This window comes from Triticum aestivum, chromosome 1B (genome assembly GCF_018294505.1).
Source record: "Triticum aestivum cultivar Chinese Spring chromosome 1B, IWGSC CS RefSeq v2.1, whole genome shotgun sequence".
NCBI lineage: Eukaryota > Viridiplantae > Streptophyta > Magnoliopsida > Poales > Poaceae > Triticum > Triticum aestivum.
In genome coordinates this window covers 340,489,960-340,562,048 of record NC_057795.1, presented here as the reverse complement: position 1 = coordinate 340,562,048, position 72,089 = coordinate 340,489,960, and the positions used below count along the sequence as shown (strand labels likewise).

The window sequence follows — 72,089 nt, the reverse complement described above, 5'->3', positions numbered from 1 at the left end:
TCTAGGTGACATTAGGTTTTTGGTTGATTTGTGTCTTAAGGTGTTATTCTAGTATGAACTCTATGATGGATTGAGCGGAAAGAATAGCTTTATGTTATTTTACTGCGAACTCTTGAATAGATCGAGCAGAAAGGATAACTTTGAGGTGGTTTCATACCCTACCATAATCTCTTTGTTTGTTCTCCGCTATTAGTGGCTTTGGAGTGACTCTTTGTTGCATGTTGAGGGATTGTTATATGATCTATCTATTTATTATTGTTGAGAGAACTTGCACTAGTGAAAGTATGAACCCTATGCCTTGTTTCCTAGCATTGCAATACCATTTATGCTCGCTTTTATCATTAGTTACCTTGCTGTTTTTATATTTTCAAATTACAAAAACCTATATCTACTATCCATATCGCACTTGTATCACCATCTCTTCGCCGAACTAGTGCACCTATACAATTTACCATTGTATTGGGTGTGTTGGGGACACAAGAGACTCTTTGTTATTTGGTTGTAGGGTTGTTTGAGAGAGACAATCTTCATCCTACACCTCCCACGGATTGATAAACCTTAGGTCATCCACTTGAGGGAAATTTGCTACTGTCCTACAAACCTGTGCACTTGCAGGCCCAACAACGTCTACAAGAAGAAGGTTGTGTAGTAGACATCAAGCTCTTTTCTGGCGCCAGTGCCGGGGAGGTGAGTGCTTGAAGGTATATATTTAGATCTTGCACTCGAATCTTTTTGTTTCTTGTTTTATCACTAGTTTAGTTTATAAAAGAAAATTACAAAAAAATGGAGTTAAGTTTGTCTCATACTCTTTATCTTTTTAATATCTTTCGTGAGTATGATGGGAAGGAAAATTGTGCTCAAGTGCTAGAAGAAGAATGCATTAAAATGCTTGGTACTAGATCTTTGTATGATGAGCATGATTGCAATGTTGTTAGTATGAATTCCTTGAATATCCATGATGCTAATGATATGCAAAGCCACAAGCTTGGGGAAGCTATGTTTGATGAATATGATATTTTTTGTCCCCCAAGTTTGGATGAGAATATTTATTATGATGAAAGCATGCCTCCTATTTATGATGATTATATTGATGAAAGTGGGTTTGGAAGAGTGTCAACTTTAGGAAGTAGTGATCCCACTATTTTGGAGGATGTTGAATCTTATTGTGATGAATCCACTATTTCGGAAGAGGTTCCAATTGATTATGAGAACAAAGTTGCTATCTATGATGATTATTGTGATGACGTGTATGCTATTAGGAATAATGATATCCATGAAACTTGTCATCATGATTTTAGTCTTCAATTGGATTATACCTCACATGATAATTATTTTGTTGAGTTTGCTCCCACTACTATTGATGAGAAGAATTTTGCTTATGTGGAGAGTAGTAAATTTTCTATGCTTGTAGATCATGAAAAGAATGCTTTAGGTGCTGGTTATATTGTTGAATTCATTCATGATTCTACTGAAAATTATTATGAGGGAGGAACATATGCTTGTAGGAATTGCAATGATGTCAAGTTTCATCTCTATGTGTTGAAAATCTTGAAGCTATGCTTGTTTTACCTTCCTATGCTTGTTGACTATTGTTCCCATAAGTTGTTTGCTCACAAAATACCTATGCATAGGAAGTGGGTTAGGCTTAAATGTGCTATTCATATGCTTCATTATGCTCCCGTTATGTTTCAATTCTTATCTTTTATGTGAGCATCATTGCCATCATCATGCCTAGCTAGAAAGGCATTAAAGAAAAGCGCTTGTTGGGAGACAACCCAATATTTATCCTTACTGTTTTTATGTGTCCACATGATTATTCTACTGTAATAATCATGTTTTATAGCTTTTGTTTCAATAAAGTGCCAAGTAAGACCTTTAGGATAGCTTGCGGTGATAGTTGTGTTGATCCTGCTGAGAATCAGTAACTTTTGCACCCAGTAAGTTAGTTTTGTTCATTCACATAAACGTGATTCTGATCTGATTCTTTTTGCTCTGGATTGGTACACAAACTTCTTAGGAATTCCTAATATTTTAGGATTTTTGGAGTTCCAGAGCTATACATTTGATACAGATTACTACAGACTGTTCTGTTTTTAACAGATTCTGTTTTCTATGTGTTGTTTGCTTATTTTGATGAATCTATGAGTAGTATCGAAGGGTATGAACCATAGATAAGTTGTATCACAGTAGATATTACACCAATATGAATTTATAATGAGTTCATTACAGTACCTAAGTGGTGGTTTTATTTTATTATACTAACGGAGCTTACGAGTTTTCTGTTGAGTTTTGTGTTGTGAAGTTTTCAAGTTTTGGGTAAAGATTCGATGGACTATGGAATAAGGAGTGGCAAGAGCCTAAGCTTGGGGATGCTCAACGCACCCCAAGGTAATATTCAAGGACAACCAAGAGCCTAAGCTTGGGGATGCCCCGGAAGGCATCCCCTCTTTCGTCTTCGTTCATCGGTAACTTTACTTGGAGCTATATTTTTATTCGCCACATGATATGTGTTTTGCTTGGAGCGTCATTTTCTTTTGTTAGTATTTGCTTACTGTTATTTATAATAATGTTTTGCATCTTTATTTTCAATAAAGAAGTCAAGGATAGCCTTTACCATGCTTATTTTGTTAGTATACATGTTGCTGTTTGAAAACAGAAAGTTTACCGCTGTTGCAAAAATTCCCTAGAAAAATCAGAGAATGATATAATGATGAAACCTTTTGCATAATGAGATCTGATAAATTTACTACAGTGGGAATTTTCTCTTATAATTTTTGGAGTTAGGGAAGTATTGATACTCCTGCATTCTTTACAGACTGTACTGTTTTGACAGATTGCTGTTATGTTTGCATTGTTTGCATATGTTTGCTTGTTTAATGATTCTATTTGAGGATAGGAGTATTAAATATGAAGAGGCATTTAGTATGCAATGTGGAATAATAATTTTAGTGATTTTTTACAGTAGAAAATGATAAGGTTTTACATTGGTTTATACTAACCTATCTCACGAGTTCTTGTTGAGTTTGTTGTGGATGAAGCTTTTGAGAAATAGAGAAAGCATGATTTTTAGAGGAATTAAGGAGACACAAAAGTTCAAGCTTGGGGATGCCCAAGGCACCCCAAGATAATATTTAAAGAAGTCTCAAGCATCTAAGCTTGGGGATGCCCCGGTAGGCATCCCACCTTTCTTCTTCAACAACTATCGGTTAGTATCGGTTGAGCCTAAGTTTTTGCTTCTTCACATGAGTTGTGCTATCCTTGCAATGTCATTTTGTTTTGATTTGCTTGCTGTTTGAATAAAGTACTTAAGATCTGAAATTCCTTAATGAGAGAGAGTCTTCATATAGTTACATAATTATTTAGCTACTCATTGTTCTTCACTTATATCTTTTTGGAGTAGTTTGTCATTTACTCGTGTGCTTCACTTATATCCTATGAGTAAATGGTTGAATGAGTTGATTGTCATAAATCTGAAATTATATATGTCTCATTTGCTTATCCCATGGGGAGTAATGACTTCACATCTAAGAAGTAGAGGTTGTAAATTTATTGAAGGTTAGCAAGCATTTTATTAGTCATTTGAACAATTCATGAAAGAATATTGAAGGAAGAGAGATTTCATATATAAATACACTATCCTAGACATCTTTTATAATTGGGAGCACTCATTAAGTATGAAATGCTAAAGAGTTGATGTTGGACAAGGAAGACAATGTAATGGGTTATGTTTTCGCACATCTCAGTTAAATTATATTGTCATGGATCATTCAAACATGTTGAGCTTGCCTTTCCCCCTCATGCTAGCCAAAATTCCTTGCACCAAGTAGAGATACTACTTGTGCTTCCAAATATCCTTAAACCCAGTTTTGCCATGAGAGTCCACCATACCTACCTATGGATTGAGTAAGATCCTTCAAGTAAGTTGTCATCGGTGCAAGCAATAAAAATTGCTCTCTAAATATGTATGATTTATTAGTGTGAAGTAAATAAGCTTTATACGATCTTGTTATGGAAGCAACAAAAGCGACGGACTGCATAATAAAGGTCCATATACAAGTGGCAATATAAAGTGACGTTCTTTCGCATTAAGATTTTGTGCATCCAACCATAAAAGCGCATGACAACCTCTGCTTCCCTCTGCGAAGGGCCTATCTTTTACTTTATGTCTTTTACTTTATGCAAGAGTCAAGGTGATCTTCACCTTTCCCTTTTTCATTTTATCCTTTGGCAAGCACCTCATGTTGGAAAGATCCTGATATATATATATATATATATATATATATATATATATATATATATATATATATCCAATTGGATGTAAGTTAGCATGCACTATTATTGTTGACATCACCCAAAGGTGAAAACGTTGGGAGGCAACACTATAAGCCCCTATCTTTCTCAGTGTCCGATTGAAACTCCATAACCGTTAGTATTGCGTGAGTGTTAGCAATTGTAGAAGACTATATGATAGTTGAGTATGTGGAGTTTGCTATTCCTGAAAATAAGATGAATTGCAATTGTTTAATGATTGAGAATGAAGTTTGCTAGTTTTCAAGAAAGTTTATGGTCTATGCTTTGACATGTGAATTGCTTGTTACTTTATCGTGAGAAGTTTTATGAGATGAACTACTATTATGACATATTATCATGCTAGAAAAGGTGATTGAAATTATCATTGATCAAACTTGTGCACCTTCTAGCATTCACACTTCATAAATTCTTTCTTTTATCATTTACCTACTCGAGGACGAGTAGGAATTAAGCTTGGGGATGCTGATACATCTCCAACGTATCTATAATTTATGAAGCATTCATGCTATTTTATTATATGTTTTGAATGTTTACGGGTTTTATTATACACTTTTATATTACTTTTGGGACTAACCTATTAACTGGAGGCCCAGCCCATATTGCTGTTTTATTGCCTGTTTCAGTATTTCGAAGAAAAGGAATATCAAACGGAGTCCAAACGGAATGAAACCTTCGGGAGCGTGATTTTTAGGAAGAATATGATCCGGGAGACTTGGAGTTCACGTCAGAAGATCATCGAGGAGGCCACGAGATAGGGGGCGCGCCCACCCCCCCTTGGCGCGCCCTACCCTCTCGTGGGCCCCTCGAGGCTCCCCCGACCGACTTCTTTCACCTATATAAGCCTACGTACCCTAAAACCATCGAATATCAAGATAGATTGGGAGTTCCGCCGCCGCAAGCCTCTGTAGCCACCAAAAACCTCTTGGGAGCCTGTTCTGGCACCCTGCCGGAGGGGGAACCCATCACCGGTGGCCATCTTCATCATCCCGGTGCTATCCATGACGAGGAGGGAGTAGTTCACCCTCGGGGCTGAGGGTATGTACCGGTAGCTATGTGTTTGATCTTTCTCTCTCTCTCTCTCGTGTTCTCTGTATGGCACGATCTTGATGTATCGCGAGCTTTGTTATTATAGTTGGATCTTATGATGTTTCTCCTCCTCTACTCTCTTGTGATGAATTGAGTTTTCCTCTTGAAGTTATCTTTTCGGATTGAGTCTTTTATTTGAGAACACTTGATGTATGTCTTGTCGTGTTTATCTGTGGTGACAATGGGATATCACGTGCCACTTGATGTATGTTTTGGTGACCAACTTGTGGGTTCTGCCCATGAACCTATGCATAGGGGTTGGCACACGTTTTCTTGACTCTCCGGTAGAAACTTTGGGGCTGTCGGGGGTTGGGTGCGACATATGCCAATGGATGGCTTATCATGGTGGGAGCAAGTAGAACGTCGCCGGTGCCTGGAAGCGGGATAAGGCGTAGACACGAACGCTGGCGGACTTTACCCTGGTTCGGGGCTCTCCTAGGAGATAACACCCCTAGTCCTGCTCTTCGGGGTCTCCGCATGATCACTAATGCTCAAGTGATACAAGGGTGCTCCTCGAGCTGTATGCTAGAGGTAGGAGGGAGCAAGGCTCAGTTCTCTTCCTGCTCTATGGGGTGGCTAGTGCTAATGGCGTCGAACCCTTTGCATGGGTGGCCTGGGGGGTTTATATAGGCCTACCCCCCAGGGGTACAATGGTAACCCGGCTGGCCGTCGGCTTCTCCGCCGCCCGCTGGGGCCCGCCGCCTGGTGGGGCCCCGTCGGCCGGTTGGTGGCCGCTTACTGTAGCCATGTCATCAGTGACGAGGGCTTGGTCACCTTTGCGTGGCTACAGTCCCGCCGCCTGGCGGGAGGATACTGTAGCCACACTTGGTCTCATCAGCTTAATGGCATGCATGCCTCGGGACAAGGGACGGCTGCCTGCTGGAGGCCGGCTCCTCTTGAATCCGCTTGGTCGTGCTTCCGCCGCCTTCCTGGAGGTCACTGCCCTGTAGGGCCTGCCTCGGGCAGGCCATACCGACAAGCCGTCGTGGGGAACAAGACTCCGCCTACCTGGAGCGACGTCAGGGGAGACATGGCACAGTGCCCCGCCGTGCGGAGATCTCCGTCTGTACGGAGCACTATAGCCATGCTCCTCCTGAGCATCGGAGGCGACGTGCCTTACTGTAGCCATGCTCCGTCTTGTACTCTCGAAGGGGGGCTCGGCCATGCTGCAGTTGTGGGACGGCCGCCAGCCTGTTGTCGCCCTCTCTGGAGGGTGGCAGCCAGGAACCGGCCGCCCGAAGCATCGTGGTCCGGGGTCATCCGCCCTCTGGCAGCCGTCCACTGAGCCAGCCGGCCCCAGAGGGTGGAGCTTCGGCTTGGGGCCCAGCTAGGCGGAGCTGGCCCAAAGTCTTGGTAAATCTTGGGACTCGGGTGAGCCTACCCGTGGCCCATTACTCCGACAGTAGTCCCTGAAGCCGGTGATGCGTCGTGGTCGAGGGGCCGCGAGGTCTCAGCGGCTTCTCCCCTCCCTAAGCTCTGGAAAAAATGTCGGTCCGCCTGGTGGCTAGCCGACCGCTCCAGCCGGCATCCACCAGGCGGGGCCATACGGCGGAATTTGAACCTTCAGGCGGGAAACAAGTGGCGTGCCTGTTAAGCTTCCCGTGGGTGTAGACCACGACCTACCTAAACACTCAAGTCTCTAGTCCAGGTTTATCGCCTATTCGGGTTCCATCCATGAGGAGATTCGGCCGGAGTTTCGCTCACAGCCCCAAACGATGTGAACAGGGTTCCCGAGACACCAAATGGGCGCCCGGTACACCGTGCCACGTGCCTACCGCATCACAGCCCACCCCTCCGGTCAGCGCTGCCCACGGCCTCCAGCATACTACAAACACCAGAAACTACTTGCAACTCCTGGACAGAGGACAAGGGTGAATAAGAAGTCGAGCGGGGTCATATTTCAGGGCCCAATGTATGGTAGTAGCTGAGTCATGGATCACAAACACAGAACTCAGTTCCTAAGGACGGCTTCAATGAGACAACCCACCATGTACTCCTACGTGGCCTCTCACCGCCACCTTTACCAAATCGTGTTCACCACTTAGCTCACACACAGTAGGACATGTTCACACACCTCTGATTCATCCCGATGAATCAGACCTGACTCAACTCTAAGCAGTAGCAGGCATGACAACAAGCATGAATGAGCAGGCACAACAGGGCTCAAACAACTCCTACTCATGCTAGTGGGTTTCATCTATTTACTGTGGAATGACAGGTCATGCAAAGGATAAAGGGGTTCAGCTACCGCAGCAAGTAACAGTTGAATCGTTGTTGTCCTAGTGCAGTAAAAGAGAGCAGGAGCGAGAGAGTAGGATTGTATCGGAATGAACAAGGGGGTTTTGCTTGCCTGGCACTTCTGAAGATAGCATTGAGTCTTCATTAGTGTCAACGATCACATCGTCGGTACAACGTCTATCGAGGGGGAACAACACCGGCAAACACAGAAGAAACACGATCAATGCAATGCACAATATGATGCATGCTATGACATGGCAATATGAATGTGTTTTGGGCTAATGCATCTAGCAACAAGTTAAATGGGGTTGGTTTGAATACAAGATTCAAATTCCAACTCCATATATGATTATTTAAATGCCCTTTATTTGTTTTGTCCAAAACAGAGGACAAACATTGTTCAAACATGCATGAAAATGGTACAGATGGATTCCTTGAATTTTTCTGATAATTTTTCATATATAACTTGTTTGATTTGGAGCTACGGTTGAATTTCTATGAATTTTTAGAAGTTTATACAATTTTCTGGAATAATAAATCATTTAAGATTTATTTAAATTCCAGAAAGGAATTATTGCGTCAGCATGACCTCATAGTGACGTCAGCAGGTCAACGGGCGCCGTCCAGGTCAAACCTGACGTGTGGGGGCCACACGTCAGTGTCACAGGGCTGCTTAGCTCACTGACAGGTGGGACCAAGTCAACGGCCACGTCAGCGTAGTCAACACTGACGCGTGGGGTCGGTCAACATGTGACGTGGCCAGGTCAAACTGACCTGTGGGCCCGTGGGGGTTAGTTTAATCTAAACACAGATAAAACCTGGGTTAGTTAGGGCGTGGGGCCCAGGTGTCAGTGAGCTAGGAGGTTGGTTAGTGGGGCTGTTAGCTGCTAATGACGGCCACGTCATCTCGCCGGAGGCTCGCCGGCGGTGACCTCGAACTGCGGCGGAGTTCGCTCGGAACTCGCCAGAGTCGACGGATCGACGCGCCAGGGGCACCAGAGGATAGCCCGTGCCCGTGCGCATCTAGGGGGACCAACGGGAGGTGCGGGGGTGGCCGGAGTTCGCCGGAGTGGAACCCGCGGCGGCCGCCGGAGTTCGGGTCTCAGCGGTTTCGGCACTAGGGTGCACGGGAGGGGAAACGGGTGGTGGACTTGGCCTTCTGGGGAGCTCCTGAGCACGGGCCTGAGGTCAGACGCGAGCTGCGCTAGCTAGAGCGACGGCGGCGACATGGCCGGCGGCGGTGGGGTTTCGGCCTTGGTAGATAACCTAGCTACGGCGCGCGAACGATGGAACAGAGAGGGGAAAACGGACGGAGAGCTCACGTAGACCCTGTAGAGGTGGACGGCGAGCTTGAGGGAGGCCGGACGGGGACGGATTTGACGGCGGCGATCCGCGGTGGCCGAGGAGGGGAACGGCGAAGCTGGCGGCATCCAGGGCTTCCGGCGCCTTCCGTCTTGGTGAGGAGGAAGAGGGGGACAAGGCGGAGCTTCTTGGCGCTTAGGCGAGGCGTGGGGTGGCCGGTGGCCACGGTGGTTCTCGTCGGCGGTGGCGGGCGCGTTCGGTGAGGGGAACAGAGGAGGGGGAGAGCGTTCCGGGGAGAGAGAGGAGAGGGCACGGGGAGAGTAGGAGGGCTAGAGGGTTGCGTGGCGCTCGGGAGGGGCATCCAGACCCTCGGCGGCAAGCAGGAGCTGGCTCGACGCGTGCCGGCGTGCGGTGGCCACACGCCTCGCGTCCTTCTGCCGCGAGGTGGGAGACGGTGGCGGTTCGGTGGGCTGGGCCGCACAGGAGCTGGGCCGGCTGGGCTACCAGGTGAGCGCCAGGTAAGATTTCTCTCCTCTCTGCTTTTCCTATTTCTGTTGTTTTTTTAATATTGTTCTGTGTTGTTTTAGTTTAGTAAAATACTAAACCATTTTATAAAATCCTGAAAATAGTTATGTGGCTAGGACTAAAATATACCAAACCACATAAAATGTTCCAGTATTATTGGACATATATTATTTATATATCAAATATATATCCAAAGCAAATAGTTATTTATTTAATTCAAAGGCCCAAAATAATTAACTCTGAGATAGCAAAAATATTGTTTTGAGTTTTACCTCTTTGCAATATTTTCAGAGACTAAGAGGAACATTTTCTTGGACTTCTTTGAGAAGATTTTAATGTTGATCATTTTTTTGAAGGTTTCTGAGGCTTTGAAAATCCCTCAATTCAAATTTCATTTGAATTAAAACATGATGCTCACATGAGGTCTAGCCTAGTGCATAACAGGACCAGGGATGTGACAGGCAGTCGTCGAAGGCCTCACCAAACATACCTTTAGCTTCCTCCTTCGCCTTCGTCAAGTTCTCTTGGGCCAGTTTCAGATCAAGCTCGAGCTGAATGTGTTTGTTCTCCAACTTAGTGTAACGAGCCGCAAGGTCACAGGATTTCTACGAAGAACCAATCGACAGATGTCAAAGACAATTCACTTCTGAGTGACTAAGGAAAAATCATAGCGTTTCTAAGACTACGGCCGAATACAAACATTCAACCACAGTCTCGGGGACTACACTCAGTGGGTGCACTCAGCGTGCCCCCACTAGTTTCATCAGTTAGAGTCGACCAGTCGACCAATAACAAAAAAAAACAAAAAAAAACGGGAGATGTTCTTCAGACTATAGTCGACTGCCAGCAGTCGACCACAGTCTCGGGGACTACACCCAGTGAGTGCACTCAATGTGCCCCCACCGGTCCATGAATCTATTCGACCTAGTCGAGTAAGGAAAAAACTTAAGACATAAAGCCTATGGTCGACTGCCAGCAGTCGACCATAGCCTTGGGGACTACACCCAGTGGGTGCACTCAGCATGCCCCCACTAATCCGGAATTTCAATTGACACACCCAGTGGGTGTAGGAAAAACTCTAAGAATTTCAGAAAGAAGAGCTTTTAGATATCATATCCTAACAGAACAGGCAGTGACCGACTGACCTGAACATTACTCTGAAGAGCCGAACTGGCGTCATAGGCTGCCTGGTTGGCTTCTCGTATTGCCTTCACTTATTCCATCATGACCCCCGCTTGGCGTATTGCTTCTTTAGCAGCACTAGCTTGGTCTTCTGGAACGGGGTAGGTTGAGAAAAGCAAGGGTTGAGCAGCACTCGACGACGAAGGACGAGCACTCGTCAACGGCACCGCAAAGGTCACGGTAGGTCGAGTGACATTGTCTTCCTCCACGACCAACGCCTCAGGTGCTGGCACATCCCGAGTCGCCTTGCCAGCAGACACCTTCTTGCTCCTCCTCTGCCTTGGTGGTTCCTCGTCGTCGTCGTTGGGAAGATCGATAACGACGTTAGATGAAGCTGCAGAAAAAGAATCAAAATTAGAGATAAGAAGCCAATCGACTGAAGGCGGAACTACAAGAGTCATACCAGGTTTTGAAGTAACAGCATCCTCCATCTCCTGATCTCCAGCTCTGGCTGAGGTATCAGAAGTAGCAGCACTGCAGTTTCAGAAGACAGTCGATTAGTTCGTGAGTCGACCAAGAATAAGTTCATGAGGAGTAGACAAATTCAAGCTACACCATTACCCTGAGATAGTGGGGATCACCATCTTCATCTTCGGCAAGACCTTCGCCGACTTCGACGGCGCCACCCGAGATTGCTTCGGGGCTTTCTCAGTCGGCGCCGGAGAAGTAGTCCGAGGGCGCTTGGATGACTGCGTGACGGTTGCGACCCCCTTACCGCGCTCGACCGCAGGATCATGGACAAGCTTCGAGCGTCTTTCCGAGCGAGGAGGTACAACTTCCTCCTCCTCCTCCTCTTCTTCCTCCTCACCAGAGTCATCACCCTCATCATCGTCGTCAACATCCGAATCCCACTCCTCCGAGCTTTCGCCCCCACTTCCTTCCTCCTCCTCAGTCGGTGTTTGCGCTCCATTGGGCATCGAGTATAACTCCGTGGTGGCCTGTCAGGCAACAAAGCAAAACAAAGATCACTCGACCAATTCGCAGCGAAGCAGAATGAATAAAGCAAAATTGCAATTGGAAATAAGTGGCCATACCGTGTCCGGTGTGTAGGTACAGTCAAGTGGTGGGATCCTCCTAGCCCCTCGAGGGTTGTCCTTATTCCCCGTGATTGCGGCCACCCACCTCTCCAGTGTGGCGTCGTCGACCGCTTCTGGATGGACCCGAGTGGTGTCTTCGGTACCACAATACAACCACATCGGATGGCCTCGGTACTGAAGTGGTTGGATGCGCCGCCTAAGGAAGACCTCCAGAAGATCCATACCCGTCACTCCGTCTCTAACGAGTTGGACTACGCGCTCCATCAGCATTTTTACCTGAGTTTTCTCCTCAGGAAGCACTTTCAGAGAAGAGGGTTTGTCCACTCGGTCCATGGAAAACGGAGGGAGACCAGTCGATTGCCCCGGCGTCGGCTCGTCTTGGCAGTAAAACCAAGTCGACTGCCACCCTCTGACCGACTCAGGAAGGGTCATGGCCGGGAAAGTACTCTTATTCCTCATCTGAATCCCAAGACCCCCGTACATCTGGATAACCTTGGTCCTCTCGTCACCCGGACTCGCCTTTTTCACCGTCTATGAGCGACAGGTGAATATGTGCTTAAAGAGACCCCAATGAGGTCGACAACCCAGGAAGTTCTCGCACATGGAAATGAAAGCAGCGAGATGGGCGATAGAATTGGGAGTGAAATGGTGGAGTTGCGCCCCAAAGAAGTTCAAGAACCCTCGGAAGAAAACACTCAGCGGCAGAGAGAATCCACGATCGATATGAGTGGCTAGGAGGACGCACTCACCCTCCTGCGGCTGCGGTTGACACTCGGACCCCGGAAGCCTTGCTGACCCATGGGGGATCAGACCCTTGTTGGCCAGGTCATTGAGATCCGTCTCGGTGATGGTCGAGCGGATCCAATCCCCTTGGACTCAACCCTTTGGCATGCGGGATCTTGAGAAGATCCGCCCCGACTGGACGCTCTCCCCTTCGCTTTCCCTGCCGCCGTCGCCTTCTTCGCGTGCTCCAAGGCCGCCGTCTTCTCCTTCACCATTGTCGCCGATGAAGCGCGCGAGGAGTGGATAAGCAGAGGCGAGAGCAGGCGCAGCGGGCGGAGGCAAAGAGGGCGGAGAGAAGAATGGGAAGACACTGTTCAAAAAACCCTCGCCCGACGCTTTATATAAGGACACTTCCGAGTGGCTGACGAGTAGGCCCGGGCGGTCCTGTCACATCCCGAAACAGTCGCGCACGCACGATACGTGGCGAAAAAGGCGGCGCGGAAATCAAGGCGCCCGTGCCTTATCCCCTCCGAGTACCGCGGTCCGCCCCGTTTTGCGCGCTTCCCAAAATTCGGATCCCACAAAATCCGCTAACGGCAGATCAATCTGTCAGACGATATCTTTCCTGCGATCCGTCGCTCGGAAGTTCACTAAAGTTCAAAAAGTTCACTCGACAGAAGACAAGAATGGATCAAGACGACTGAAGTAAAAGTTGACGCCACCGCCGAAAGAAAAATCGCAGATCCAAGATACGACATAATCAAAGCACGGGAAATAGGTCGGAGAAAATCATCAACTCCTTCCTCACTCGAACCTCGATCCATTCGGGGGCTAATGATGATGTTATGTACCTAGGGTAGGGTCATGGACCTATCTGGGATACCATACCCAAGGACATCCTTAGACGAAGCTACCTTTCAGTCGACCAAGAGAGACTCCACTCGACCGGCTAGAAGACACTCGACCATGAAGACTCACTCGACCACCAGGAGTTCGGGATCTACTCTGTATCCAAACATTGTAATTAAGTAGTCTTAATGGTCATGATGACACTTTATGTAGGGCGTTACCAGTAACGCCCGACCTTAATGTACTTTAACCCTCTGCTACGTGGGTTGGCTGGGGTCCTGGCGTCCTCTATATAAGCCACCCCCTCCACTGGTAGAAGGGTTCGCATCCCTGTAACTCATATACGCATAAACCAGTTGACCGCCTCCGGGCTCCGAGACGTAGGGCTATTACTTCCTTAGAGAAGGGCCTGAACTCGTTAAACACTCGTGTGTACAACTACTCCATAGCTAGGATCTTGCCTCTTCATACCTACCCCCCATTCTACTGTCAGACTTAGAACCACGACACCACCGGCCACCCATCTGGACCCGGTGCGGTGTCCGATTTCATCCCAAGAGCCGCCGCATCAATCTCCTGGGAGAGGAAGGCCAGCCCCAGGCCCTCATTCTCCTCGTCCGTGACCCGCAGCGCAGGGTCCCAAACATCCGCCCGCAGTCGGGCACGTGACTCCTCCCTGGAGCCCATCAGCTGGATATAGAAATCGTAAATGTGGCGGACGATGTCCTGTTGGCGCAAAAAGAGTCCCTGCTCGGATTGCAGACACAGGATGGCGCACTTACGACGTCTACCGTTAACGTACGCGTGGAAATACTTAGTGTTCGCGTCTCCCTTGAGCGTCCACTTGATGCCCCCGCGTCTATGCGAGTACTACTCCTCCGCCCCAAGGAGAGACTCAACTTGGGCTTCAACCGCATAGCGCCGAGCCCATTCAAGTTCCGAGAAGCCCAGCGCATCCGCAACCGCGTCCATACGGGCAGTTTATCCTCACGGCCTTGGTTGGCCCCCCAGCCTTTGAGCGCTGCACGCATTCCCGCCCCTGCGGCAATCCAAAACTCCATAGGCCTACGCGTTTGTCCGATCTGAGCTACACATGCCTCCCATTTGGAGAGGAAGATTTGCTCAAAATCCGGGACCTCGAACCACGCCGTTTCAAAGTAGAAACGAGGACTACGCTTTAACCTGTCCTCCCCCGAGGACAGGATTAAGGGAATGTGATCCGAACCAATCCTCGTTTCCGCCTGAAGGGAGCACATGGGGAATAATATTTCTCACTCCGCGGACATGAAAACCTGGTCCAGCACCGACCGCACCGGCGTTAACTGTTTGTTGGTCCATGTGTAGCGTGCGCCCACGCGGGCCACTTCCCTAAGGGTCATAGAAACTATCGCGTTATTAAACAGGGACACCCTTGTCCAGTTAATGAAGAGGTTTTGTTTGCTATCAAACTTCTACAACTAGATGATTTTCCGTGCGTTGCTACGGGATATAACGAAAGGACAAGGACACACGTCCCGTTCGTCCGCGTGCTGTCTGTTTCGACGCAATTTGGACTATAAATGGATCGGCGACCGACAAAAAACGGACATTTGTCCGTTTATTACTCATGCGCGTTGGGCCGTGATCTGTGTGCGTGGGGTCCAAAAAGTCCATGTTTCCTTCTTGATCCAGGACTGCAGAGCCAAAAACAATATGGTGGTGTTTGTTTCTCTAGTCCTAGGACTTTTTCTAGTCACTGGGACTTTTTGAAAAAGACTTTCAAGGAGGTGCTTCCAAGGACTTTTAGCAAAAAGTCCCAAAAAAGTCCCACCCTGTTTGGTTTGCTAGGGACTTTTTATAGTCCTACATCAAAAAGTCCTTGAAAACAAACACCTCTTATATCAGTCTAGGCGTTTGGGTCGGAAATGAGTCGTCCGGTTGGGTTACAATTTTCTGTCCGGACACCGGCGGTGTGGGTCGGGTTGTAGATGCTGCGAAGCCAAGCGCGAAAGCCCTGCGAGTCAGCGTTTCCTCACAGACTCCGCGATCGCAGAGCCAAACCAATATAGCCGTCCCGTCCCCTCCCCCCGCATCTCCCTTCCCCCCCTCCAGCTCCTCATCCACCCACCTGAAAGCGACGCCGGCGCACCGAGCAGAGCCAACTCCCCTCCTCATCTCGTCCTCTCGCCACCCGGCTTCCCCAGCGACAGCGACGGCCGGTCGCTTCAAATGACCTAAGCACCCCCGCGCTCGCGCCCCCCTTTTTCCTCCCCTTCCCCCGTCCCATCCCTCTCCGTCCTTATGACCTCTTCGTCCCCCGCCCCAAACCCTAACCCCGTCCCCACACCGCCCCCAAACCCCGCAGCCAACGCCGCTCCCGCGAGCGGAAACGCGGTCGCAGCGTCGTCGCCGCCGCACAAGGACCAGCAGCAGCAGAGCCAGGACGGGGTCGTCGCTGGTGGCGGAGCGGGGGTGGATGGTGGGGCCGGGGCCGGTGGCGAGGCGGTGGAGGCGGGTGTAGCGGGCGACGCGATGGAGGTTGACGGCGGCGCTGGTGGAGGTGGAGGTGGGGCTGGGGATGTGGAGGGCGGAGGTGGCAGTGGAGCGGCCGGAGGAGCGCAGCTGGCCTCGTCACCGGCGACCGTGTTCCGGATCCGCCTCAAGCAGCCCCCTGCAAGCCTCAAGTACAAGATGCGCGTGCCCGAGCTGTGCAGGAACTTCAGGTGTGGCCGCTTGACTCGCCCACTGCCTCCTTGAACTTGCGTCATTCTCCGCTGAACCTAAAAGCTACTACCATTAACCCTGTTATTGTTTCGTGACGAGGGAAAATGTGTAGCTGTGTTCATTGCAGAGACATTAGGTAGTGGATGAATTGGGTTTGCGTTGTTTCGCGACCTCCTAAAATGCTATGATCTCGTTTGGAAAAGGGCTAAACACTATTTACAGACTTACAGTTGACAATTTTAGTGAGGTCAATCCACTCTTCCTAAGACAGAGAAAATTCAGTAAAAATATGATGAAAACCACTTCAGGAAAGCCGCGTATGTATCTGGATGATCCATGAACAGATCTCGTGATGTTCTACTGGATGTTCTAGTGATCCTGAAATTGCCAGGTGGTGATACCACCACACTAGGCTGGAAGTGGAACTGCTTAGTTAAATTTGGTAAAAAAAATTTGGAGTGTCTTTCTTGTTGGAGTGTACATTTATTCCCATGTCTTGGTAATAACTTCCGTAGACAGTCGGTATGCTAAACCTTTACAATTCTGCGTGGTTCTTCATGGTTTCAGGAACAATGAGTGCGATCTTTAATTGGTTTGACCCGAAATGTGGATTACCATATACCAGCTTTAAGCTTCATATTTTTAAAGCTCTAGTTCCATGCACATTTTCCTTATTGACATATCTGTCTAAATGTGCTAGGATAGCGCGCCTAGTCCAATTTGTCGCATGGTTAACTGAAACTTCTAAATTATATCTTTTCCCCGTCTTGGTGGTCTTTCAATTGCAGCGCTGTTGCTTGGTGTGGGAAACTGAACGCAATTGCATGTGCATCAGAGACTTGTGCGCGGATTCCAAGGTCAGATATTTGTCTATCTGTTCCCTGAAGTTTACTTTGTTCCTCACTTGTTATCGCACCGGAATTTCATTTTCAGACAAAGGAATTTTAGGTGGCAGCATTAATAGCGCCATTTTATTCTAGAGGCGCTTCACAAATTATTTATTATTATTTCAGCGAATTGTTCATTTGCCTTTTTTTTGGTTAGGGGTATTCTTTCCTACAAAGTAATGTACTGGATTTTTTGCAGCTCTAATTCAAGTCCACCATTTTGGATTCCTATACACATACTGAATCCAGAGAGACCAACAGAATGTTCTGTTTTCAATGTTAGAGCAGGTAAACATCTATTCATCAGTTACTCAAAATATACTGGTATCCTCCGTACATGCTGTAATTTGATTATTTTTGTTTGTGAAATGCTGTCCTCAACCAAAGAAGACTAGCTTCCTGTCTCATTGTGTTTCACTGTAATTACATTCTTAATTGGCAGATTCTCCACGGGACTTTGTTCAGTTCATTGAATGGTCTCCTACGTCATGCCCACGTTCATTATTAGTGGCAAATTTTCATGGGAGGATTACTATATGGACACAGCCAACTAAGGTCTGCAATTCTCTTGATCGAAGTCCAGATCACATAATAATGTTCTTTTCTGGGGAGGGTGTAGTGCTATTTAATTCAACTTTTCCATCGTAAAATAATTTGATGCCATTTAAATAATTTGATTAGTTTCTTTTTGAAATGGTGAAGGGTCCTGTTAATCTTGTACGTGACTCCAGCTCCTGGCAATGTGAACATGAATGGCGTCAAGATCTCTCTGTGGTTACCAAATGGCTATCTGGAATTTCTCCGGTATGTCGTTAATGTATACCATATTCTCCCTGCATGATAATGTTGTGTTGTACTGCATTATGATTGAAACAACACTTTATCTATGTAGCATGCTGTTCAAGGACCCGATTTCCTGGTGCAGCTGTAGTCTTGAGACTTCTATGCCTCATTTAACATTCATTTCTTTCTTGTGAACCATACGAGATGTGATCCCACCTAGCTCTTGATAATATCTTAGTAAGGATACTACAGGAGTGAATCTGAAACTATTGTAAGATTGTACTAGTAGACATTTAATTCAAAAGTAGTTGCGAGTTGTAATTATAGGTCCAGCTTGCTGATGCACCCCATTGTATATTTCTGTTAGTGTTTTTGTTTTCTTTTGTAATTGTACTGCATCTGTGTTTGATTACCTATTTATTCCAGCACAATTACTAGCTGCTGCTAAATTTTTATTCGCCTTGGTTCTACAGTATAGATGGCTTCCTGCAAACTCCAGCACTTCGAACTTAAAAACCTTTGAGGAAAAATTCCTTACACAGCACCCTCAGAATTCAGGTTGGCGAGCCAAATTTTTAACTGAGCAGATGATACGTTTTTGGGGTAGACTTCCTTCAGATGCGTTTTATTTGATTCTGACATAATCTTGTTTACTGCAGCAGGATGGCCAAATATGCTATGCGTTTGTTCTGTATTTTCATCAGGGTCTGTTCAGCTTCATTGGTCACAGTGGCCTCCTCAAAGCTCAGCACAACCTAGATGGTTCTCTACTAGCAAAGGGCTTCTTGGGGCAGGCCCCAGCGGCATAATGGCTGCTGATGCCATTATTACTGAGTCTGGAGCTCTACATGTTGCTGGTGTTCCCCTTGTTAATCCATCTACTGTAGTGGTTTGGGAGGTGATGCCAGGTCTTGGTAATGGCATTCAGGCAACTGCGAAGATAAATGCAACAAGCCCTCTTCCTCCATCTCTGAACCCCCCTTCCTGGTCTGGTTTTGCTCCATTAGCAGCTTATCTCTTTTCTTTGCAAGACTACCTTGTGTCTGAGGCTGCACAAACAAGAAAACAGATAGATAATGAGATCACTGAAGCCGCATCGATCCATTGTTGTCCGGTTTCCAATTTTTCAGCTTATGTCAGCCCTGAAGCTGCTGCCCAGTCAGCAACTACTACAACATGGGGATCTGGGGTTACTTCAGTTGCTTTTGATCCCACTCGAGGAGGAGGAGTAATTACAGTTGTAATAGTTGAAGGTGTGTATACTTCTTAACAGGGGAAATCAATTATTATGAAGCCATGCAGTCACAATGGCAGTTGTAATTTGTTCTGTTGCATTGCATGAATCTCATTGTAATGGTGTTACTCCCGTCCTTTCTAAAATTCTCCATGCCCTCATTTTTTGATTCAGTTATGATGCTAACCTCAAATATTCTTAGGTGAATTGGTTGCTCTTAGCTTTTATTTGTTTCTTCTACTGACAACCATTCACTAATTGCAGGGCAGTATATGTCTCCTTATGACCCTGATGAAGGACCTTCCATCACTGGCTGGAGAGTCCAATGCTGGGAATCTTCACTTCAACCTGTTGTTCTTCACCCAATATTTGGAAGCCCTTCTAGCTTTGGTGGGCAGCCTCCAATGCAAACTGTTTGGTCCACTAGAGTTAACAAGAGCATTACACCAACAGAGGACCTTAAAAACCCTCAAACGTATGTTCCAATGCCAACAACTTCAGATGAACGGAGCTCTTCTGAGTGCAGTGTTGACAGGGCAAACAGAATTAGTTTTGACCCTTATGATCTTCCGAATGATGTTAGACAGCTGGCGCAAATAGTTTATTCTGCACATGGTGGTGAAGTTGCTGTTGCTTTCCTGCGTGGAGGAGTGCACATTTTCTCGGGCCCAAATTTTGATCAGGTTGACAGCTATCATGTCAATGTTGGCTCATCAATTGCTCCACCAGCTTTCTCCTCTAGCAGTTGTTGCTTGGCATCAGTATGGCATGACACACTCAAAGATCGAACCATACTAAAGATAATACGGGTGCTTCCTCCTGCAATTCTTAATGTTCAGACAAAAGTCAGCTCAGCTGTTTGGGAACGGGCAATAGCAGATAGGTATACGACACAGTTAATACAAGCTGATTGAACTGATTTATTTAATCTCACAGTTGCGTTTTGTCGGCAGATTTTGGTGGAGCTTGATGGCTGGTGTGGATTGGTGGGACGCTGTCGGTTGCACACAGAGTGCTGCTGAAGATGGTATTGGTGAGTAACTAAGTTTGTAGTTTGTCAAGTTCGATTTGTTTGAGTTCCCTTGCAATTTGATGGGAAGTCGATCCTTTGTGTACTGTACAACTGTACAATTTCCACAACTGGTGTTTCGGGTTCTGCAAGTCTGTGTGTGTGTGTGTTGGGGGGGGGGGGTTAAATCATTTTGTTTGGATGTTTACGGCTTAAGCAAATGGACGTCTCTGTTTTTAGTATATACTACTATTTGCTCCAATATGGTTGGCAGCAGGTGCAACATTTATGCTCAGCGAGAAACTAAAATCCTTCTCTTCATTTCAGTCTCACTTAACAGTGTGATAGCTTTGCTGGATACGGACTTCCATTGTCTTCCAACTATGCAACAGAGGCAGCAACACTGTCCTGTAAGTGGTGGTGGTGTATTTTGCTATGCACAGTTTGTAGCACTGGCCTTCAATTACTCATTATTTATATTCAACTTGCTTACTTATGGAGTATGTAATAGATGTGTCAAATTATCTTCTTCCATTCTTGAGATAGTGCATTCATCAATTAGCATGATGGGTTCTTCTACCACTTTTTACCCTTGCAATTACAAAGGAGATGCATACACTCCCTTCACTCTTTTTTTTTTGTACTACTAGTCTTTTGACTTGCAAATTTACTGGAACTACTTTGAGTTGTGGTGAGATTACTTAAAACACATGTAAGCCATCCACATCATCAAGCGCACACAACCAATCCACTTTTCACTTTCCACTTCCCACCACATCATCAAGCGTGCATGCAACCATTCCATTTTCCACTTCCGCCACATGCAAACTCTCCCTATTATTATTTTCATCTTTTGAACAAGAAATAATTGAACTTGAATGTCACAAGGCAATATAACATGCATCCATCCTCCATTTACCTCTTAAGTTTTCTACCATCATATGGTGAGAGTGTTCCGCGGCATTATTTTCATATGTTTCAATTTTATTTTCAATAATGCCGATGCTATAAATTTCCGCAGCAACGCGCGGGGCGTTATCTAGTTACTGAAATAGCTGGATATTTCAGTAATAATAATATTTTTGTATATCTCCAAATAGCCAGTGCAATATGCTCTAACAGAATCCTTAGAGAGAGAATAGTCACATGCCAATCACCTGTACTTTGTAGATGTTTGGACGGATAGGTTATTTAGTGATTAGAGGTAATTTATATGCATAAGCATCCGATAGACATCGGTGCATTGTCATGCAGCTATGCTAAAGATAGTACCTTATATGTTGTACTTCCTCCGTCCCAAAATAAGTGTCTTAACTTTAGTACAATTGAGACACTTATTTTGGGACGGAGGGAATACATGGCAAGAAAAGTGGTTTTCTTGGCAGTATGGATTAATCTATTACTTTCTAACACCTGCGATTGATTGATTTGCTGCATGCAGAACCTTGATAGGATAAAGTGTAGGTTGTTGGAAGGAACTAATGCTCAAGACGTAAGAGCACTTGTGTTGGACATGCAAGCAAGATTGCTTCTGGATATGCTAGGCAAGGGAATAGAGTCTGCGCTGATAAATCCATCAACCCTGCTACCTGAACCCTGGCAAGCTTCTAGTGAATTGTTGTCTAACATTGAGCCTGACAAAATGACGGTTGACCCAGCTCTACTTCCAAGCATCCAGGTCTACTTTACTTCCCGTGCTTTTCATTTCGTTGTCATAAAGCTTGATTTATTACCATCCATTGTTTTTATTTTGACAAGTGCTTTGGGAGCATTGGTACTTTGGAGATCTTTATGAACACCTGTACGTAGATGGTATTAAATTTCTTTCATCATGAGCATTGCTTTCCCTAGGTTAGTTGAAATCATGCCCAACTCACCAACTGCCGCTCATTCTCTGACTAAATTGCGTTATTACACATTTCAACATAAGCTGCATGCATAGAAACTTACATGTTGTTAATCTGTGGATGTACTTATTTTTTAGCACTGGAATGCAGGGTTATGTTGATGCTGTTCTAGATTTAGCATCACATTTCATCACACGCTTGCGGCGTTATGCAAGCTTCTGCCGGACTTTGGCTAGCCATGCTGTAGGAGCATCTTCTAGTTCAGGGAATTTGAGGAATATGGTTACTAGTCCAACCAACAATTCTCCGTCGCCGTCAAATAATCAAGGTTAGTTTTTTATTCCTTCCATTTTATTAAAATTTCAGCGTTTCTGTAGTTTCTGTGCAGAACAGAAACACCTTGAAATGTTCTGTTTGCCATTTCATGTTCTACAAATGACTGAGTTGCTTTTATATTTTCTGATTTAGCATTGCTGCTTAGCATTTGATACTCCTGTCTCCTGCAATTTACAGGTAATCAAGGTGGAGTAGCATCTGCGACAGGGAGCTCACAAATGCAGGAGTGGGTCCAAGGTGCCATTGCTAAGATTAGTAACAATGCTGATGGCGCTGCCAATGCCGCACCAAATCCAGTTAGTGGGAGGTCATCATTTATTCCTATAAGCATCAACACAGGGACTTTTCCCGGGACACCTGCTGTCAGGCTTATTGGAGACTGCCATTTCCTTCATAGATTATGTCAGTTGCTGCTATTCTGTTTGCTTTTTCGGAGGAGGCAATCACCAAGATTACTCGCAAATGCACAAAAAAATCCTGATTCTGCCATGCAGAAAATACAGCAATTGATGAACAGTAAAATAGAGGACAGTAGTTCTGCTATTTCTGGTGTAAGATCTGGTCTAGGGGCTGCCAAAGTGGAAGATGGTGCAGCTACACGTGGACAGTTGGTTCTTGGAGCAAAGGGGCTTGAAGAAAATCCAATGGGCAAATCTGTTAGAATTGGTTCTGGCAATGCTGGCCAGGGCTACACGTCGGATGAGGTAACAACAGTAATATATGAACAAAGTAAAAAAGTCACATATGTTGGAGAGAGAGGGGACAATGCCCACATTTCAGCTTACGTCAGTTGTCAAAGTTAAATCACACACCAAACAGGCTTAAAATTATTATTTTTATCTGATCATTTGACAGATAACAATTATAAGTTACTGAAAATGTTACTGCACCTCCATTTGAACATTCTTCTCTAGTCCCTATAGTTTCTTGACAAAAACATCTGTATAAGAGCCATTACATGGTGTATTATATCTGTATGTTACCTGGAAACTGTGAGTCAGCTAGCTTGTTCAGAGCCACTGTAAGACTGATTACTTGGATAGTTTACTTTGTTGTATTAATCTACCCAGTTGATTACTGCGGTTTTACTAACCGTGTATTACTGTAAGACAGTAAGATCTGATTGGATAGTTTATCGATGATATACTGCAGTTTCACTAATTACTTGGACTCGGGATTTTCTACATGCTTCTACTGCAGTTTCACTAATTATTTGAACTCATGAAATGCTTGATTGCATATCTGACAACTACATAATTTGTTGCGTTGTTGCAGGTGAAGGTTCTATTTCTCATATTGGTTGACCTTTGTCGAAGGACATCAGGCTTGCAACACCCATTACCTGTTTCTCAGGTTGGTACTAGCAACATAATTATAAGGCTGCACTTCATTGACGGCACTTACACTGTGCTCCCTGAGGTAGTGGAAGCATCTCTTGGTCCCCACATGCAGGTACACAGTTTCTCAACGAACCTTCATCCGTTTAAGAATTTACGTATATGTGTGAGTGTCCAACATTTAAATAATAATATGTGACAATAATAATGGTATATTGTCTGGGAGAAAAAGAGATTGTAGTATTCTATGTTCTCTGCTACTTATACTTGCCCAAGTTAATGGTGGATTGAGTCCCTAACAGAATATTACTATATTCCCTAAAAGAATAATCAGCGACAATTAAAATGGATCGGAGGGAGTACAGCTTTGTACTAAATCGGCGACATTTAATATGGATCGGAGGGAGTGCTGTTTTTTAGTGGCCCGGGTGATTCCGATACTTACAATATACAACCTCAGTAAACAAGTGCCAAAGATAATAAAAGCCAAGTGAAACAGTGTTAACATACTATGGGGGTGGGGCAGGGGCATGTGGGTGGTTGTAACTCGTTAGATGTTCAGAGGCTCGCAGCTATTATTTATGGGTCTCATTTCCAACGAAGTGTGTGGAGAGGTGTATGCATTCTATTTCACTTTGTATTTTTATGCAGAATATGCCGCGTCCACGGGGAGCTGATGCTGCTGGTCTTTTACTTCGAGAATTGGAACTGCAACCTCCTTCTGAAGAATGGCATAGGCGCAACATGTTTGGAGGACCCTGGTCAGAACCAGATGATCTCGGTCCATTGGATAATATGCCACATCTGAAAATAGGTGGTCATATCAACCCTCACTTGTCTGACATGGAAGAGGAGGGTAAAACTAACTTTGGGATTCAAAGTCTTTGGCCAAGAAAGCGCCGGTTGTCTGAAAGAGATGCAGCATTTGGTCTGAAAACATCTGTAGGTCTGGGAGCTTATCTTGGCGTGATGGGGTCTCGGCGAGATGTCATCACAGCCGTGTGGAAAACAGGACTTGATGGTGAATGGTATAAGGTGAGTATGCTTAGATTCGCTTCGCGATCTATTCTCATTCTTGTTTTTTGAACTAGACGTTATCAGTTTATTCTATCCAGTTTTGTGTCTAATCCTCTCTTCTGCAGTGCATTCGATGTTTGCGGCAAACTTGTGCATTTGCACAGCCTGGTGCCCCAAACATGGCAAATGAACGGGAGGCGTGGTGGATCAGCCGGTGGACCCAAGCATGTCCAATGTGTGGTGGGTCATGGGTGAAAGTTGTGTGATCGCCGTCTTCCGTGATTACTTCACCATGCTGATTCTTCTATAGTAGTTGCCGCTTGGCCAAATCTGAACGAGCATTGTTGGATCCTATGTTGGATAATTTTGTACCCAACAATTAGATCATTGGTCTCATGCCCCAGCGCTGTGGTTTACCTCCAGAGACCAAAAGCTTAAAGCAGATACAGAGACTTGGCTCTAACGGCTATGTAAAAGTATAGTAATATTAGGGGAGATGGCAATGTTTGTATTGTGCGTTTCTTATGTGTATAAATGTATCACAATGTTCGAAGGAAGCTGTTAGATACACATATTGCTAGTGCTGGATGTAGCTAAATTGCTAGGGGAGTTTGACTGTTTCGATAAAAAAAACTGTGCAATCTTATGTAAATTTTTGTGAATGTTATGTTCTGTTAGATGAGACGGAAGCTGCAGTTGTCACTACCCAGTTCCTTGGCATCGTATGTTCTTGGGGCAAACTCGTGGGCCTTCTTTGATTCAAAGAACGATTGGAAACCTTACGATTGAATTCCTACGCTGGTCGTTTTGATTCGTATGATTGAATTATATGTTTTTTTTTCTAAGAATACCTTTGTATTACATTCCATACGAATTTTAGCATCCACTCAAACCTCTTAAAAGGAATCCTTTGTTTTTCCTATGATGATGCAGGCAAACCAAGTTTAATGTATAGGATTCAAAAGAACATGACAGCAAGTCAGCAACCTGTGTTTTCCCTTTTGTGTGTTCTGAAATTCTACGAATCAAAGAGTCCCTTGATTTTACGGTGGTGTTACACTTTGTTTCCCGATTTCTTTTGCTGATGTGATCGTGCTGTTCGTCCTGTTAGGTTCGAAGTTTACAATTTTCTCAGCTCCAGCGCGATTTCTTTTGAACTAATTTAAAGTACGCTCTTTTAAATAGATAGACGAATTTTAATTGCACTTTTCGTTTCTTCTTAACCAGCTTAGTCTGTAGAGTGCCGCGAAACCGCGACGCGACTTCAGAAACGAGATCACGCATCCATCCAGATCTCTCTGCACATCGCCGGCGATGTCGTCCCCCTATACCGGCACGCAGCAGCCGTCCCCGGCGCCGCACCAGCTGCCGGCGGCGCAGCAGAACCATTCGCTGGCGTTCCGGGTGATGCGGCTGTCCCGCCCTTCGCTGCGGCCCGACCCGGCGGCGCTCCTCCGCTTCGACCCCCGCGACGTCTTCCTCCCCGAGGACGCGCTCACCTCCCCCGACCCCTCCGCCGCCGCCGACTTTCTTCAAGGCCTGCTCCACCCGCCCGACTCCGGCGCAGCCACCACCGTCCCCGGGGACTTCACCTTCCGCGATCGCTTCCTCCTCCACGACACTGCCGACGCCCTCGCGCCCCCCGGCCTCCTCGTCCTCCCACAGGCCTTCGGGTTAGCCATTTCCATTTCCTTCTAGAATGTTGTGTGCAGCTCTAGACGAGAGCCTGCGCTGATGCTTCTGTGTCTGTGGCTAGGGCGATCTATTTGGGGGAGACATTCTGCAGCTACATCAGCATCAACAACAGCTCTGGCTTGGAAGCCAGGGAAGTCATAATCAAGGTGTGTTGATCCACCGCTCTCTTTTTGTCTCACGAAGTTTCAAGTGCATTAGATCATTTGTAGAGAATTGCGTCAATTTTTGACGGAAGCATTGCTTCAGTTGGTCGTGTTAAACTGCTAGGTTAATACTTTTGGAATCTCGGATCAGTGTGATGCTGCATGCTTAGACTTAGTTCTTGCCGCTGTGGTCATGCCAAACTTATTGCTGCAGTCATTACCAAAGAGCCTTAGTTCTCATTGCTGCATCCATGACCTATCGTTAAGGTCGATTACTGGATCGCCTTGCTACTGTCATGAATGTTCAGTTACTGGATTATTCAGTTGTAATTTGTACGTTGCAGTTTCAGTATGGTGTTTGATCAAGTCAAACTAGAACTGATGATATGAGGTCGGCACACACACAAGTAGTATCATTAGTTTGGATGGTTGGTCTTAGCTCTTGTTATGCATATACGATAGTTCTGTTCATAGATTTGCAGGTTTCTCTATCTTAAATTTATGATACTTATGCATTCCCTTTGCGGTGATATGCATTGTGGACATTGCTCTCATACAGTTTCGTCTTAATCTGTCACAAAGTTTGACCGAGCTTTACTTGCATTAGGCAGAAATACAAACTGAGAGACAGAGGATACTTCTCCTGGATACATCAAAATCGCCTGTTGAATCGATTCGATCAGGGGGTAGATATGATTTTATCGTGGAGCATGATGTCAAAGAACTTGGCGCACATACGTATGCTCCTTTCCTTTTTTAACTTCCACACCTGTTGCTTTCGTGATAGCAATCTTGATTGTTTATTTGATTTGGGCGGTTATTGAATCCAGGCTTGTCTGTACTGCTTTATATAATGATGGTGATGCGGAGCGTAAATATCTTCCTCAGTTCTTCAAATTCACTGTTTCAAACCCATTATCTGTTCGAACAAAGGTACTTTACTTCTCCAGTTCTCCTATTTATATATGCATGTATCTGATCTATGTTCTGTAGGTCAAATCAATAATTTGGGTTTCACCATTTTTTTCCAGGTTCGCACCATCAAGGTAGGTTACCTCATTCTTCACTAGTGTAAATGTAACTGTAAGTCCTTTGATTAAATGTAGGTGTCTTCTTTAGGAGTCATCAAATGATATGTTTCCAAGGATCTTTACACATTTTCCTCTAGATTATTAGTTTCCCTACTTAATTTTGCACGCTGAGCTTAGAATGTAACCTTGTAGCAATAGCTGTTCACATTTTCTTTTCATGCTTGCTATTTTTTTCGCCCTCTTTTTGCCAGCTCAGCTTTCTGCTGAGAATCATCTGTAAACTGTTTTTTTACTCCCGCATTCTTATCGCCGAGTTGAATTTCTAGTGGAGAAATCCCAGTGTTCTCCCTGGGAATAAGACTTCAGGGGACTGTTTATTCCGTTAAACCTATAGCATTGTTTATTCCGTTAAACTGTAGTACTGTTTATTTTTTGACGTTAAACCTATAGTACTGTTATTCTGTTATTTCTGTAACAACCTATTACCTTAAATCGATGGGGTTATTCCCTTTAAATTGTTTAAATTCATGGGTTTAGTCCCTTAAACCTATAGTACTTCTATTGTGTAGTCCATTTTCATTTATTAATTCACCATGGCAATCTTGAACTCTATATAGTTGATCCATGTTGACAGGATACTACATATCTGGAAGCCTGCATAGAGAATCATACAAAATCTAACCTTTACATGGATCAAGTAGATTTTGAACCTGCCCAACAGTGGAGCGCTACAATACTGGAAGCTGATGAATACCCCTCAGTTGTGAAGTCTACAATACGGTAAGTCAGTGCTGAAAACATGCTCGTCTATTTCAGCATGTTGACTGTCATGTCAATAAATGAATGGCTAGTCCAAGTTTTATTTTTATACAGGGACCTCTGCAAACAACCAATTCTGATTAGAGCTGCAGGAGGAATATACAATTACTTATATCAGCTCAGACCATCGTCCGATGAGCCTGGTCAAATCAAGACAGAGGGTAGCAGCATACTTGGTAAATTTCAGATTACATGGCGGACAAATCTTGGTGAACCAGGCCGCCTGCAAACTCAGAACATTCATAGCACTGTCAGTAACTTCCTGTCGTCTCTTTTGATATTTATGTTACGTGTTGACTACAATGATATCTAGTTTGTTTTACTATTAAAATTGAGAATGAAAATGATGTGCAAGCTCTTTAGTTGAACTCATTACTGGTTTTTTCACGCCTTTTTTTGTCAGCCTACTCCAAGCAAAGATGTTGACCTTCGTGCTGTGAAAATTCCACCTGTTATATTTCTAGAAAGACCATTTATGGTAAGTGATTTATTAGTTAACAGTTCATCCAAAATCTTGCAGCCTAAACTACTGTAGCCCAAATAGTCAGTTAATACAGTTAATGATGCATGATGGTATTTCCTTTCACAATTTCTGTGGAACGGCAAAATCTTAGGTCTTGTTCTGTGAAGTTTAACAAAGCTTTCTTCTTCAGAGTACTAGATGGAGGTTAATAATGATTGAGTTTATTTCTTCTTTTCCTTCTAACAATATACAGCTAAGAATCTCTTAGCTTATCCTGCTTCTGGGTATCAAACTGAGTTAGTCTTGCAATTTTTCTGCTGGGTCATGTGGATGTGGATCCTCTATACAGCCCATCTATATTTTATTTTACTTTATATATTAATATATGTTTACTAGGGTTCTTACCTGATATTCCCATATAAAAATGGGCCAGTCTGAATCCACTTTGTCAAGTATTTGTTCATTCATGTCCCAGATATTATCTTTTCCTAGCTAGCTTGTGTAATTGCAGCCACCGTGCCAGCATATGTCACAGTGGATCTTAGCCAGTGGCGGAGCCAGAAACTCAACGTAGAGGGCGGCACACTAGTCATATAATGTTAGACTGGGCCAAATCAACTAAATATTGCCTTATTTCTCAGATTAAATAGAGATTAAAGCATCAATACAGTATTTGGAGAGCTCGGGGGGGTAAGGGGGGGGGGGGGGGGGCGGCCGTGCCTTTGCCACTATCTGTATCTTGCTTTCCACCTTAAACAACACATCTGCCTCATGACATCCTGACGGACGACGCTCTGCTTTTAGTCTTCCCAAGTTCCTTTTTTGCTGAGATCTTTCCTTTGCTTGATGGACAACCCATTCCATCTGTCACCGGGGAACTTGTATTACATCTGCTACAGTGCCTTGTACACTTGAGCATGCTGGCAAGAACTTCTGCTGATCTTAGTAACATTATCTGTCAAGTTTATATTTGCTGAACTAGATAGGCATCTGACGGTTTATATTTGCTGAACTAGGATAATAACCACATATTTTATGTATGATATGGTTTGAAGGCTTGAATCAGTCACATGTCTTTTTACTCTTCTCATTTTTATGTTTGGTGATCCATCACTATGTATCAGCGCACAAATTGCTATAGTTGTTCAATGTACATTATTGTCTCCAGGTCAATCTATGCCTTACAAATCAAACAGAGAAAACTGTTGGCCCTTTTGAAGTATTTCTAGCTCCAAGTGTATCTGGTGAACAAAAAACTGTTCTGGTCAATGGATTACAGAAGCTGGTTAGTTGCTGTACTTGTATGTTTTTAAATCTTTATGATGATAGATTGACCTGATTTTAGCTTTTCATTAGAACATATTTTTGGTTGCGGTGTTCGACAGCTTCTTAAATAATTGTCATGTGAAAATTATGATTGGTATTCTGTTTAATTTGCACATCAGTATAATCAACAATCCCGTGGTTTATAGGTTGCTAATGTAGTGTGTAGACATGTGTCAGCCCATGTGGTTCTGAGTTGGGGAAAAGACAGTGTGTCCGACCAAGGTTTTATCTTTGTATTTTTGCTTTCATGCTAATGGCCTCTTAGGTCAGTAATAATTTTACATCCTGTTACTTATTTCTGATGTACTCCCTCCGTCCGAAAAGACCTGTCCCAAGCTTGTCCCTTAAATGGATGTATCTAGCACTAACTTGGTGCTAGATACATCCATTTGAGGGTCAAGCTTTTTCGGACGGAGGGAGTATGTGATCTAGTAGTTAGAAAGTTTAGATCATCAAACTTGTTACTTCTCTAGTTTTTAATTTAATTAAAAACCAATGAAATTCTCAATGTTGAGTAATCTAGGTTGCAGCTAATCTCGACGAATATAATGCTGTGTCAGTATGTGTTTGACTTCTCACTGTCGGTTGTGCACAGGTTTTGCCATTAGTGGAGGCTTTTGAGTCCATCAACTTTGACCTGGTGAGGACACTATGAATAGATTACTTGTGCATATATACATCTTGCTTGTCGTTGAACATAAAATATATGTCTTTTGGTGTCGCATAGTTTGAAAAGTGATAGTATTGATGTATAACCTGTCCTCTTGGTGGCTCAGCAATTCTAACTCTGCTCCCCTAAATCTTTATCGACTTTTCTCATTTCAATCACTGTACAACTGCACTTTTGTATAGATGTAAGACCTAGGAATTGAAACGACTTGGCATCTGCATGTCATGGTGGCGGTGGAACCCTCCCCCCTAACCCTATTTCAGTTAGGAAAAAACGAGATAGCGATAAGAGTTAGTTTCCTTCGAATGAAATATTATCTCCTTTAAGTTAGCGATTAGTTTCTTGGGCCATGAAGGCAAGTATTTTATTCCCTATAAAATGGACACCATGTACTCATTTGTAAGTAAGCAATGAATCAGTCAGAAGACACAAACTGTAAGCCTCCGAACCTCTCTAATCAAGCCAGGGATTAAGCCCTGCCGATGGCTAGACAGTGTCATATCCGTGCCCTCCAGAACTTTACCAAGTTATTGCACATGACACTTCATGGATGACATTGTTACCGGATCTTTAGCTTGCATTTCATACAAGCGTCCTTGAAGCGAAAACATCCATTCGATCATCAAAGTCAGTAGGATGTTCGTTAAGTCGGTTGCAAGATTGTGATGCATTTATAGTTACTATTTTCCGGCGCCTTATTTGAATGTGAAGTGTAGTAACTATATCTGGGTAACCTTGTGTAGAGCATGGTAGCTACTCAACTTGGCGTGCAAAAGATCTCTGGAATTACATTGTATGCCGTGCAGGAAAGGAAGTACTACGAACCTTTGACAGATATAGAGGTAAAATTTAGCAACTTTGGTGTCAAGTTCGTCTCTTCATTTGCCGAAGCGAATGGTAGCATTTTTGTTTGTTGAACATTGATCGCTTTGCAGATTTTCATCGACGCAGAATAGAACACCGCATCCACATCGGGGGACCCGTTGGACGTGCTAGATTAGACCTTCAGGGCGAACCATATTCTCGTTGCTGTACTTCTGTTTATTGTACTACCGATTTCATCATGTTGTAATTAAGCACACTTTTTATATCGAAAGTAATGCATCCGTGCATGTTCGTTGTGTAATTGTAGCATAAACTGGCTGAGTCAGGCAAGAAAGGATTTTTTACCTTTTCTGCATTTTGTCAGTGTGTTTTGGGTCGGGCCAGGCCGGGCTTGGGCTTGAGATTTTGAGTTCCAGCTTTACCAAGCCTGGTTCAAACTCAACACGACAAGAAGATTGATCAGGTTTAGTGGGGAGCAACTAATCAACGAGCGCTCCTTCGGGAGCCTCGCAACGATCAGCGCCACTTGGCGCGCTCACAGCCATTCGTCACGTGTCGTGCTCTGGGCGCTCCCTCTGGATTTTGTTTTTTCATTTTTACGCACGCGTTTTCGGCTTTTTAAAAAGGTTTTTTTCCGGGTTTTTTTGACGTTTTGGTTTTCTACCGGTTTTCCCTAGCTTTTCGACCAAATTTTTTTTTTCGAAAAAAATAATTTTTTTGCGTAAAAAAATGCATTTTTTTTCGCGAGAGGCACGGTTTTGCTTCCGCCAGAGGCACGGTTGTGTTTTCGCGAGAGGCACGGGCGTGCCTCTTCCGGAAAGGGAAAAAATGTGTTTTCTGTTTTTTTTTCTTCTTTCGTGAGAGGTACGGTTTTGCTTCCGCCAGAGACACGATTGTGCTTTCGCAAGAGGCACGGGCGTGTCTCTTTCGGAAAGAAAAAAAAACGTTTTTTTTTCTTTCGCCAGAGGCACGATTTTGCTTCCGCCAGAGGCACGGGCGTGCCTCTTTCGAAAAGGAAAAAAAAACGCGTTTTCTGTTTTTTTTCTTTCGCGAGAGGCACGGTTTTGCTTCCATCAGAGGCACGGTTGTGCTTTCGCGAGAGGCACGGGCGTGCCTCTTTCGGAAAAGAAAAAAAAACGCGTTTTCTGTTTTTTTTTCGCGAGAGGCACGGTTTTGCTTCCGCCAGAGGCATGGTTGTGCTTTCGTCAGAGGCACGGGCGTGCCTCTTTCGGAAAGGGAAAAAACCCGTGATTTCGGTTCGGTTTTTTTGTCGGTTTTTTTCGTCCGTTTTTTTCGTGAAAAAAAGTTCATCAAAACCTATCAACATGGGATCTAGTTTTGAAGATCTTGACGCGAGGAATCCAATGACGAAAGCGGTTCGAGATTTGGACGCACGGTTTAAGAGATAAAACATTTTGAATAAACAGACCTAAAAAAAGGGAAAACTCCCAGGTTGCGACAAGTGGCGCACATGCAGCGCGCCACTTGTCGCAACCTGGGTAAGTTGGAGTGATCTCTGCAAGGAGTACTCCTTAATTAGCGATTTCGGGTTTAGTGTCTGGGTCGACAAATGGGGGAGTAGTCCATTACCATGGTATCCAAAGGGCGCCCCAATTTGTCCAATCTTTTTTCTTCGTTTGTACTTGTACTTCTATTTTTTTAGCAAGAACAGTACGGAAGACCCCTACTGTAACTCTGATTTTCTATTTTTTTGGTACTCCCTCCTTTTCCTTTTAGTCTGCATCTAACTTAGCTTTTGTCTGAAGTCAAAGTATCTCTATTTTGACCAAACTCATAGAAAAAAGTATCAATATCTACAAGGCCAAAGAAATATCTTTAGATTCATTATGAAATGTAGTTTCATATTATGTATATTTGGTATTGTAGATGTCGATATTTTTTATACAAATGTAGTAGAAAACAAAAAATCTTCCTATGATCAAACCAGAAACACTATGAAGATGCAATATGGTTTAGATCGAATCGTTACCTACTCCGAATTACAGCGGAAGAAGAGTTGGTGTAGATCATAATTGAAGTTCCTCGAACCGTTCACGAACTACCCCTCAAACCGAAGACCAAAAGCATGACTTCTCCACAGTTTGCAAACATACAGTCTTCACGATCCGGCAGTGCTTCATCGTCCATAGTGAGTCACCGTCGGAGAATTAGAGGGATATGGTTAGAACCACATTGGGCTTCTAATTGAGGACTAGAGAGGATTAGATCTAACTTTAGTTAGATCAAGTAGAACTAGAACTAGAGGAGGCTCTAGAACTTGTATATATAGGTTGAAGGGAGGGGAGGGGCACCACAAGAGGGGAGGAGCCTTCCCTCCTTGCGTCGGCCCTAGGTGGGAGGAGGAGTCCTCCCCCCACTCCAATTCATCCTCCCCTTGGCCTCAAAAAAGGCTAATGGGTGCCACCTTTGCTAGGGCCCTAGGGCCCGTTGATGATTAAACACGGATCTAATAACCCCCGAGACTCAAGTCGGGCTGGAGGGTCAACCCGAGGATCAAAATCTTCTTCAAGAGCACTTATCCGTGATACTTTGCTTTTTGAAAATAATCGTGGGTGTAACACCCCATGCTCAACTTCGATCAAGAAGAAATTTTGCCTTCTGGATCAAAACCACATAATAGATTAGAAGTGTCATGAGCTCGAAAATGCCAAATAGCTTATGTAAAAACATTATGCTTGAACTAAGTCAAGTCTTAATTTGTTCTTCAGTTGTCCTTATAATTTTCCCGCATTAGATTTCATGTCACTGGTATGCGTCGGTGCTATACAAACGGTTTTTAACCCCTTTTCGTGACGGCATTTGGAACCGTCGCCAAGTGAGTGTGGGCGATAGGGGGGTCCTTCCCACACGACCCAGAAACCGTAGGGAATAGGCCCTCGTGGCACACAGGCTGGGGCAAAATGATCTCGTGTGCGATCGGACGTGGTATCGAAACCCAATTGTTTCCGTTCGTATGTACATCACACACGGTGAATCCCAGAAAAAACATTTCCGTTCGTATGTATATCACACACAGTCAATCCAAGGAGTACATTTCCGTTCTTATGTACATCCCACACAGTCAATCCAGGGAAAACGTTTCCGTTCATATGTACTTCCCACACAGTCAGTCCAGGGAAAATGTATCCGCTCGTATGTACATCCCACACAGTCAATACAGGGAAAACGTTTCCGTTCGTATGTACATCCCACACAGATTTATGTATAGGCTCGTGTGTGATAGGTGTAACTATCACACACGCTCTGCCTTGGTTAACCGTTTGCTTTTATCAACTACACCACACACGATTTGATGAAGAAAACTGTGTGACATTGGGCTACCCATCACAAACGCTTTTACTTCTAGAACCGTTTGCAAAGTTCCATGACCCATTTAGCAGGTTTATTAGTTTACAATTAATAATTTCAGTATTATGCAAATTCACATTTCATATCAAACAGTTGTTTGCCAGTTTCATACCAGGCACATAGATATATTTTAACATCACAGTACGATAGCTACCAGAAAATAGCACAATACAACATATAGATAGTTCAACTTTATAAGAACAATATTAGAACAATATATTCATTTCCCTAATCGGGATCATCCAGGCTCGCCTTATCCACCTCTGCTTTCAGTTCAGTAAAAACCTGTTTTGCACTGGCCAACTGGGAAAGTGCCTCCTCCTTCGTCAACACCATCTTAGCAAAGTCTGATTTAAAAAATTTAAGCTCATTCTCCACCTTCCTCTTTTTTATCCCGCATATTCAAATATTCTTCAGCGTTGACAACACTTTCTCTAAGCCTGCCTTTGTTCTCTTCCTGATACATGCTCCAGAGCTTTGCTAGGCACATCTTCAAAGACCGTGGCCACTCTTGATCAACCCACTCCAAGTAAGAACACTTCCATTCATCCTATAATATTTAAAACTAGATCAGTAACAATTGTAGGGAAAATGGGTTTATAGCAACATAGAAAATCACGAATACTTATTTTGAAAAACCGAAGAGCAGGTTAATTATGACATATCTTCTCAAAAAGATCAATGTGCAAATGAATTAATTGCTGCTGAGAAAACAACCAAATTCTGGAACATCAGAAGTTATAATTAACTATAACAACGCTACAAGTTCTTACTCATGTACTATAAATAACAAATTGAACATTTTAAGAGGAAGGTAAATATAACTGCAACATCATAACGACAATGTTTGGATGGCAGCAAATTGATACTAACAGGTGTGTACATGCACAAATTTAGTAACATAGAACTAATAGCACTAAGGCCGTCCACTATGTACGCCAAAACCGGTGTAAAGACAACTGTTGCTACATCTCACACCGGTGCCCTGTACTGGCAAGCCGATGCAGCGGAAAAAAATCAGGGACCCGAACTCCGAAGCACCTAGTTGCTCCGACGCCTAGTTCCTTCGTGCCATAAAGATTTAGTATTTTACTGCTTGGTTGCTTGGATGTATGGACAAGTTGGCTCCACAAACTGCTGAAGCGGTGCCAAATAATTTTCTAATGGCACCGCTGATGAGATGGCAACATTTTTAGATACTAGGTATAAACTGTGACACTGTCTTAGAATGCGTTTGGTTAAAGGTGTGGTATGAATGGGTTGGGACCGTGATAATGTCTGAATCACATCTAAAAAATGATTTGTAACAACGAAAGAGGGTCTAACCTTCTCTGCACATGCCAGAAAGTTCCTCCCACTGTTCACATATTCAAACGCAACTAGCTTCACGCATGGAGATTGATGGTGACAAGGAGCAGACAGATCTTCAGCCACCCCGCTCCATTCGTTGCAACTGATGGTCCTAGGGAACTACAAGAGGAAGAAATGACTCAAATCGACTGCCCGGTAGAAATCCTTCATTCCAAGTCATAGCCCGAGAGAGAGAGAAGAGATGCATACCCGGGTGGTGAAGGAGTCGTCAGAGGAGGAGGAACCGCTGGAGAGGTCTTTGAAGAAGACCATGGTGATCCCAGCGGTAGGATGCGAGACGGCGAGAGCGAGGAAGCAAGCGAGGAAGTGGCTATAGCTTAGGAAGGAAGTAAGGAAGGGGGAAACAGGGGAAATGTGACATGTGGTCGGGGAGAAAAGGGGGTGGAGAAGGGGGTAGATATTTCAGCGGTAGGCCAATTTTTTTGAAATGTGGAGGGAAACTTTGCGCGCGGTGCCGCCGGACACCATTCATTTTGAACGATAGTGTGCATCGCAAACGATTCTTCTGCTTTACGTGCATGTCATGAGTTTGATAATTCAAATTTTGGTGGAAATTTCCCCGGGTACGTCATTGCATAATTTAACATCGCTTGCTAATTTAGGCACACAAAAGAGCATACAACACACAGACCAGACTTACTGAATCGAGCAATTTTAGTAATTAAACAGAGTCAGTTGACCTAAACATTGCTCTAACAAAAGACCAGTATTAAAAACAAAGCCTAAGTACGCATAATTTTAACAAATCCACCGCCGCTCCAGCCTATGCATCGCCGGTGTGAGATGAGACGTCAATGACTTGTCCCGGCGACATGCCGCCGTTGGTGGACTCCACGTCTCCCCTGCTGAAGTTGACCGCGTTCTTGTCCTTGTCCTTGTCCTCGGCGCTGCCCTCAAGGTTGTAGTACTCGTAGTGGTGGATGCGTCAGAGGTCGCGTTGGTACTCCACCGCCGATTCCTCGACGGACAGACTCTTCTCTAGCTCGACCTGGGCCACACGCAACTCCTCCTCCCAGCGCTCCTCAATCACCGCCGCCTCCTGCATCTCCAGCTTCCGCTTGGCAACCTCATGAGGAAGCAGGTGCTCCTGTTGGGGAACGTAGTAATTTCAAAAATTTCCTACGCACACGCAAGATCATGATGATGCATAGCAACGAGAGGGGGAGTGTATCTTCATACCCTTGAAGATCACTAAGCGGAAGCGTTTATCAATGCGGTTGATGTAGTTGTACGTCTTCACGATCCGACCGATCCAAGTACCGAACGCACGGCACCTCCGAGTTCTGCACATGTTCAGCTCGATGACGTCCTCGCCTTCTCAATCCAGCAAGACGGGCGAAGTAGTAGATGAGTTCCGGCAGCACGACGGCGTGGTGACGGTGTTGGTGAAGTACAATCTCCGCATGGCTTCGCCTAAGCACTACGGAAACTATGACAGAGGATAAACTAGAGGGGACGGGGTTGCCGGCACATGGCTTGGTGTTTCTTGATGTGTCTTTGGTGCTAGCCCTGCCCCTCTATTTATAAGTTGAGCCTTGGGGTCGAAACTTGGAGTAAAAGCCTCCACAAAGTCGGTTTCACCCGAAAGGCAAGAGTCCTTCTTGGACTCCAGGGCCAGACGCCAGGGTTCCCGGTGTCTGGACCCAGACGCCAGGGACCCTGGCGTCTGGCCCCTGGACTCCGCAAAACTTCCTTTTGCACTTTCCAAAAACCTTGTGGGCTTTTCCTTTTGGCCCAAATAACGTGTTCTCGTACCCAAACATTTTGGGATACATCCGGAACCCCTTCTGGTGAATTCCGGAACCCTTCCGGAGATCAAACACTATTATCCCATATATCAAACTTCATCTCCGGACCATTCCGGAGTTCCTCGTCATGACCATGATCTCATCCGGGACTCCGAACAACATTCAATTACCAACATACATAACTCATATAATACTATATCGTCAACGAAATGTTAAGCGTGCGGACCGTACGGGTTCGAGAACTATGTAGACATGACTGAGACACGTTTCCGGTCAATAACCAATAGCGGGACCTGGATGCCCATATTGGCTCCCACATATTCTACGAAGATCTTTGTCGGTCAAACCGCCTAACAACATACGTTGTTCCCTTTGTCATCGGTATGTTACTTACCCGAGATTTGATCGTCGGTATCCAATACCTAGTTCAATCACGTTACCGGCAAGTCTCTTTACTCGTTACGTAATGCATCATTCTGTAACTAACTCATTATCTACATTGCTTGCAAGGCTTATAGTGATGTGCATTACCGAGAGGGCCCAGAGATACCTCTCTGACAATCGGAGTGACAAAACCTAATCTCGAAATACGCCAACCCAACATGTACCTTCAAAGACACCTGTAGTACTCCTTTATAATCACCCAGTTACGTTGTGACGTTTGGTAGCACCCAAAGTGTTCCTCCGGTAAACGGGAGCTGCATAATCTCATAGTTACAGGAACATGTATAAGTCATGAAGAAAGCAATAGCAACATAATAAACGATCAAGTGCTAAGCTAACGGAATGGGTCAAGTCAATCACATCATTCTCCTAATGATGTGATCCCGTTAATCAAATGACAACTCATGTCTATGGCTAGGAAACTTAACCATTTTTGATTCAACGAGCTAGTCAAGTAGAGGCATACTAGTGACACTATGTTTGTCTATGTATTCACACATGTATTATGTTTCCGGTTAATACAATTCTAGCATGAATAATAAACATTTATCATGATATAAGGAAATAAATAATAACTTTATTATTGCCTCTAGGGCATATTTCCTTCAGCTCCATGGCCACCGCCGCCTTTTCGGACGTGGGTTGCATGCTGGATTCCGAGGTGGCATGGAATATCTTGGCGTGGATGGCCTCGACCCGGGCCAGGGCGACATCGGTGTTTGCAGCCCCCATTGCAGCAGCAGCTGCAGCTGTCTCGGCTGCCGCAGACGCCCTCTCGGCAGAAGCGTCTGCACTCAATGCAGATGCGGCGACACTCTCGGCATAGTGGCCACGCTCGCGGTACAGGCGGCTGCACTCGGGGGGAACGCGACCATCGTACAGGCCTTCACGAAGCCGTCATCTTTGCAAAAAGCGGGTGTGAGAATGAGGATCGGGATTTCTGGATTCGAGGTTGCCGGCCCTGGAGCAGATGAGCTGACGAAGCTTAAGGAGGAAGACTTAAATAGACCCGAAAATTTTCATCGCAAACGATTCCTACAAAACAACTATGTGTGATGTTGTAGATATTTTTTATTAGCTGTGAAAGACGAATTTGGAGTAAAGTGGCAACGGATGGTGCTTTAAATGTACGAGAAAATTTGTAGTACTAATACAACTGTCATGTCAAATTTTGGAAAATTTCAGGGGTCATTTGACCTTTTAAGACATTTATATTTTCTAGCCATTTGATGACCGTAATTGAAATTTGAACTACATGTACATGCAACAGCTAACCATAATGATTTGAAAAGTCATATTTTGTGTACTTCTGTGTGATTTAATTCCATGTGCAGTAAATTGGAAGAAATTTTCAAACATATTGGTCTAATGGCTATGACACAATTAAGCATGGAGTGCCATCGCATTTAAATTCCAAAAAATTAAAAAAAGATCAGAAACACATGAAACCTTGGTGATGTACTGTCATGCCACCAAGATGATGTGGTGAAAAATTTGGCATGTTTGATGAAAGTTTGGACACACATCCCTCACAAACTGGAGCAACTCACTAGAAGGCTCGTGGTTCCGAGAGGGAATAATGCATGTTTGATGACGAACGAGAGATAGCTTTCTCTTACGGCCTTTAAATTTTTTCTATGTGTAACATGCACTAATACAACTGCCATGTGAAAATTTGGAAAATTTCAAGGGTCATTTGACCCTTTGAAGACATTTAAGTGATTTTCTAGCCATTTAATGACCATAATTCAAATTAGAACTATATGTACATGCAACGGCTAACCATAACGGTTTGAAAATCATATTTGTGTACTTGTTGCGAGTTAATTCTATGTGCAGTAAATTAGAAGGAATTTTCAAACATATTGGTCTCACGGCATGGGCACAACATGCATGGAGTGCCATGGCATTTTAATTCGAAAAAATTAAAAAATGATCAGAAAAACATGAAACCTTGCTTGATGTAATATCATACCACCAAGATGATGTGGTAAAAAATTTGGCATGTTTGTCGAAAGTTTGGACACGCACCCCTCACAAACTGGAGCAACTCACTAGAAGGCTCGTGGTTCCGAGAGGGAACAATGCATGTTTGATGACGAACAGGAGATAGCTTCCTCTTACGGCTTTCAAAAAATTTCTACGTGTAATATGCACTGATACAACTGTCATGTGAAAATTTGGAAAATTTCAAGGGTCATTTGACCTTTTAAGACATTTAAGTGATTTTCTAGCTATTTAATGACCGTAATTCAAATTAGAACTAGATGTACATGCAATGGCTAACCGTAACGGCTTGAAAATCATTTTTGTGTACTTGTGTGTGAGTTAATTCCGTGTGCAATAAATTAGAAGCAATTTTCAAACATTTTGGTCTCATGGCATGGACACATGCATGGAGTGCCATGGCATTTTAATTCCAAAAAATCAAAAAATGATCAGAAAAACATGAAATCTTGTTTGATGTAATGTCATGCCACTAAGATAATGTGGTAAAAAATTGGCATGTTTGACAAAAGTTTGAACACATGTCCCTCACAAACCGGAGCAACTCACTAGAAGGCTCGTGGTTCCGAGAGGGAACAGTGCATGTTTGATGATAAACAGGAGATAGCTTCCTCTTATGACCTTCATTTTTTTCTATGTGTAACATGCACTAATACAACTGTCATGTGAAAATTTGGAAAATTTCAGGGGTCATTTGACCTTTTGAAGACATTTAAGTGATTTTCTAGCCATTTAATGACCATAATTCAAATTTGAACTACATCTACATGCAACGGCTAACCATAACGGTTTGAAAAATCTTATTTGTGTACTTGTGTGCAAGTTAAAAAATCATCAGACAATGTAAATATCTGGTGTTCAAAAAAGAAAATGTAATATCTGGCAAGACAACCGGCCCCCACATGATTGGCACTCTATTTCGCGCCTCGAGGTTTGGAAGGTGAATGGCGGGCGTTATTAATCAGACATGGTTCTGTATTGGGAATCGTCAGCTATTATGTTCACACACGGATTTTGCTGCGGGAATCATGTGTAATTCAAACTACAGTACTCGTAAATTCCAGCGACCGACATGTGTACTATTCCTGTAGGTCTAGATTCCGGCCGCCAATAAATACTACCTTGCTCACGTCGTCCCGTCTACATTCGCATCTACATCCCCTTGCTCTCTCTCTCTCTCTCTCTCTCTCTCTCTCTTTCTCTCTCAAATCTCTGCCATGGCACCGTCGGTCTGCCCACGCGCCGACGAGGAATCGCCGCCCCCAGAGGACGCTCACTCGAAGAGCAGCGGCGAGGACCCCTACGCGCCGCCGGACGAGGTTGCGCCGGACCCCCCAACTTTGGATTGGTTTTGGGGCCAGTACGATCTTTGTATTTGGAAGTTGCTGCCGTCGGCTGAGAAAGCCAGGCAAGTGGCTTTCAAGAAGGATACAGCGGAGGAGGATGCCAGGTACCAGGCGGCCTGTGAAGCCCGTGATGCCGCCTGGAAAAAGGAGGCGGTGGAGCTTTGGGGGCGGGCGTGTCGTTGTGCGGAGGAGGTGTACAAAGATAGGTACTTCGCGAGGAAGGCCAAAGGCGCTAGGCGCCTCATCGCTGCATGGAGGTGGGCCAATAAGCTCCAACGTACCACCGACGAGGAGCTCTGGTGGGTGCCTAACGAAATGGCAAGATCGTTCGCGCTCGTCCGCCTGCAAGAGACAGATCGATATGTCAAGCGCTGTGAGGCGGAGGAGGCGAAGCACCGCCTCCGCGCTGGGAAGATGTCGTGCACCAGGGAGCTGCTGGCGAGAGGCTTCTGGAATACTTGCCCCAGGAGGGATTATTAGTTTTAGTATTGTTCGTTTTCAATTTTATGCATTGTACCTAGTAGTTAAGTATCATCACGTGATGATATTATATATATTATGTGATGAACTAATGAACAATTAATATATATATATACATATATATTAATATTATAAATTCCATTTTCTATCTGTTTTTGTATACTAATTTGAATCTAGCTGTTATCATCCTCATATACAGAATGGGAAGCGTATAAGCACACATTGAAACAGAACATATAATAACGAAAAATTGAGTACACACATTGAAACAGAGCAATAAACAGAGCAATACTATGATTGCTGTGAATATATAGCTATCCACGTCGAAACGACTCAACAAAATAAAACGCGTCCATGAGACCATGACCAGCATCCCTTGCCTATGGTAGCTCTTGGCTCTGCCTGAACTCATGCAGGCGTTCGTCCAAGCGGTCGACACGCTGGTGGTACATCTGGAGCGTGATCACGAGCTCCAAGTTGGCTATTTCATCAGAGATCACCACCTCGAGGATGCGACGGCCATGTTCCTCTAGTGCGCCCAGGTGGACACCTGGGTCAAGGAGGCGGTCGAGCCTACCGACCAGCGCGTTCGCATCGAGCGGGTCGCGGACAAGGCAAACGGCGCGACCCATGCAAACAGCATGGCGGGCGTCCAGTGCAAGTACGGCGCGGCCGACCTCTGGTGCAAGTACGGTGCATAGGGCCTGTGCCCACTCCTGGCAAGGAATGGGGGTACTGACGAGACATGTACCCAGCTGTGACGCCCTGTCGATAGCAGGCAAGCACCAATGGATCCGCTCTTGCTGTGCGGCGCATCGCGCCTCTCGCTCTGCGGTGCTCCAACGGTCTCGCCCTGCGGCGAGCCGCAACCTATCGGCGCGGATGCGTCTAGCTTGCTCTGTGGCGCGCCATCAATCATGTTGTGCGGTGAGCTGCAACCTCGGTGCTGACATGCCTATCTTAATCCGCGGCGCTGAAGTGCCATGCGCCAAGGGTCTGCTCAACCCTGGCGATGACGCGCATCACGACATCGTCCATCGCGTTGCCGGGGAGCGCCGCGGCCTCGACGGGCTGTGGCACCTTCTGATTTTCCTCGTGGACAAGGTTGATGGCAGAGGCGACGCTTTGGTGGGTAGGCATGCTTGGAAAAGGTGGATGTGCCACAGGTTGTGCTTGTTGCCTCCGTGCGCCGCGCCGCGCCTAGGTTTATGCGCAATATCACTTGGGGTGGGAAACAGGTGAGGAAATGGCGGGAAACGGTGGCGTGTTCATAAAATGCCATCAATTAATAGAAACTTAGCATATAAGGAACATCAAGCTAGCACAAGAAGTAGATGATGATGAGATGAACATGGACCACACTAGGGAATCTGTCGATGATGAATTCATCAATCGCAAATGGTTGTACACTAACAAGTGTTTGCCCATAACACACACGGCTTATTCCATCACAAACAGGTCAAATGGATCAACTGTATGCCACATATACACATTGTTAAAAAGTAATGCGGTAGACCTTCTTTAACATGTGTTAAAAATAAAATAAAAATAAAAAACAAGGACCTTGAGGTTAAATTAACTCATGGGATCGGTCATATTAGTCATTTAATTTGACAGATATGACCCATCCTATTTGTTAATTTAACATCAGCATAACTTCTCATTCAGTCACCCATCTGATGGCTGCTCCAGTCTGAGCACACTTAACTTGAGAGTTCTCTTACATGAGCTACTGGTGGAACAGCTAGTCCTTGCTGATATAGGATGCCTCTTCGCATCCTTATGGCGTATCCGGATGACCGCCCGTCCCCCAATGGCTAAAGATGTTGTGTAGACAGAGCATATCTCATATGTCTTATTAGAAGCAATCATCTGTGTTATTATCGGTCTTCACACATATTTCTGATTACAGACCTATTTGCCGCGTATCACACACATCTTGTTATATTGAACCGTTTCCGTTGTCTTGTCTCAACTTAAACAGTTCATCCGAGTGAACCGCATGCCATTTATCGCACGCATCTTGATCCGGCTGACCGTTTCTTTTGTGTTGCCTAATCAGAAACAGTTCATCCGAGTGAAGTGTATGCTGTATATTGCACACACTTTCATCTGGCAGCCCATTTCTTTTGTTCCTCCTCATCGCAAACAGTTAATTTAACTGAACCATATGCCTGCATCGCACACGCAACCAAAACCTGAACCGTGTTTGATGCATCCATCATCGCAAACGTTTTGCATCTTTTTTGATGGGTTTTTTACACCACCGTTTGCGATTATTGCATCGCACACAGTTTCGTCGAAGGGTCTCCGATCGTAGTGTCGTGTTAGCAGCATCCTGCAGTAGTGTGTATTGTGATGGCTAGTGTTCGACTTCAACCTACTAATTTTTTAGGCAACCAAACAGGTAAACTAGAGGCGCAAACAACAGAGTGCTCCCATCTAACCATAGGCATACCAGTGGAACCTTAAGAGGCAAACATAGGAGTGAGGCAACCTAACGAAGCGACGACCATGTGTGGTTGCCGCGGCACAAGTCCAAAACTAGAGCATGGAAAACCAGCAAAAAAATGACTAAGGAAGAAATCACATATGATGGGTTTCATGTAAAGGCTTTAACGACCCCCAAGTCCGGCCTGGAGGAACGAGTTCAAAGTTCCATGCAAAAAATGGAGTCGAATAATTTATTTAGAATGATCAATTGAACAAAGGAAAATCATATTTATTCAAAACAGATTTAATACCTGACCAAACACAAATAAAAACTAAAAAAAATTAAGCATGAAAGTGATTTAGCTGTGTTTATGCTCCATGTGTTAATGATGTGGTACAGGGTCACGGAAGGTCGAGCTCTAAGGCACCAAGCCAGTCTTGATGTGGCGGGGCAAGGAGGCCGGCCTAACGAAGCGACGACCATGTGTGGTTGCCGCGGCTGGCTGATGTGACAAAATAGTTCGGTGTGGCACGGCGAAGCCCCTGGGCCAACCAACACAACAAAATATATCAACATGGTGGATGCTGGCCTGATGAAGTGATGTCACACGACGTCCAGGCATACTGGCAATGGACGCGACAGGATGAAGGCACGATAGTATCAACATAGGATAGACTTTGCACGATGACGATGTCAGCACGACACAATGATGATGTGACGATGTAGCAGCTCTCGAGACAGCCCCCGAACAAGTCGGGGTGACGGAACAAGGAGTTTGGCCTGATGAGGTGATGATGTGATGTGGTTGATGCGGCTTGATGAAGCGATGTCGTGGAGATCCCAGTGCTGGTCGAAATCCAAGGAGCAACGAGGTTGCTCGGTGCGATACCGGCGAGCCGGTAAAAAGTACCTCGGAAAAGCCGCAAAATTGTTAGGAATTGTGCTTGAGGACAAAAAAAATACCTTACAAAAAATCAGTCGAAGGTTTTCTGATAGGCCAGTCATGGATAAAGATGAACTCAGGTCGGACTTGCTCCGCGCAGAAAATAGGTTCGCAAATTGAACACTTCTTGGGTGTTATCCCGAGTTTGAACCATCGGGTCGGGCTAAAATTTTGAGGCGTTGAAACCATGAAAATTATGCATAATCTAGACAGTTGGATCTTCCAAAGGATATAGGAGTCAGCCGCTGACCTTTTTCTTCCAAACTCATACGGGTTACATCTAGATCGGACAATGCCTAAACTTTTGAGAGGTAGCCGGAGATCCCACCATTGGATTGTGATGAAATTTTATAGGGTTGATGTAGATGCAATTTCACACAATCCAAGTGAAGGGATCAGCAAAATGATGCTCAAGGAGGCGGGGCTGACGTAAATGACTCCGTTGTTCATATTATTCTATACGGCCGTGTGAGAACAATGTTGATGTCGAGCCTCCGAGCTTGGTGGGCGATTTTTTCCATGATCGTGGTCGAGATCATTGTTGTTTGTTGAATTACCATGTCCTATCTCTGGTTCCCCATGCAGGACCTCGTTGGGCCATTACTTTAGAGCTAAATCCGGCATATCTCTTAGTAGGGTATCCTATCTAGGCGACTTGGCACGAGGGTAACACAGACAAGAGTTTTACCCAGGTTCGGGATCTCACGGGGGAGATAATACCCCATGTCGTGCTCTTTGTTTACTGTGTTGGGGTGTGTGTGCAGAGCACAAAGTACCAATGGGTTGTAATTTTTCTAAGTTGTCTTCTATTGATCAGCCCGACCCGAGTTTATATAAGATACCGGGGTCCTAGGATTACAAGAGTCCTAGTCGATTAAGCGATGGAGGAGAGTCCTCCATGGATGCAGAGTTCTTGTCTTGATCGTCAAGGCTTCCCAAGTCTTCTTTGTAGATCGTCATGGGTCGCTCAAAGTGGTCCAGGGTGGAACCGACTAAGGGGTCCTCATCCTGACCCACTAGGCTAGAGAAATCATGGTGAGGGGCCCCTAAAATGGGACACCGACAATCGTAGAGGATATCTTGAGCTTGAGCATCGATACGGATATTTCTTTGGTCTTTAGGAGTAAGAAGACCTTCTTCGGCGATTATAAATTCTTTAGAGATGACCCTACATATCTCGGGGTCAACACCCTTGATGTGATGGTGCATCCAATGCTTTCAGTATAGATAATCACTTCCATTAAAGATGGGCCTATGAGTAGATCCTTGATAGTTTTTGTGGTCAACATAACTGAAACTCCAGGTGGTTAAACCGAAATACAGAGTCAAGGGAGCAACTTGCTCTCATACCAATTCTAGGTTCAAATATTGACCGGAGGGTGTGCATGGGAGATTCGATATTTTCTACGAAAAATCAAGTTCTTTGAAGAAAAACTATGTAACAGAAACTAAGACAATACTGAGTAGAGGTAAATATAAACATGCAACAATGTGACTCAGAGGAATAATAAACTAAAGTAACTAAGTCAAATACAGTAACATGGAACACAGAGGAAGCATTACAGAGAAGAAGGCTAAACATAATAGCATGCATCATATTGATTAGTTCTTAGCAAAACCTTCAAACCGATCACAGAGAAGGTAGTCAGGGGAAGATCTTCTAAACACATGCAACATAAAATAAGTAATGCAAGGAGATAGAACCAGTAAGATCGATGAATACAATGCTTTGGTTGGAGGGGCCAAGCCTAAACTTAGAGGACACAAGAGCCCTCACCCTATTCTCCATGAGCTAAGTTCACTTGGAACACACCCAATCACTCATGGTAGATCTTCAACGTGTTCTCCAAACCTTCACAAACTTGTTCTTCAACGGTCCACAAATATTCTTGGATGCTCTTGAAGACACCTAGTCATCTAGGGGATGTACAATCCTTAGGAGTAACATGTTAAGTTCGGTTTCAATCAAGTACTTCAATGACACTCGATCACTTAGCATTTTTTAGGATATATTTCCCCACTTAGGGTTCTCACAATCTCTTCAGTAGTATGTGTTGGGTAAACAACACTTGTAAATTTACTTGGACCAACTAACTACAAAATGGTTGGAGTGGCATCGCTATGTATAGCCGGGATCAACCCCAAGGGTTGAAATGACCGTTGGAGAAAGGGCCACCCAATTTACACACAACACACGACGAAATGGTGAGATTTAAAATACAACCACTGGACTTACTTGTGGAATAAGTCATCCAACTTCTCAATGATAACTTTACACTAAGGTGTCCCGAAGAACTTCTTCTTCGACACCAAATCTAAATGAACTGATTCGAAGGAGATTTCCAAGTCTTCACTTGAAGAAATAAGTTAGATTGAGCCTACACACAAAGACTTCTCTCAAATTTCACTTAGACCCGCCTTAATAGTATGGTTTGCACTATCAATTCAATGAAAGAAAATAAAACTAGAAAGTCAAAGTTCTCGCTATAGTTTCATATTCCTCATAGAGATCATCATCGAGGTGTTCATGGCAATGAAATGCCTACATATCCACACTAGGGTTTGGGATTACAATGAGATGAACCCAGAAGTCAATGTCGAGGATGTGGATGATGATGATGATTATGATGGTTGATGTCGTAGTCTCCATGATTGAAGCTATTGTATGGTGGTGCCTTTCTGTTGATTTCCCTTCGGTTCCCTTCCAGAGGTGAGGTTTTCTGCTTCATTTTCATGGTTTGGAGCCTCTCTCTTCAGTCTCCAAGAGATTCGATCACACCCTACTGAAGTAGTCGACCAAGGGGAGGGGGCGCCATGCGGTATGACTGCCGGGACAAGCGGGTGTCGTTGTATCGTACACAGTCTTCTAGAATGACAGGTGTGGCTTGGTTTCTTCCCACATGCTCATCTCTTCATATGGAAGGCTTTTATACGTCCAATTAGTATATTTTACACCCAAATATAGGTGTTTTCCGAGCAATGCTCAAAATATCCCTCCTTTTTGGTACATGGCGAAACCAGGCAAAAAAGGTGCACAAACGTAGTAAAATATGAAAATTCCTACGACCAAGATGCAAAACACAGAGTAAAAAGTGATACAAAATGCAATCATCAAATATATGCCCAAATATGGTAAACTGTGCCTGGGTCATGAGATGTTTACCTCTCAAGTCAGTTCGGTCAATTGACTTTACTTGGTGTAGTGTGGGTGGTGGGGTGGACAGTGAGCTCGGGTTAGTGGAGTTGAGCTTAGGAGCAAACAATGAGTTTGGTGACATGGTGAGGAATACATAGAACTCAGTACGGAGATGTAGATGAAATCCTACTCTACAAGAGAGTGTGGTGTGTTAGATTGTGCTTGGGTGGCGATAGGTGGGAGGGACACGGGAACGGTAACTTGGGGGTGCCCCCTAGGTAGGCAGGGGCGATCTCGATATGGCATGACATAGAGAGGCGGACACAATGGACACCTGCATCTCTCCCTCGCATCATGGGCTAAAATGGGTGATGTATTTATTCTTTCTTGTTTTCGCTATAGATGATAGTCCACTGGTATAACCTGTTGCCTTTTAGGCATTATAGATCTATCTGTAACACAAGTATATCACTTGGTTTATGTTGTGGTTGCTTCTTAACTAAAAGGGAATTAATTTGATTCTAGAAAAGTTGGAATTTGCTCGCATGGTCATATGGATTTTTTTCTCAAACCATCCTTGGTACTTTCACATTAGTAGCTAATACTCCTATATTTATAAATCACACTTTTAAAAATCTTCCATGATTTTAGGTAGCCCAAATGGCCATTTACTTTGTCCCTTTACTTATAATTAAAAATCTTAATAGCTTTGTGAGCTAGTTGGACAAGAGAAAATGCCATTGACATTGTTATCCAGCTCGTCTGTACTTGGTACTGAGAATTTATTATACACTGCAGTGAGTTTACCATCTATACACTGTCACTTCCTTACATGCATAGCATATCATTTGTTGTTTTCAAGGGTCATCTATAAATCACACAAGAGATACAATTGGATCAAGGATGTACTCCCTCCGTTCCAAAATAGATGACCCAATTTTGTACTGAAGTTAGTATAAAGTTGGGTCATCTATTTTAGAACGGAGGGAGTAGTTAGTACATGCGGTTCCTTTCTTGGAAAGATTATTTTAGTAATGGTTGTGTTTGGAAGTTTCCCATTGGGGACTATTTATCAAATATCTTTCTCGAATACTATTTATCTAATATATTCAACAGGTAGATTCTTGATTTTATATGGTTATTGATTGTTCTATGTAATATAGAAAGAGCGTCGTCTAACATTCTTGAATTTACAAGGTCAATTTTCTTTTACAAAGTCTCATTCTATGTTCATGAAGAACATCGCCTAAAATCCTGATAACGTATAGGAGTACATATCACTTGACTACAAAGTCACGTCGTGCATTAGATGATTTATTCACTAATTTAAGATTTTGGTGCCTCTTGTCTTGGATTTATCTCAACTCGTAAAATATGTTTAGAGCCCAACGTGTTTCCGTAGTCACAATCTAGAATCAGCCTTGTTTATGTTGTTTCAGAATTGTGTATTTGAATTATTTTTTTGAGGGGTTGTGTATTTCAATTAATGTGTTGGCCTTCAGAATTTTACTTATTATACGTTGTGTTGCATAGATGGTTCTAACACTAAAAAGTCCAATTAAAATATCCAACTTAATGCCATGATTATTCTATGTTAAGTAAGAACAAAAAAATAACTGAATTCAGCAGCGCCAAAATAATGCTACTGTCGGGAGTATCGGATATTCCTGGTTGTCGTTGGATGGAGTAAATCGTTAGGTGTTCGACCTAAGTCATTTGCTTCCAGATTGCATGCATCTTTCAACACTATATGCGTATATCTTGCCTGAACATATTTTGTAGAATCAGATTTGTACTCAAAAGTTTTCTTGATACTGTCAGAATCTTGATAACATGTGTTCACACTTGAGCCAATGATGCAAGCCAGCATTGGCTCCATTGTGCTTCCGCCACCTACTTGTGCATGCACGCCTATCACTATTGTTTAAGATATATCCACCCGTTGTTCGCCTCATGTACACCTGCCGTGGGTGGAGGCGCTGGTGGCTAGATGGTGGTAGGGGCAATGGTGGGTGGTGATACGTCTCCTTCGTATCTTAATTTTTGATTTTTTCATGTCAATATTATACAACTTTCATATACTTTTTGCAACATTTTATATTAGTTTTGGGACTAACATATTGATGTTGTGTCTAGTGTCAGTTCCTGTTTTTTTGCATGTTTTTTATTCTGCAGAAATTCCATATCAAGCGAAGTCCAAACGCGATAAAATTTTATTCAAATTTATTTGGGAATATATGTGATTTTGGGGAGCTGGAATCAATGCAAATAGAGGCTCACAGACTTCACAAGGCATCAGTGCGCCACAACCCCCTGGCCGCGTGGGGTTTCCTTGTGGGCAACTCGTAAGTTGGTTGGGATCCTTCTTCGGTAGAAAGGAAGGTTATATCGAGAAAAATATCTTGTTAAAATTCCAGCTCGATCGAAGTTATGGATCTCCGGGAATATAAGAAATGGTTTTCGGTTAGAAGAACGCGAAATTGAAGAGAAACACACACACACACACAGGGAGAGAGAGAGGGAGGGAGAGAGAGAGAGAGAGAGAGAGAGATGCAATCTCGGAGGGCTCCTGCCCTCCTGGGGCCATGTCGGCCATGGACCAGAGGGGAAACTCTCCTCCTATCTAGGGGGAAGGCCAATGAGGAAGAAGAAGGAAGGGGGGCTCTCTCGCCCTCTCTTCCAGTGGCGTCGGAGCATCACCGGGGGACCATCATGATGACGATCTACACCAACAACTTCGCCGTTGTCAACACCAACTTTCTCCCCCTCTATGCAGTGGTGGAACACCTCTTCTACCCGTTGTAATATCTACTTAAATATGGTGCTTAATGCTACATATTATTGTCCAATAATGTATTGCCATCCTATGATGTTTGAGTAGATTCTTTTTGTCCTATGGGTTGATTGATGACCGTGATTGGTTTGAGTTGTATATTTTATTTTGGTGTTGTAGTATGGTGCCCTCCGTGTCGCGCAAGCGTGTGGGATTACCGTTTTAGGGTGTTGCAATATGTTCATAATTCGCTTGGGTGGTGAGATTTATAGAAGCTTATACCCGAGTAAGGGGGTTGTTGCGTATGAGAGTAAAAAGGACTTGTTACTTAATGCTATGGTTGGTGAAAGATCGTGGATGTCACCTAGAGGGAGGGTGAATAGGTGTTTTAAAATAATTACAGTTTAGGCTTGAACAAATGCGGAATAAAACTAGCATTTAATTTGTCAAGCACAAAATCTAAAACAACTAGGCTCACCTATGTGCACCAACAACTTATGCTAAACAAGATAAACAACTAGGTGATAGCAAGATATATAACATGAAACACTATGGCTATCAGAAAGTAACGTGCATAAGTAAAGGGCTCGGGTAAGAGATAACCGAGGCACGCAAAGAGGATGATGTATCCTGAAGTTCACACCCTTGCGGATGCTAATCTTCGTTTGGAGCGGTGTGAAGGTACAATGCTCCCCAAGAAGCCACTAGGGCCACCATAATCTCCTCATGCCCTTGCACAATGCAAGATGTTATGATTCCACTAAGGGACCCTTGAGGGCAGTCACCGAACCCGTACAAATGGCAACCTTTGGGGGCGGTCACCAGAACCCCTACACTTTGGCAACCCTTGGGGGCGATCACCGAAACCCATACAAGTTGCTTGGGCCAATCTCCACAACCTAATTGGAGACCCTGACGCTTGCTCGGAGCTTTAGACCATAATGATTGAGCTTCGAAGCACCACCAACCGTCTAGGGCGCCCAAGCTCCCAAGAGGAACAAGCTCTAGGATACCAAACATCCAAGAGTAAAAAGCTTCTCAAACTTCACTTCCACATATCAATGTGGAGAACTCAAATCTATGCACCAAATGCAATGGCAAGGGCACACGGAGTGCCCAAGTCCTTCTCTCACTGGTACAGCGAGCTGCTATACAAACGGGTTTAACCCCTTTCCGCGACGACATTTGGAACCATCGCCAAGAACGTGACTACAATAGGGGGGGTCCTTCCCACATGACCCAGAAACCGCCGGGGATAGGAAGCCTTGATGCATATGCATTACTCGCTACTCGTTTGTGCTCGCATCGCCATCGCAGTCGGTATTATGTGGTGCTACGTTTACTATGCGCGGCCCATCACAAACAATTCACTATTATAGGACGTGTATGATAAGCAGACAATCACACACATTCTCTTTTCCCAAACTGTATGCGATAAATAATAAGAAGATTAGCTAATCGTTGTATGAGTGTTGGACAGAATTACGAAACGTCGGACTGTCGTAACATCGTCGTACACGACAACTATCGCACACGCTATTCTATGGTGCAACGTTTATGATGCATACCACATCAGAAACAATTCATGGTTGCGAATCGTGTATGATAAGGCAACTATCACAAATGTTTAATTTGCTCGCACCATTTGTGATATTGTCTGACATTGCACACACTTTGCAAACGGCAACTGTGTGCATGCTTGCACATGTTTCCTCTATGTGAACCATGTTAGATTATGGTGTATATCGCAAACGTTTGTGTTTTACCAACCATGTGTGCCGTAACGACCTGTAGAGTGTAATTTCACCGTGATTTAATTGCTGCCATTTCAAATTGTACTGGTTTTGAATTTGAATGTATGCAATAGCTTTATTCGTATCCATCAGGTTCAAACAACCAATGCATTATTCGATTCATAGGTACATATGTTCAATAATTACATAAGAACCAAATTAAGAATGATGAACCACAGTTGTATACTTGTACAATTAAAGACGGTAAAGAAAGAGGCGAAATACATTCTGGTTGCTGAACAAGGTGAAGCAGAATGCCCATATTGTGCCCTCCTTCATGTAGAAGGCACGCATGACTCTAGTCCAACCCATTGTGATGGCCGACCGCCCATCCTTCATGATCTTCATGGAAACATCTAGATAATCATCATGTTCTGGTAGAAATACTTTAACCTTTGAATGCCCACCAATCATGCAGTTTGAGAGGTAATTTTGAGTAGTCTGCTATGGGAGCCACTGCAAAGGAAAAAGATTCAGACATTGTCATCTAACACAACTCATTATGAGCAGTAAAAAGAAGGCTGCAGAGTTCTTACTTACCATCCTACAGTTCGTTGTTGTCTTGGATAAAGTGTAAACAAATAGTTTAATTGCCACCTTTTGACCCATTTTACTGACAATCTTTATCAGCTTCCTCACTTGATGTTGGTTCATCGATATCTCATTGCCCCATACGCAGAAAGGGTCGAAGCACGAATCTTTACCAATGACATATGTACCTAAAAGCACCAAGTTAATATTAGAAGCTAAACAGCAATTGCACAATGATGTAGTACAACACTCTTTTATAATATCTTATAACATCCAATATACTCACATATTAGATGAATTAACATCTTATATTATGGGTCGGAAGGAGTTTACTGCATTCTTACAAATTATCGGCTGATTAACTGCTGCTGTAACCATGGGTTAGAGTTAGTTTGAGCTAGTTCGGGCTCAAATAGCCCTAAAGTATATCCAAACATGAGGGCTAGTTTGAGCTAGTTGCATCTAACCCACCCAAAAAACTATCCAACCCAAGAGGTGCTAATTGGAGCTAGTTATCCTAGTGCATTTATTGTCAATCTAACCCTGTCATCCAAACACCTCTTTGGATGGAGTTAGTTCAGGGTAGTCATGAGCTACAAACTAACTCTAACCTCTATCTAAGTTGAGTATCCAAACAGGGTTGTTGTTGTTGTTGTTGCTGCTGCTGCTCTTCTACGTATATCTAGACATGATCAGAACATTAAGGTAACACTCTTCCTTGTTGCTATGTAGCCTAGGATTGCATATTTATACATTAAGTATAGTGCATGTTGCTATGTAGCCTCAAATATATTACATATGGCCCTAGTTAACCTAACGATAAATGGGTTACAAATAGATTCAGTTAAAAGTCTGATTCACCGATTAGTCCCTTATCAGTCCCTGCCCTATATGGTGTCAGCTACCAATATCCTGAACAGTGAGTATATATAAGCCATGGGATGAAACTAACCTCGATGGAAAATAGCAGTCGTTTCCAAAATTTTCCTGTGTAGGTACATCGAGAGGCATGTTAAGCACAACAGGTTAAACATCAACCAAATATATCCATGACAAACAAAATAATATCCAAAAGATAGCTTCAGTGTGCAGGTTTAAGCACGGCAGTAAAGCAAAACAAGTGGAAAGGTGTGTTAATTGCAACAGGCCTAATATTTAACAACAAGCAAACATAGTCATTCAAATTGGTATTGTGCCGGTCTAATTACACTGGTTATTGTTAAATAAAAATGGAAAGGCGTGTTAACTACAAGATGCAGAAACCAAATGTAGTCATTCTTAATGGTATTGTTGAAACTGGTATTGATGAAATTGAACTGCATAGTTCATACTTGCACATATAGAACATCACGTTGTGAATAACTGGAATAAACAAGGCATACTACGAACAACCAAAGATAGCATTTGAAACTGGACATATGCTAACTACAAACAACCGAACAATCAAAAAACTTTAAAAGAGGCATATGCTAGCTATAACAGGCTTAACAGCAAGCAAATATATGCATTCCTATCGGTATGTTTAAAACTGGATTGATGAAATGTACTGCATAGTAAATAATTGCACATATAGAGCATCACATTATGAACAACTGAAATAAACAAGTCATACTACAAACAACCAAATATAGCAATTAAAACTGGACATATTATCACTACACTACAAAAGGGACTCGACAAAACAAATCATGGGTTCCCCCCTATGAAGAGGGCCGGCAAAACAAATCATGGGTTTCCTCACCTATCACAGATGGGCTCGTTCCTGTGGGAAGAGCATGGATCCTGAATGCGCTCCATGTTGTCGCAGATGGGCTCCTTCCCCTTGGAAGTGCACGGCTGTAGGGTACCCTCCTTGATGTCGCAGACGAGATCTTTCCCCTTGGAACAACAGATGGGCTCTTTCCCCTTCGAAGAGTCGGAGAGGGTTCCTTGCTCATGGTCGCCGTCGATGAGGTCTGACTTGGAAGCTGTGGATCCCAAGCCAGCGTCACAGAAAGTGTCCTTCAGAAATGACAAAAGCGGCTCGATGGCGATGTAGGATGGCAAATTCTTGACAACGAGCCAGAGGAGATCAGCGTCGAGACTATGGATGAATCGACGGCGGTTGAACCCGAGGGGTTGGGGGTGGGCCACTTAACCTATGACATAGCCTGCCTCAGGTCATCGCTATCGATGACCTCGATGTCATAGCCGGCGTCCATGACATACCTGCATACTCTAGCCCACGGATTGAGTGCCTGCGGCCAGTAATGGTCGTCAGCTTCCTTGATGACGTCGGGCGAAGAGATCACGATACACCTCGTTTGGGCCAGTCGCTCCTCGAGCTCCACGGAAGCGTAGCCGGGCTTAGGCTGCGATGCTCTAGAGTGGTGGATGGGGATCTGTGGGAAAGGGGGCGTTTGGCAGGCGTCATATAAGAAATTCAGGGCGGCCTGGGTATGGAGGTCGGTGGGTAAGCTGCACGGGCAAACAGGCAGATGTTGACAATGGAGGCCTTGTGGCGGCGGCGGCGACCTTGCTAGGGTTTTGAGCGAGGGAGGGGTTGTGTGTGTGTGTGTGTGTGTGCGTGCGCACGCGCCCGAGGAGGTTTTGGTGTGTGTGTGTGTGGAGGGGGCGGGGTGTGTTTGAGGAAATGACGCGGCTACTGAAAATTTTACTATGCGGGAGTGAAATGCCGGGGCTATTGAAAATTTGGATGATGGTGCATCGCACACAGTCCGGAGATAGCAACCATGTGTTATGGAACAGAAAAACCCTCGAGGTGGGCATATATTTTCGAGGGATGCAGGCAGGAGCAGGAAGAAGAAACATCACACACGGTCAAAACATAATAACCGTGTGTTATCAGACAGAAAAAAGCTGCAGGCGGGTAGATATTTTTGAGAGGGGAAGACTTGTGGAGCCCAATGTACTGTGCGCATGTGCGTGACAGGGGCACCAGTGTGGCACACGGTTAGTGTGAGTGATCCGTGTCTGTTGCGTCATTCGACTTGTCTAATGTTCATAAATTTGGCAAAAAATGACGCGGGAGAGGGTCAAAACACGAACACACTTGCATGTGGACCTAATATATGTATGAAAAGGGTGGTTTGATGTTCAAATACCAAATGCAACTTTGATGTGGCACCTATCTCGCAAAGCGCATGGTATTGCTTGCCCCCCTCGTGTCGGCAGGAAGGAAATCCTAAGCTATGAATGCATGCCCCCCACAGAGGTTGACCTAGCAAACTGTGAAGTAGCAGTCCCCCCCCCCACACACACCCACCCACCCACTTTCAGTTGGCGGGCCAGAGAGGCATCTCACCAAGATGGATCGTAAAACGGACCAAGAATAATCCACCTTGGTCGTACAACCTCTCTCTTGTTATTGGTCAAAGTGATGACCGTCCATGCGACCCCCGAGATGGGCTAGCTTACCAGTAATCACGCAAGTAGCTAGTCCCCGATGACAACCACTGCTTGCCTGTGGCCCAAACATATGTATGGAGAGGTGTGTTTTGAATACACAATGGAACAACTTTGATGTGGCACCGTGCTTTTGAACCAGAAATCCCCACACTGAGTGAGGGTTAGGTTGACAATGCATATGTATGTCACACCACACTTCAAGCCGATGACGGTGATTCATGCATGCATGCGTGCATAGTATGTTCTCAAACTTAATTAGGTCTGAATCTCATCGTGACCTATACTACGATAACACGAACCAAAGGAAGAATCCTCCATGGTAACCTATCTTATTGTCGGTCAAGGTCATCATGGATGTCCACATGGGCCCACGAATATATAGGCTTGTCATTGATAACCACGCGAGGGAGTGTACCTTTCGAAGGCAACCACTACATGCATATGTATGGAGGTGATGCACGCATGCATGTTTGAATACCATTTCACAACATTGATGTGGCGCGTGCGTCGAAAATCGTACAGTACCCACAAAGAGCAAGATCGGTTCATGACGTGTCGTGGTACTAGCCACTTTGACTCGATGGGAGGGATTCATGCGTACACATGCATGTGTGTGCTCAAACTGTATCATGTCATCCCAGAGCATGACCTATATATATATATATCGTATTACAAACAAAAACTAATCCTCTCAAAAGTCAAATTAACCTCTCTCGTTGTCAGACAAAGTAGTGATGGACCAAACAGGCCCACAGATGGAAAGCATCGATATCACTGATAACCGCTTAAGTGGTTGCGAGAGGACAACCACCATCACTTTGCATGTGGGCCAAACATATGTTGAATACCCAAAAATGCACAACTTTTGATGTGGCACATGCCTCAAAAACCGTAAAGTCCCGATACAGAGCGAGGTTCATGAAGCGTACTACATATGATGGTCCCCTTCCCCCTCTTCGATGCATACTATGTGCTCCTACTGTAATACAACCCAAAAAGAATCCTCCTTGATGGTGAAATTAATTAACCTCTCCCGATGTAGGTCAAAATGATGCATGCATCGATGATGGCCTCATGGGCCCATAGATGGAAGCGTCACACATGAGTGTCCTAGGGTAACCACCGCCTGCATGCATGTGGCCCAAAGAGGTGTTGCGTGATGTTTGAATAGCCAATTTTACAACTTTGATGTAGCACGCGCCTCGGAAAGCGAAAAGTCCCGACACTAAGTGAGGTGTACTGTTCACAGACGCGTACGTATATAGTATATATGCTTGCCCACTCCCACCTCTTCGACGCGTACTACATATATACTCCCACCATAACACAAACAAAAAAGATTCTACCTTGCTGGTCAAATTAACCTCACTGCCGGCTGTTCGTCAAAGTGATGGATGACGACCTCACGGGCCCACAGAAAGCGTCTTATACGAGTATCGAGTGTCGTGTAGGACAACCGTCGACTGCATGTGGCCAAAACATGTATGTATGAAAGGGTTGTGTAATGTTTTAAATAACGAATTCATGACTCTGATGTGGCACCTGCCCCACAAAACGGTCAACCCACACGGTGGCTCATGACTCGTAGTGTACTGCGAGCCACCCGCCACCCCCAGACGCGCGCGCGCACACACACACACACACACCGCGAATCCACCGCAACTACGATGTATGTTAAATTATATCGCGGTGTACATATGTTACCAAAGGAGGGATGTTTTAATTTTGAAAAAACACAGAGATCATTAAGACGTTTTAGTACATTAATTGATTTTCTAGGGGTATAATGTGCAAAAATCAAATTTGAGCTACATACACACGTGACAGTGCACCTAAATGGATTGCAAAAACACATGTGTCTCACCGGGTGCATGTTTACTCCCCGTGCAAGAAATTCAAACATTGAGAATCTTGATTATTAAATTCTAGTACATCCAAAACTTATTTGAAATTCATGAAACTTATCATGTTGTCATATGGACACCAATACAAAGTGGCATTGTACTTCTTTTTGTCAATTTTGAGACCAGTTTTGATGTAATCTTTATCTTCTTACAAACGATAGATTATTAATAATTGGGAACCAATATCCCAAACAGATTATTTATTTGAACCGTGAGCTTTAGACCAATAATGGATATGTGCCATGCTTCGGTTAAGCAATAAAGCGGCAACACTAATCATCCAAATAGAAAAACAATATACGTGCCGCCACGTGACCCGCGTGCCGTGCGAGCAGGCGTGAGTTGACGGGACGCATGCAAGCAGTCCACCGCGCAGACAGATCAGGAGGCGTGCGTGCAGGTGTGTGAATTGACGGGAGGCGTGCTCCTTGCGCAGTGTCATCGGGAGGCGTGCGAGTAGCTGTATGAAACGACTGTAGGCATGCGAGCAGTCCGGTGCGCAGGCTCACCGGAAGGCGAGCCAACGGTTTGACCACCGCTCGCCTCTCTCCTACTACTCCATATTAATGGTGCGCCTAAGCGGCCGCACCCCCATCCTCGCCACACACACAATCCTCTCTCTTCACTTGCATCCTCGACGCTGCTCTCAGTCCTCAAAGCCGTCAGTGTCTGAGGATGTCGCCGAAGTGCCCCATCGTAGGGGGCGGCACCGGGGCTGCTGAAGCACCGGAGGATGATGTGGAGATGGAGACAGAGGTTGCCGTCACCGCTAGCGAGGTATCGCTGCACCCTGAAGTCGTCGACGGCGTAGAGCTTCCACAGTCGGAGGCGGAGGTCCACACCAACTCCGGTGACGACTCAGGCAACGACCCCGGCGATGACTCCGACGACCACTCCGACGATGGCGGACAACTGGTTAGTCATCTATACCCATTTATGTGTCAAATAGATCCTAGGGTTTCTCTGATTACTCCTACCTCCCCCTTTTTGGAATAGAAATCCTATGGCTATGTTCTCCCAATGCATGAAATCTGAGTAAGTTTCGTTAGATCCATGTAGTGTATTGATTGTTAGAATGGTACAAGTGATAAGTGATTAGTTGTTTCATCTGTGCAAATGATTTCTGCTAGTAATCCGACTAGGGTTAGTGTTCATGCTAATAATTCCTAGCCAGGACTTGACAATTGATTTTGAATGACCTACATATATGTTTGTGCCATTATTTTCTTCAAGATTGGTCTGTACATAGACGACTGTGCTTAAAGATCGAACCATAATCTATGGATATGTATAAAAATAGCCATAAATTCCCAGTCCTACTTCACGGCATGTAAACATTGATTTGATGCCAAATTTTAGGAACTGCCAAATGTTCGCTAGACATTAGTTTGTAAACATTAATTTGATGCCACATTTTTTACTATTTGTATAGATGCTGTCTGACGATGTGGACAGCGAGGATGAAGATGGCCAGAGGAGGTACAAGAGGCAAATCTTGAGGGAGCTTTATGGGGGAATACATAATAGGCATATTAGGGCCTGGGATGGCGGCTATCGATGCCCATTTTGCAACCACAAGCTTCATGACGTGTATCAAAGTGTTCTGGCGCATGCAAGAGGACGGGCCGTTGGCTCCTTCAAGCAGAAGTATTCTCGCAGGGTGGCGCACGACGCCTACGCCGAGTACCTGGAGAAGCTTCAGTATCATGCCGACATATGAGATGAGATGTGGGATCGAACTATGTATGGCTATGTAGTGTCTTAATGACGGTTGAACTATGTACTTATAGTTGAACTATGCTTGTGTACGCTTATTATCTATGCCTGAGTATGTTTAATCTATGTTTACTTATGTCCAAATGTGGGATATGGATGCAATCAGTTCGGTTGATGGAATCTACCTCCGTCCTGGTTTATTGGTCCCCTTTGTAATTTGTGTTAAATTTTAACCAAAGATTTAACTCACAAAATGTTAGTGCGGGTCAGCAAAAATTATATCGTTGGATGCGTATTTGGACATAGTGTTCAATGATATAATTTTCGGTGACATGCATAAACATTTTTTAGTTAAATATTTGGTCAAAATTTGGTAAATTACAAAGGGGGACAATAAACCAGGACGGAGGTAGTACCTCAATCACACACGGTTCTCAAAATTGGAACCATGTGCAATGAATTTCATTTTGCCTGTTAGGTCAATCGCACAGGGTTGGCTCTAGCAAACCGTTGCCTCCGAAACTCTTTGTGGGACAGAAAACCCTCACCACCCAATTCAAAAAAGAAAAAAGAAACCCTCACCATTCCCACGTCACAAAAACCCTGCCCGCCACCCCCTCCGGTCCCCATTCACACCTGCACAAGCTCCTCTGCGTCTAAGCATGGCACCGCTTATCGCCGCGGCAACCACTAAGATTGACGCCTGCCGCTGCCAGGCTGCCGGCAAACCCCACCGCATTTCGCCACTTCCGCTTGTCGCCGCCTATCGCCATCGACTTTCTCGACGCTGCTCGCGGTCGACCCAGCTCCGCCCTGTTGGGGAATCCGCCATACTAAGGTTTTTTTCTCATGGACAACAAGGTAACTAATTTAATGAGATATTATCTCATCTCTTATCCCACTTCATCTGCCTCCTTTAATCACCCGGCTGAAATCACTGTGAATTCATTTTTATGAGCTGATTTGAGGGTTTTCTTTCATCATAGAGTGTACAGTGCACGGACACATCAGGACTTTGCGGCCTCCGCTAGACATCCATGGAGTTCCATCTCACCGTACCACATGACTTGAGGATGCGCGCGATATGTTCAATCTCACCCTAAATCGGTTGGCATGGCCTACTTTCCTTAACATATACTAAATATTTCTACATTTGGATAAAAGGTGCCACATGCACCATATATGTCAAAGGGGATTTCCCCCCTCTTTTTCTATATTAGGCAAATTAATGATGTATTGTTCTTTCGATTACTCTCATATTTCCATGACATCATGTTTACCCTATATGTTTAATTGTAGATTTTTGTCCTTCGATTTCAACTGTTGTACAACTCTTTCAATTTGGGCCCATATTTGCATGTTACCCTATTTTCTTTAACAATCCTACCATTTTCTGCATCGCGTCCCTTGCTATGCAACATAATCTGTAGTGCACAATCTTTCCCTTTACATAAGTCAAAACTGCAGGGATGTCATACTGAATACAAACCATGGATTTACAATCGTTGCTACTATAAGACTTGATGAACGTGGTGACTCCTATTTTGGCACTGGCCTTTGGAAAGAAATTTCTAAGTTTTATGTACTAAAAGCTGACACTAAAATTGCACTGCACATAAAAGAGCCCAATCATGAGATATATGCTAACTTCCCCGACGATATCATCTGTCCAGACTTTGTTCGAAGTAAGTTTTCTTTTCAAGTATTTGCATGTTGACTTACCCAGCAATATCAAATGAATTGTGTAGTATTTAAGCAACCAATTGTTATTCCATTTTCTTACTATATTCCTACCTACTAACTTCTAGTTACCAATACACCTTTCTATTGCCCTGTTTTAACTAAATATTCCCTATACTCCCACTTCTATCAGAAAGCGCCGCTGACAAGGAGACTCCGGAGGTGGAGAATGGGGCTTCCAACAAGTGGAGGGGGGCGAGCTAGAACCGCAAGCGACTCCAGCAGGCCTAGACTTCATCAACAGCCACCCCGATGATATGTTGACAGTCATCATCTCCCTCCTCCCAATCAAATATGGGGCACGGACAACCGTCCTTTCCCAGCGGTGGCGCCCCCTATGGAACTCCACCCCTCTCGACCTCATCGACACTCACGAGCTCTGCCATGGCTATCGCAAATGCTTGGATGCATTCTCCAAGATCCTCAGCAGTCACCCTAGCCGAACCAGAGGCCTTAGAATGGACAAGTTCTGTTCCAACGGCAAGGACCAAGCCAAGCTTGACGACTAGTTCCGATCCCCCGCCCTAGATCAGCTCGAGGAGCTCACTTTTGATGATGGGCATATGCATTTGTTGCCAATGTCTGGCTCCGCCTTGTGCCCACGCTGCGCGTCGCCAAGTTTAGGAATTGCCATCCCCCCTTAATGACGCGCCCGCTCTTATTCTACCATGACTGAAGCACCTCGAGCTCGTCGCCTTCTGCCTCCCAAACGGTGACATGGAGCGCCTGCTCTGTGGCTGTACTGCACTCGAGTACCTTCGTCTTTAGGTGATCAATGGGTTGAGTAGCTTTCACATCACCTCCATGACTCTCCGGACTATTTATGTGTGTTGCTGGTGCGGCAAGAAGACATCACAAGATGTGTACCACGGTGCGGTCATTGAGGACACACCTTCACTTGAGAGATTACTTGTAGTTGATCAAGAAGGTCCAACAAGAATCAATGTCATTTTTGTGTCAAAATTGACAGTGGTGGGCTACTCGTCTGACAAATACTCCGAACTTGTTATTGGATCCACACCCGTCTAGGTACAACAACCGCCTTCTACCTCTCCTTCTAGAAATTAACATTATTTCTAATTTTGAAGATCTATGTTCGTCTGTCATCCAGAAAATGATTCTAACAAGCTTGACCCTGAAACTGCACACAGTGAAAGTCTTGGCACTAGAATCTATCAGCCCCAACCTGGAGCAAATTGTCAGTTTCCTGAGATGCTTTTTGTGCCTGGAGAAGCTATATATCAAGGTGATGTTCCTTTCCTGTTAAATGTTAACCATAAGGAGTTCAATTTGTGACACCTTTTTCCAAGTTTACAATGACAATGTACTACGATTTCTGAAGGATTTTTTGGAGGATTTCAGTACATACATGCCCCCCCCATATTGGTTGCTTGATCCATATGGTTAAAATTCATAAGCATTTCTCCTTTGGATTCATCTGTACTAGTTTTCTTAGGGAACTTTTCATCCACTCCAACCTCTTGTGACGAAGGCTACATTTTTCTAGATTGTAATCAAATGCCCATGTTAATCATGTCGGATCGAAGATGGCATGTTAGTGCATTTTAAAAATCCTGCAAACCAAATAGGCCTTTAGTTCAAAACTGCACGTAGGCACTAACACCTTTTCTTCTTTTGCAGATAAGATTAGGCCCGGTGGTGGATAATGTGATACAATATACCAAAAACGTAGAATGCCTAGATCTGCATCTCTCAGAAATTACTTTGAACTCCTACCGAGGGACCTCACCGGAGATTATATTCGCCAGGTTCTTTGTTGTTAGAGCAAGGATGCTGAAGGTAATGAGGTTTGCCCTACATTTATTTCGCAAAAATGGATGGTTTGTTGATCAGCGCCGGCAGCTGTGGCAGAATGGAATAGGCTCTGAAAATGCTCAATTTCATTTTGGAACTTCAGATGACAGAGTAATCGGAAGTCATAATGTCAACCCCATACATGACTTCTCAGTGGCTGACCACTTTGAAAAAATTATGAGGTTTTGAAACCAGGCTTAGAAGTGGTAATATTAGTTTGAACCTCTCTAATATCCATGTTTAGTGGATTAGCACGAGCGTTTGCAACTGATGAGCTGAATTTCATTTCTAATATCAGTTTGAACCTTGTGATCTTCGAATTTGAGCCATATAACTCTGGAATTTGAACCTTGTAATATTTCGAGCTTTTGTGGTACAATCATTGAAATGGCATCGTATGAGACTCATATATTGGTAGCACTATTTGACCTTAATATGCAATGGACTTGGATTTTATTAACCATTATCAAATCGATTTACCTTGTCGATCTCATAGCACACGATCTGTATAGCTAACTCGACTGCGATCTTCGACATTATTGTACACAATTGGTTTCTTCAACCATGTGCCCTATAGAGCGCAGAATTAATTATCGCACTCGAGTGTCCATCATCACCCTTCTTTGTAACTTTGACCTCATCACCCACGGGTAAACCTATGACCGAAGTCATTCCACACACTTCGTTTTTACAAATCTTTTTGCCAATAAACGCCCATGATTTGTCCCTCTTCTAGCCGATGTGTGGCCAAATTAGCGTGCGGTGCGGTGTTGTCAAGCGTGCACTGGAATCCGCAGCTATGAGTGCCGTGACAAGACGTGACGATTACAGTCCGGCCGGCCCCCATTTATTACAGCGGCCATTTAACCCTTGTGCCTCTTCAACCTTTCGATCGCGCCCCGCCATTGCAAGAAGCACACCCACGACGAAAAATTCTTAGAGGGTATCCTGCGCGGCTCCAATGGCTGTCCGAGCGGCTGCCGATGATGAGCAGTAATTTACCATGCATGCCGTGGTGGACACACAGAAGGTTCACGGAGCTCTCGGTGATGTACACCAACAACCCGGTCTGGATGGAGCACTCCATCCACATCATGGAGCTATTGCTTGCCGAGGAGAAGTACAAGGTGGTCGGGTTTGACCTTGAGTACAACCGTGCTTGTGTCGGGTCTCGTCCCAAGGTCGTCGTCGCCCAGATGTGTGTGCGCAACCACGTCCTCATCTACCACTACTGCCTGGCCACGAGGCCTTGCAAGCATTTCGCCAGGTTTGTCAACAGCCCCCACTACATGTTCGCTACGGTGGACATTACCAATGATGTAAAGGTGCTCAAGAATTTGGGCATCGCCTGCTAGAATCTTGTCGATATCCAGGGCCAATACAAGATCTGGGGCAGCAAGGAGCATGAGAAGGACTCACTGGTTCACCTCGCCAAGGCCATCATCAACCCCTACTATAGAGACATGAAGGATTCCTGCAACAAGGACAAGCGTGCCTAACACTCAGCCTGGATGGAGAAACTCGACAAAGCTCATGTCGTGTACACGGCCAAGGAGGCGTACACGAGCTACAACATGTACTGGCGGATTGTTGACATGAGGAAGTGCCTCCTTCCCCAAAACAGCCAGGGATCCAGCCAGAAGCAGAGCAATGGCAAGCGTTGTCGCAACAATAAGTAGATGATTAGATCCTCGTTTCTCCTAGTTTAGTATGCATGTAATTGCTTACTTTGGTGTGTGGAAATGTTATGTGTGTAGTAACTTGTGTAATTATATGTTTAATTTGGTTTTGCAATGCTGTCTTTTTAAGTATATATGTTGATGCTCTATAGACAGAGCAAATCACATCGCACATGGACTAAACAATGGAACCCTTCGGTGATGATTTCATCAATCACTGGCAATTGTATACCAGCAATCGTTTTCTCACAACACACACGGCTTGTTAAAAGGAATCGTTTGTGTTGTATACCAGCAATCGTTTCCTTCATTGCAAACGTTTTGCATCTTTTTTGACGGTTATTTTACATCTCCGTTTGCGATTAATGCATCACACACAGTTTTGTCAAAGGGTCTCTGATCATTGTATCGCGTTACCAGCATCCTGTAGTAGTGTCTACCAAATCCCACCATAACAACTAATGCTATGGAGGAAGATGAGAAGAAGAATGAAGAAGAGAACACAAAGAACTCAAAGATCTAGATTCAAAGGGTTCCCCTCACATAGAGGAGAAAGTGATTGGTGGAAACGTAGATCTAGATCTCCTCTCTCTTTTCCCTCAAGAACTAGCAAGAATCATTGGATGGATTGAGAGATAGCAAGATCGAAGAAGGTCAGCAATGGGGGAAGGACACGAGCTCAAAGATTAAGAACCATTGGGGAAGAATACCCCCTTTTATAGGCACCCCCAAATCCAACCATTGTGCCTTCGGCCCGCACACAAGCGGTACTTCCGCTCAGAGGAGCGGAACTACCGCTTGGGACAGTTGTTCCAAGTGTAGCACTGAGAGAACACAAGTGTAGGCGCGGTACTACCATCCTCACAAGTGGTAATACCACTTAGTGTCTCATGACATAGATGAAAGGATCGATATGGTTGACTAGAGGGGGGTGAATAGGCAACTAACAATTTTTAGCTTCTCTTAATAAATTAGGTTTAGCAACAAATAGGTTGTCTAGATGTGCAACTAGATGAGCAACCTATATGATGCTAACAACAACAAAAAGCACAAGCAAGGGATACAACACAACAATAACTTGCACAAAGTAAAGGAAAGAGATAACCACAAGGGGAACCGGTGGAGACGAGGATGTGTTACCGAAGTTCCTTCCCTTTGAGGGGAAGTACGTCTCCATTAGAGAGGTGTGGAGGCACAATGCTCCCCAAGAATCCACTAGGGCCACTGTATTCTCCTCATGCCCTCACACAATGTGAGATGCCATGATTACACTAGTGGCGCCCTTGAAGGCGCCGACCGAACCTTTACAAACAAGGTTGGGGCAATCTCCACAACTTGATTGGAGGCTCCCAACACCACCACAAAGCTTCATCATAATAGAATGTGGCTCTGAGATGACCTCACTCGTCTAGGGTGCTCAAACACCCAAGACTAACAAGAATCGCAAAGGATTAGTGGGGGGAAATCAAATTTCTCTTGGTGGAAGTGTAGATCCGGGCCTTCTCAACCAATCCCTAAAAAATCAACAAGTTTGATTGGCTAGAGAGAGATCAGGCGAAAATGAGCTTTGGAGCAACAATGGAGTTTGTGGGGGAAGAGGTGAGTCTTCTTGGGGAAGAAGACCCCCTTCTATAGTGGGGGACAAATCCAACGATTATGCACCTCTCAGCTCGCAAACAAGCAGTACCACCACTCCCTGAAGGATGCACAGGAGAAAACAAGAAACAGGGGAAAACAAAGGGACGGGCGGTGGTAGCTGCGGTAGTGGGGGCGGTACTACCGCCTATGGGCGGTACTACCGCCTCAACTACCGCTGCTACAACCGCCCATTTTCTGGGGTAACCGGGTAACACAGTAGTAACCCGGAGGCACCACCATAGAACACGACACAAAATGTCAAGGTCCCAACCACGAGCGGTAATATGAGCGGTACATGTAGCGGTACTACCGCCCCAGTCCGCGGTACTACCGCTTGTAGCCGTTCACCACTGCTTCGGTACAAATGGTAGACAACTCCAAAGAGGCAGATAGGGACAAAGGGTGCAATATGAGTGTGTACGTGTTGATTCCACCTGAACCTTTCTGAAGCGGACCCCCTCTTGATAGTACGGTTATCCCTACGACTCAAGACCACCAGAACAAAACCGTAGGAAAGAAAATCGTCTTCACTCGAAACTCCGAGGGGCAAGAATTGTCTTGTGCCAAATGCTTGAACAGCTGAAAAATCTCAATGCACACGATTAGTGTGCAGACACATTGTCATCAATCGCCAAAACCACTTCGGGAGAAATATGCCCTAACGATCTCCCCCTTTTTGGTGGATTGATGACAATGCGGGATTTGCACAAAGGATAAGGTAAAGTGGTGTGCAAACCCACAGTCTACAAATTATAGACGGGCTCCCCTAGATGTGTGCACTATTTAAGATATGCTTTGACTACAAAGCACACACATATAGGATCCTCACACCCCCTATATTCTATAGACCAAGCCATACTAGCATAATCATAGTAAGATGAAAGCAGGCAAGTAATAGCAAGAGAGCATATGAATAAAAGCATAAGCATAGGAAGAATAGGATGCATCTCACAAGTAATAACTAACATAAAGAACTAGACATAAATAGATAGAGATAAGGTAGCTCATAAGTCTCACACCAAATGGTCTCGAACACACGGGACAAACAAACACTAAAGCAAACAAAAGAGTTCAAGCGAGGAAAGCAATGGCAAAGAGAGAAACACACTCAACACTCGACTCTCAACACACTGCAAATCCCTACATTCTCCCCCCTTTGGCATCGAGACACCAAAAGAGTAGAGAGGACATCTAAGCACGACGGTGGTAGCAACACTCTAGGACATCACCAATCATGATGCTCCTCCTCATCAGACTCCTTTGTAGCAGTTGTAGGGCCTCCAGTGCCATCATCAAAGTCAGTCCACGGTAGTGCACACGGATCCACGCCTCCCCATCAGTAATCCTATCCTTAGAGCCATCAGAAACGGTGTGTCCAGCCTATCTTATAATGGCCTTGTCACGACAACGGGCCTTCTTCTCAGCAATGTGAGCCTTATACTCACCCTTGGCCTGAAGGCAGAACAACTTCTTCATCTTATGCTTGAGCTTCTTAGCCCAAAATGGCTCCTCAAAAGGCTCATAGTCCTACTCATCATCATCATCATCATCATTATCCTCAGACTGCACTTGTGGGGCAGGAGTTGCCATTCCCCACTTCTCCTTCTGCCTCAACTGAACAACATCATGAGACACTAGGTCTCCAGTGAGAAGCTCCTCCTTAGGGAACGTAGATGCCCAAGTCTCATTAGTGAGCTACATCAGGTAAGGGCCATAAATGATGCACTTGCGCTCTAAGATAACACAACGAAGTTCCGACCACATGACATGAGAAACATCCAACACCTCCTGAGAGCCCTGATCCTTCTAGCAAAAGAGAAGAAGATCCACCAGATAGGAATGCACCATATCCTGATTGCCAACACGAGGGAATAGAGTGTTCCTGAAGATCCTATGCATGATATCTAGAAAGGGCCAAAGCTCGTACGAGACATGTCCAGTATCAGACACCTTCCTGGTAGAGAACTGCCACAAAGCCTCCTTGTGTGTAGCATTGACCTCCCAGTGAGGGCGAAACCCAATTGGGGTTTGGGCGCCCTTATCCTCATATGACAGCAACTCCATAAAGGTCTTCCACAAAGCAGATTGACACCAACCATTGGTCATCCAGTAGAGGGTCTTGTCCTCATCATGCCCAAAGTGAACACTGGCATAGAATTGGGCCACAAGCTCCGCATCAAAATCCTTGTTGAATGAGATAATCCGCTTGATGTCTAGCTCCTCTCACCTCTGAAGATCAGCCCCAAAGTATGGCAAGTCCCTCTCCATTTGAGAGATATCAACAGACTTAACCTTCACATATAGATTCTTCTTTGCCTTCAACACATCATGGAAGATGGACTGCTGAAACCGGTTCCAAAACATGCAGTGAACAAGTGCAGAGTCCTGAGGCTCCCGGTACGGGTTGCGCTTGCATGCCGTCCCAAACTCCAAAGCCGACATCTGATGAGCACCCTGAAGGAAATATGTCCTAGAGGCAATAATAAAGTTGTTGTTTTATATTTCCTTATTCATGATAAATGTTTATTATTCATGCTAGAATTGTATTAACTAGAAATTTGATACATGTGTGGATACATAGACAAAACAACATGTCCCTAGTATGCCTCTACTAGACTAGGTCGTTGATCAAAAGATGGTTAAGTTTCCTAGCCATGGACATGAGTTGTCATTTGATAACGGGATCACATCATTAGTAGAAAGATGTGATGGACAAGACCCAACTATTAGCTTAACATAATGATCATTAAGTTTTATTGCTACTGCTTTTTTCATGTCAAATATATATTCCTCTGACTATGAGATTATGCAACTCCCGGGCACCGGAGGAATGCCTTGTGTGCTATCAAACATCACAACATAACCGAGTGATTATAAAGATTCTCTACATGTATCTCTGAAGGTGTTTGTTGGGTTGGCATAGATCAAGATTAGGATTTGTCACTCCGAGTATTGGAGAGGTATCTCTGGGCCCTCTCGGTAATGCACATCATATGAAACCTTGCAAGCAATGTGACTAATGAGTTAGTTAAGGGATGATGCACTACGGAGTGAGTAAAGAGACTTGCTGGCAATGAGATTGAACTAGGTATGTAGATACCGACGATCGAATCTCGGGCAAGTAACATACCAATGACAAAGGGAATAACTATATTGACATTGCGGTTTGACCGATAAAGATCTTCGTAGAATATGTGGGAACCAATATGAGCATCCAGGTTCTGCTATTGGTTATTGACCGGAGAGGTGTCTCGGTCATGCCTACATAGTTCTCGAACCTGTAGGGTCCCCACGCTTAACGTTCGATGACGATTGGTATTATGTGAGTTATGTGTTTTGGTGACCAAAGATTGTTTGGAGTCCTGGATGAGATCATGGACATGACAAGGAGTCTCGAAATGGTCGAGAGGTAAAGATTGATATATTGGAAGGTTATATACGGGCACTGGAATAGTTCTGAAGAGGTTTGGGGATTTTTCGGAGTACCGGGAGGTTACCGGACCCCCCCCCCCCGCCCGGTAAAGTTAATGGGCCACATGGGCCTTAGTGGAGAGGAGAGGGCAGCCACGGGAGGTGGCGCCCGCCCCGTTGACAATCCGAATTGGACAAGGGGTGGGGGCGCAGCCCCCCTTTCCCTCTCCCTTTCCCCCTTTGCCACTCCAGAATAGGAAAGGGGGATCCTACTAGGACTGGGAGACCTAGTAGGACTCCCCCCATGGCATGCCCCCTCTAGGCTGGCCGCCTCCTCCCTCCCTCCTTTATATACGGGGGCGGGGGGCACCCCAAAGGCACAACAGTTATTCCTTGCCGTGTGCAGTGCCCCCCTCCACCGTTTACTCCTCCGATAGTATCATCGTAATGCTTAGGCGAAGCCCTGCGCGGATCAAATCACCAACACCATCATCACGCCGTTTTGCTGATGGAACTCATCGACTCCATCAACACTCTGCTGGATCAAGAGTTTGAGGGACGTCATCAAGCTGAATGTGCGCAGAACTCGGAGGTGTCATACGTTCGGTACTTGATCGGTTGATTCAAGAAGACATTCCACTACATCAACCGCATTAAGTTAATGCTTCCACTTTCGTTCTACGAGGATACGTGGACACACCCCCCTCCCCCTCTCATTGATATGCATCTCCTAGACAGATATTGCGTGATCGTAGGAATTTTTTTGAAATTGCATGCTATGTTTCCCAACACACCTTTGGTCCCCTTGTTCTTGGTTGCAATCACTTTGACACGCTGCCTTGGCTACTCACCAGAGCCACTCACATGCACTGAGCCACTCGCTGGCACGGTGTTTCCCACTAACACATCGGCAGAATGGTAGTGCTTGGAGCCACCGGTACGAGTGGGGTTCTTGCGACGAGCCTGATGCCCGGAGCTACTACCACTTAGAACACACACACAAGAACACGAAAGAGACAAATTGC

General features: G+C 44.6%; 2 protein-coding genes across 3 annotated transcripts; both read left to right on the top strand.

Moving 5' to 3' along the window:
• The first annotated feature begins 15,333 nt into the window (after window positions 1-15,333).
• On the top strand, window positions 15,334-25,115 carry LOC123122861 (mediator of RNA polymerase II transcription subunit 16). 2 transcript variants are annotated; one of them, XM_044543234.1, is made up of 16 exons: window positions 15,334-15,955; window positions 16,745-16,813; window positions 17,043-17,131; window positions 17,286-17,398; window positions 17,546-17,647; window positions 18,100-18,184; window positions 18,289-18,879; window positions 19,125-19,743; window positions 19,814-19,893; window positions 20,197-20,279; window positions 21,311-21,547; window positions 21,867-22,044; window positions 22,230-22,756; window positions 23,328-23,504; window positions 24,041-24,424; window positions 24,532-25,115. In XM_044543234.1, the coding sequence occupies exons 1-16, from the start codon at window positions 15,534-15,536 to the stop codon at window positions 24,670-24,672; spliced, it is 3,897 nt and encodes a 1,298-aa protein (XP_044399169.1). In that variant the 5' UTR covers window positions 15,334-15,533; the 3' UTR covers window positions 24,673-25,115. The 2 variants fall into 2 exon arrangements, with proteins under 2 accessions (XP_044399169.1, XP_044399161.1); XM_044543226.1 differs by having other exon boundaries at window positions 15,335-15,955; window positions 18,286-18,879.
• A 518-nt stretch (window positions 25,116-25,633) lies between these two features.
• LOC123122850 (trafficking protein particle complex subunit 13) lies at window positions 25,634-31,733 on the top strand. Its single transcript, XM_044543216.1, has 12 exons — window positions 25,634-26,079; window positions 26,163-26,247; window positions 26,852-26,982; window positions 27,075-27,177; window positions 27,276-27,290; window positions 27,910-28,055; window positions 28,149-28,344; window positions 28,498-28,572; window positions 29,726-29,842; window positions 30,479-30,523; window positions 31,297-31,395; window positions 31,489-31,733. Exons 1-12 carry the CDS (start codon window positions 25,721-25,723, stop codon window positions 31,507-31,509), a joined length of 1,392 nt encoding a protein of 463 aa, XP_044399151.1. The 5' UTR covers window positions 25,634-25,720; the 3' UTR covers window positions 31,510-31,733.
• Window positions 31,734-72,089: the final 40,356 nt, after the last annotated feature.

Coding starts and splice junctions, on each gene's coding strand:
- LOC123122850 (XM_044543216.1), top strand. CDS start 25,721: ATGTCGTCCCCCTATACCGGCACGCAGCAGCCGTCCCCGGCGCCGCAC. Junction 28,345..28,497: donor CTCAGAACATTCATAGCACT/GTCAGTAACTTC, acceptor TTTTTTTGTCAG/CCTACTCCAAGCAAAGATGT. Junction 30,524..31,296: donor AGTCCATCAACTTTGACCTG/GTGAGGACACTA, acceptor AACCTTGTGTAG/AGCATGGTAGCTACTCAACT.
- LOC123122861 (XM_044543226.1), top strand. CDS start 15,534: ATGACCTCTTCGTCCCCCGCCCCAAACCCTAACCCCGTCCCCACACCG. Junction 15,956..16,744: donor GAGCTGTGCAGGAACTTCAG/GTGTGGCCGCTT, acceptor TTTCAATTGCAG/CGCTGTTGCTTGGTGTGGGA. Junction 18,185..18,285: donor ACAGCACCCTCAGAATTCAG/GTTGGCGAGCCA, acceptor TGTTTACTGCAG/CAGGATGGCCAAATATGCTA.